This window comes from Trachurus japonicus, chromosome 6 (assembly GCF_045865225.1).
Source record: "Trachurus japonicus isolate A0001 chromosome 6, Traja_1.0".
Taxonomy (NCBI): domain Eukaryota; kingdom Metazoa; phylum Chordata; class Actinopteri; order Carangiformes; family Carangidae; genus Trachurus; species Trachurus japonicus.
In genome coordinates this window covers 10,716,193-10,788,281 of record NC_140912.1, presented here as the reverse complement: position 1 = coordinate 10,788,281, position 72,089 = coordinate 10,716,193, and the positions used below count along the sequence as shown (strand labels likewise).

Below are 72,089 nucleotides of genomic sequence, written 5' to 3'. Positions count from 1 at the left end.
AAAGCACCTCCCAAAGCAGCGAGGAGGTGCTGTGAGGACACCGTCTACGTGCACAAGAATGCACACGCATATTAACAAACACTCGGATCGGCTCGAACGAAGCTGTGCAACAGAGAACATTTTCATGGTGACTGATGATGTGGATTGAAACACAGAGAGTCATGTTTGCAGTGGATTCTCAAAGATGTCTCTTTCTGATACCACTCAGGAGAGGTATCAACTTCCAGCTTGGAATTAGTTTCTGGTCATCATCATGTATCATCTGCAGTCTGTACATTTTATGTCATTTCTCATCTCAAGAGCACACTTCAACCTTGCTCGAATTTAAACCGTTGAAATCACTAAAAGCTATCCAAGCACAGACCCAGAACAAACTTGCTTACATGTTTTGTGTCACCGAAACAATTATCTTAGAAGAAAATATAAGTACATCCCTCTCAGATTCATGAGAACTTTTACATTGACTTTGCCCTCCCCTCAATGAACAATAAATGAATGAGAGTATGTGTCATTTGTCTTTAAAGATACATGAACTTTTCACTTGCTCCACTGGTGTAGCGCCAGCATCAAATGACAGGTCAAATAAAACACATTTGTGGTCGGTTACAGACAAATCCTCAGTGTTGACATCCATGACCTACCACTGAATGTGTATAGGGCTCAGTAACATTTACAGCAAAGCGTTTCTTTTTTTTTTGGTTGTGTGTTTGTTTTAGTTTTTTTAGGCATGCATACATCTGCTCATACACATGCACATGCTTCACATGTCTCTGCACAGTAAGATCAGTTTGGTTTACATAGTACAATCTCAATTCATTTCCGTTAAAGCTGTTATTGTTACCATTCACATGTAGCTATATTAAAGTCAACAGCTAGGAGGATTCTTTAATATTAAATAATAGATTTTGAAAACACAGCGTGACCAATCCCAGTGCATGTTGGACTCAGCTGGCAGGGCTGCTATAGGCGCAGCGAGGGGCCGAGGTAAGTCCAGTTTGTGGACTACAGCACAGGATTTCATCTCTGCTTTCTGCAGATGATGTCGTCCTGTTGATGTAGTCGATGTACCGGTCTGTCATCGTAAAAAATGCTTTACCGGTCAGTCTACGTTCCCACTCTCACATATGATGATGAACTTTTTTGGTCATGTTCAAAAGAAGTGAGTTTCCTCTGCAGGGTGATAGGTGCTCCCTTATAGGTCCACCCATGAGGAATTTGGACTACAGCCGCTACTTCTCCACATCGAAAAGAGCCAACTGGGTTGGCCCGGGGGCATCCTGGACACCTCCTTGGGGTCAGAAGAAGATGAATGGAAAGTGCAGAGGGTACAGTAATGTTACAGACTGATGACATGGAGGCATGAACAAGTCACCTCTCCACGTTGTCCATTAATTCCTGATAACTGAGCACCGCGTCTTTGCTGTGCTGTAATTCTGATGTTGGTGTGGCGGTTGGATTGGAGTTTTTAAATAAGGGGGAGGGGAGACAGGTCAGAGGGTAGTAGGTCAACCTACAGACCCCAGATGTTGATAACAGGTAACCCCGGACTCAGAGGGGAATAGCACTAGCGTATCATAACAAAGTATTGGTGAAATGAATGAGTTTCGCGGCAGATAATGTGTTATTTAGAGGCTGTATTTCGCTGCCCCGTGTACTCACAGTGGTGTAGTGGTCCTTGGAGAAGTGGATATACTCTCACTTTTAAAAACTTTTTTTTTTTTGTAGCCCAGAAAAAAAGCCCTGTTTTAGAAACAGTGACATGTAAGACTACTCTATTTAGTTTACCCAAAAAATCCATCATTTCTACTTGCTCACTATTATAAAATTATCATGACTTGATTAGGAGCAGTTTGTAGTTACTACTGGTCACACAATCAGCCTGGATGAATGTAAAATGTATTTATCATGTGGCAAACATGGTGTTTAAGTTTTTTTTAAAAAAAAACATTTATTTAAATAAAATACTTCAAATCTGAAGTTGACAATGCATCCTCATATTTCATCTTAAAGGTACATTGTGTAAGAATTACTCCCATCTAGTGGTGCGGTTGTAGATCGCAAGCAACTCAGTCGTATTTTTCATGCTGCATTCACGTGAAATCGGTTAGATGGCAGACGGACAACAGCCGCTGCAGGTAACGGCTTAAACAAGCCTCTATGTAAACAAGTGGTCCGTCAGCACGAGGCAAAACAATACATGTGACCATATGTTGTCATGGCGATGCCGTATTGTTGACCTGACCCACGTTTTTACCAGCTTTCTCTGGACTTCTGTGACTAAAATGACATCTGGTTTTTTACCGACAGCCGTTTTTCCGACTGCACTAACCCAAATCTAATCAGTGAAGGAAGCGAGTACCAGCCAATTAGAGGCAGAGGAGGGTGGGTCATGGCTTCACCATCCTTGAGGAAAAAATGGGCAATCTGGCTCACAGATATTACTACTGAATGGTACGCATCAGGGGGGATTTAGAAGTGGGTATACGCAATGCTGACTGAAAAATAAGTACGTACCTATATGCCATAGCTGGACTACACCACTGCTTGCATATACGTAAATAATATGTCACTTCATTTCAGGTAGCTAAGGTGATTGAAATACTTCAACCTTCAGAGAAGTTCAGTCAAATCAACGGGGAAATAACAAAAAGACCTGGAAATGGAATGTCAGCAAAAAGAGCCTGAAAAGCATTTCATTACAAGGAAACTAGAAGACAAGGCTCAAAAAGACAATGAGCCAGAATGTATAGCCTACCTACAAACCTGGATGGGACAGTGTGAGTGACTATCGGAGCAAGAAATTTAAAACCATGGAAAAAATTGTTTCTTTATTTCCAATGTATGTAAAAGACCTCAACGTTAAAAACGAATCAGACATAATGAGATTGAGCAAGTTCTTTGATAAACTCAGGGCAGATGATTGCCATCGTTGTGCAACCAGTCCAACAACAGAACAGCGCCAGGAAGATGAAAATGAAAACAACCTGAAGATCAAGTTGAATCAGGCAAAGATAAGGATACAACAGCTTCAATGGGACAACAGAAGAGACTTAGTGACCAAAATAAGGCTTTACAGGGCAATCTTCAGATTTACATGTACACTTGCGACAACTGGGAGGAAAAGCACAAGGTGCTGTTAGATGAGGTGGAGAACCTCATTAGGGAGGAGTTAAAAGGCAATCCTGTGTCCCCTTCCTCCATGACGCACCCAGCACCCACTGAAGAGAAGCCTGAGCCTGGTCGCATAACAAGACATGCCACTGTCAATGAGAACGAGGAATTAATTGCACAGTTAAAAAAGTGGATCTCATCTCGAGAGGTTAGAGAAGACATCAAGATTAAAAATTAATCAGAGAGGATAAGGTTGAGCAAGTTCTTTGAAAAGCAAATTGAAGAGCAAGTTGAGTAAGGCAGAGATGAAGATACAGCTGCTTCAGCGGGACAACAGAAGACTTAGTGACCAAAGTATGGTTTTACAGGACGAGCTTATGGCATTCAGCCACACTTGGAACACCTGGAAAGAAAAGTATGAGGCATTGCAAGGTGAGATGTGGAAACTCAAATTGGGAATTTGGGAGAAATAAAAAGCCAAACCGCCTAAGCACCAAGCCCCCACTGAAGAGAAGCCTGAGACTGGTTGCAAACGCAGTCCGTCCTTGCCCCGGTCCAAGGAAAATCTATACAGCTGCCCACAACATTCAATCAAGCTCATCGTCCAGAGGCATCACAGACGGAGTGAAGGCAGCGGTGATGTCTCAGTCCCGGTCCCAGAGCTGAGCAGCCAGGTACTGGAGAGGGAAGAGATGAGAGGAGCGCACCGGACTCACTGTCCGGCCAGATGCGAGGAAATGCAGAGATGTAAGCTTTTGCCCTGGAACGTATTCAGTATCCGCAGCTATTTGTGCGTAAAGCTGTGCCAGTTGACTTGCCTTTCAAACGTGCTATAAAGACACGATCGTAGCGGATGCCAAGTAGCCTATTCATTGTAATGTAACAATTGCCGATGAGAACCGTTGTCAAAAAGGAAGAAAAAAAATTGATCACGGACTTCATGATCGATTACCATGGCAACGAACGAAGCTTCGATTTTTTTGGGTCAGCCCTAGTGCCGACAGCCCACCACTCCGACGGTTACACCCCGCCTTTCCGAAAATAGACTTCCATTCATCGTAACAGCGGGGTTTTTATTTATTTTACTGTGTGGGAGATCTCCAACAACGGAGTCGGGGAGAAAGCAAGTGGGACAGATCTGCCCAGTCTCTGAGCAGCGCACGTTTCGCAGACAAGCCAACACTGAGTGTAAACAACGTCACGTGGTTCAGCACCTTGGACAGCTACGGGGCGGGGGGGTATATTTCGGAACAGCGGGGTGTCGGAATGGAGGGCCGTCCCCCATTCCGACAAGGCTTTCAATATAAGGAAATGTGCATTACTAACCCTAACCCTTCTTTTAGACATGCTGATAGAGGAATACCACATGGTTGTGCGTAATTACGCAGCAGACTGCAGATAGGGACTAGTCTGCCTGTCTAGCCTCTAGCTGGTCTTTTTTTTTTTTTTTTTTACTAAACTTAAAGGTTGGGTCTGGAGTTTTATGTCTAAAAATTAACACTAGACTTATACAAATGAAATCTGTCTTAATCATCACCTATGGGCTTCTAGTCCTGTGTGGTGGGGGCTGTGTCTGCAGTGCCCCCTGCCTGTATTTTGGTCTTTTGCTCTGTTTTGTTATGCACGTGGACGTTTCTGGGTGGAGAGCGAGAGAGTCTGTGTTTTCTCTCCAGCCAATGATGGAGCTCAGGTGAAGCTACATGCAGCAGAGTAGGACGGCTCAGGGCTGCTAGCCGCACTAGCTGTCTCTGATGCAGCTTTCTCTCTCTCTCTCAGCAGCAGCAGTCAGGACCGCAAAAAAAAACAGAAATGCAGTGAAGCGCTGGAGCCGCGGACCGTTTCCCGACCGTCACCGACAACTAGAGCCTCAGGGGTAACAAGTACAGGGCCGTTGTAGTGAGCTAGCTCGATGCTAACTTCTGCTAGCAGTAGCGGTTAGCATCCGCCGCTAACACCGTCTGCCCAGCTCACCACAATGGCATTACTACATAAAGTACAGTTAAGACCCCCCTCCTTGCCCCAGTCCAAGGAAAATCTATGCAGCTGCCCACATCCACTCAACCACATCGTCCCTCCGAGCGCGAAACTGGTCACAGTTCAAGATACTCCTTGCAAACTGCCCCATCAACCTCAACATACTCAACTGGTTAGCTTGCCTGTCAGGGGAGGCAGGTGAGCCAGTGCCTCACCTACTGTCAGGAATAATTAAATTATTCTGGTTTAATTTTTTACTTTAGGGACCGTTCGTTATTTATGGAATGGGCCACCGGAGGAAAATGGGGGGGGGGTCATGTCATAATATTCTTTGTTGAGGGGTGGGTCCACTAAAAAAAAAAAGGTCAGTGAGGGGGGGTCATTCAACATTTTGTCTGGAGGACACTGCAATGCCCGCAGAAAACAAAAACGGGACATTTCAAAGCTGCAAGCACTGATGACAATGAGAGCAACGGCCCCCGAATCACAATCCTGAGTTGGTTTCGAACCCGGGTCTCCCGCACCGCAGGCGACGATGCTAACCGCTTCGCCAAGAACTCAATAAGGGTTTTGCCCATGGCTTAGCACATGTTTTATGGGTGAGTGAGTTCAACTTCAGTACCGTACAGAGGCTACGCTGCCTGCCTGCCTCATTGCGTAACTCTACATAGTCTGAGCAGCACGTACGTTCACGTTGCTTTTGTGAATTGTAAACAAACAGACGGCCCCCTCGGTTTTTGCGTCCAGCAGTTTAGCGGCTAATTCAACTGCAGTGATGGATAACTGTACTACCGGAGAGGCTCAACTTCATGAACTACATTTGAGGAATAAACGGCAGCTTTTACCTGACGGGAGACCGACACCTGAGCTACGGTAGCTAACAGCTAGCTGGTTTTACGTACTTTCTCTCTCTCTCTCTTTCCCTCTCTTTCTTACACACACACACACACACACACACACACACACACACACACACAGTTGTCTGTCATATCTGTCGTAAACCTTGTAATAATACGTTGTTGTTGAGTACGGTTCACATTATTGTTGCTTCGGTTTGAGTGTGGATTAATTGTTAATGGCTTGTTGTGTAATGTGAGCTGGTCCAAAATCGCGATTCTGTTATTGATGAGTTGGGTTTTAATAACAGCTGATAAATGGCATTGTGATGAGAAGGTGTTGCACATAGTTGTCAAAATGAAATAATGTAGTGTCACGCGCTACGTGATGCAATGTCACGTGTCGATGGCTGGGGGGGGGGGGGGGGTCATGTATCTTTTGATAAGGCTTAATGCAGGGTCATGTTAAAATTTACTGACTCCGACAGGGGGGTCATGTAAAAAAAAAAAAAAGTCCTGTGAATCCCTCCGGTGGCACTGATGATAAATAACGAACAGTCCCTTACCACGTGGTTTAAATGTGTCAGCATTTGGTGAGTCTAATAAACCCAACTCAACTGAGTTTACCTCCAGCCAGGCAGCAGCCGTAGAAGCCACTCGGCGTCTCATTATATTTCAGAGGAGAGGCACAGAGCACCTCTTCTGCCCATACAGGGTGTATGTGGCTGTTTGCTCATGCGCAGTTTGTTCCCCCCATAAACTTACATGTACGCCAAGGGAGGCAGAGGCTACGCTGCCTCATTGCGTAACTCTACTAAAACCTAGTCTATGCTTCCGCGACAGTCGTTGAGCATTCAAAGTTCTGCGTCGAGGGAACGCGTTACTTCCGGTCACAGTAAACTTTTTTTTTTTTTTTTATTGAAGTATCTTCAAAATACAAACATTAAAGGCACATTGGTAATAAATAAATTCACAGTGCTGAATCAGCTATCTTGATCAATCAAGAACAACAAGAAAAAGAAAAGAGAACGTGAGGGTCTCAGTCCACAAGAGTAAATAAGTCCAGCAAAGAAAATAACCTTAGGGCATTTTTGCTTTTCATGTAATGCAAAGATTTTTATACATTCTGAGTTCGTTTATCCATCCATTGAAGTGGGGTCACTTTGAGTTACATCTGTTGATGAAATGTTTTCCAAGGGAAATTAAAATGTTCACCAAAAAGTCCAAGTTCCTTTCCTTTAACTGTAGTCCAACCTTGATCGACATCCAATTTAATGGGGGCAAAATAATGTGTTTAGATAACAACCAGTTTTGAAATGAAGTCCAAAATTGTACGACATACTCGCATTCAAAGAAAATATGTTCTACTGTTTCGATATCATCATTCGATATCATCGTAAGGAAATCGCCATGATCATCTATTAGATGAGAAACAGCCCAAATTCCTTTGTCAAACCAGGTCCCCCAAAACAATGATTTACGATTGGTCAGTATACAGTATCTATTATTCCACAAGGGTGAGTTGTGAGGGGTACAATTGTGCTATATATTAAGTTCCAGTAAAGGAGAACTTCTTGGTGATATTCTTAAAGTTTAGATATATTATAGTCACAACGCAACAAAAAATCAATGCCTCCCATTTTTTGAAAAATTGCATTAGGAATGCTAAACCAAAATGAGTCTTTGTGCAAAATAAATGAATTGAGTCATTTTAATTTTAAAACACCATAAGTGAGAAGTCTATAGCATTTAAGCCATCCTCTTCAATACTTTCAACCACATCAGTTCTTCTAATATACTGGCATTTGTTTTTCCAAATGAATTTAAAGTTTAAATTATTGATAAGTTTAATCATTTTATCTGAAATTTCCAGTGAAAAGGCAGGATAAATAGCTCTTGACAAACTCTCCATTTTAGAGAGCAAAACCCTCCCAAATACAGTGGTCACAGTAAACAATGGCAACTGAAAACAAACATTTTTATTGCAATTGCTAAAGTGCAGGCTATGAAGAAGACGTTTGCGGAGGTGGTCTGTCCGACCACTAAACCAGTCAAGGCTGAGAACGGGTGAATTTACCACAATGATGTTCTGAGCAGACCAATCACAGTCCTTGCGGTTCGCGACGCGTAGTCAGGCTACGCCGTAGGGTCAGCAGAAGCATAAACCAGGCTTACTGAATGTGTGAGCGGCACATAGCCTACGTTCATGTTGTTTTTGTGAATTGTAAACAAACAGACGGGGTCATCCCTATGTTCCCACAGCCCTATGTTCCCTCAGCCCTTCTAACTTTTGTCGTCACTGAAAATTAGGCCCTATGTTCCCTCAGCCCTATGTTCCCTCATTTCTAACTTTTGTTGTCACTGAAAATTAGGCCCTATTCCCACAGCCCTTTGGTCCCACCATTGGTTGGGTTTAGGCAATGAAGAAAGGAGTTGGTTAAGTTTAGTAAAAAGACCAGGTAGAGGCTAGACAAGCCAGATAGACAGAGTCCAGATAGGTAGAGAGAGTCCAGAGGGAACATAGGGCTGAGGGAACATAGGGCTGAGGGAACATAGGCACGCTCCCCAGACAGACAGCCCCCTCGGTTTTTGCGTCCAGCAGTTGAACGGCTAATTCAACTACAGTGATGGATAACTGTAGTGGAGAGGCTCAACAACATGAGCTTCATTTCTTACACATGCATGCAGCCAGGCACGCACACACAGCCCAGGTTGTGTGTCATATCTGTTGTAAACCTTGTAATAACAGCTTGTTGAGTACAGTTGACAGAGTGTGGATTAATTGTTAACAGTTTGTTGTGTAATGTGAGCGGTGGCCCAATATTGCAATCCTGATGGGTTGGGTTTTAATAACAGCTGAGATGGCGTGGATTGTGATGAGAAGGTTTAAGAAATCTGTGCAAACCATTGTGTAAAACCTGTTTGTTGTGACTTTCTTGCCCCCCCCCCTGAAATGAGAGCTGGGACCCCGGGTCGGAGGTGCTGATCTTACAAGGTTGGTTTTCAGCCAAGAGGTGGAAGGTAGAGAGCCTCCATTCTCCCTGTAACAAGTTACTAAGTAATTTATTTAATAATCACAATTACTCTCAACCTGTTACTGTAACTAAGGTAAAAATGTAGTGCTAAAAATCTTGCATAGTTCCTCTTTAACTGTGAGTTGAGCTTGTACATGATGACTAGAAAAAAGCCATCCTCAATGGAGCTCCCATACTGTGAGTCACCATGGTAACGAAGGAGAAAACAGGAATCAGACATTTTCCAGAAAATAATGTCTGTCTGCGACCGTAATATGAATCACTGACAGAGATGTGTAGGTTTAGATGTGGTCATCTCCCGATATTGAATTTAACATCACTTTTATTTACTATCAGTTTTTGAGAAAGTGGTTAAAAGCTGGAGGAGGGCCAGCGTATTTTGTTTGACTTGGCATTTGTTTAGCTATATTATTTGGACAGTAAACTTCCGAGCTGAGTTGGTATGTGCACCACATGTTGGGCCTCTTTATTCTTTTTTTTTTTTTTTTTTTACGTCTCCCATGAGACAACTAAACTGTAAGAGGACCTCTTCCTATTCCCACTGAGAGGTGATGTAGAGGAGGTAAAGGTCTGCAAAGTGTAGGAGAATTTCATGCACATCATCCATCATTTCCAGCAAGCAAAGCATGAATATGCGTGCACGTGTGTATGCAAGAAATAGACCCCTTTTTTCTTGCGTTACTTTGTGTACAGGCGTGTGTGCATATTAAGGTATGCATTGACTCAAATTCTCTCTCTCTCTCTTTGGGATACCTGACTCTCATACCCTGACACACTTTCCCAGCATCCACTGGCTGGATCTGTTTCTGCCCCACGGCAGGGCCCACTTCCACACTCCCTCAGCAGAAAAGGTGGGAGCAAGAAGAATGTGTCTTTTCATCAACACTGGCACTGCATGAATATTTCAAAGAGGCAACATGATTCCTCAGTGCCAGGCGACACAAAGGAGAGGTCTCTGAGAACTTGGGTTGGAGCGAGCAGAGGTGAAATCTCAGATTGGAACTTGGCTTCCGGGCACCACCTGCTCAACGTGACAGACATACAGACGAGTAGTGATGGGATCGGCAGTTCTTTTGACTGTACTGAATCACTAGAATCAGTTCCTTAAAATGAGTCGTTCAAAAAATTCGTTCACCGGACCACTCCCCCCCCCAGGGACGGTGGGAAAAAAAAAATCTCCCAGCAATATCTGTACTGTACACTCTACGTCCCCTTTCCTTTTTTTTAAATATTTTTTAATATTTATTTTTATATTACTACACAGTGAACGCGAGTCCTCTGTGCACAGTACATTCACTTAACATGACGCTACACAGCTCTGTGCATGCAGTACACCAGGCAGTGAGTGACACAGCGCCACATTCAGCACAGTACGTGAACCTGAATCACGTCTGCAGCAGCAGTTCTCTGGTGCAGGTTCGCGAATCACCAGTGAGTGACTGAGTAACAGCTTCCCCAGCGGCAGTTCTCTGTGTGTGCAGTAGGTTCGCGAATCATGAGTGAGTGAGTGGCAGCGCAAACCTGAATCACGTCCTCAGCAGCAGTTCTCTGTGTGTGCAGTAGGTTCGCAGGTAATGAGTGAGTGAGTGGCAGCGTGAATGTGAATCACCGTGTCAGTACGTTCGTGAACGACACGGGAGCCCTCAGCCCCCAGTACATGCAGTGAACGACGCGCACAGAGAGTGAACTGGAGCTCAGTCCCCAGTACAGTGAACCACGCGCACAGTGAGTGAACTGGAGCTCTCAGCCCCGACTGTCAGTGAACGCATCACTGAACACGCACCGTTCCCTCGCAACGAGAGTCTCCGCCACCAGATTCGCAGGTCATTCAGTGATTCACAGACCACACAGCAGTTCCACTGTCGGCCTGCACGCTGCTGCTGAGCTCAACTACTGAACTGAGAAAGGAACAAATCAGGTCAGGAAGTGATTCTAGTCAGTACGTTCACCTAAATAATTCGTTCCTTCGAACGAATCACTCGCGAACTACACAACACTACAGACGAGGTCCCGGCGCTGGTGCCGTGACGGAGGATTGGTTGAACCCTATCTGACCATGTCTGCATGCACCGGTGCCAGGTCTGCCACTGAGAGCCCTGGAAAACCATAAGTACAAGCCCAGGCATGTGTCTGCATTGTTGATTGTGTGTGTGTGTGTGTGTGTGTGTGTGTGTGTGGATGGAGAGGATGGGTGTGCCTGTGGACATACCAGGCATTCCAGGGATCCAATAAAGCCAAATTGAAGGTGGGGGATAAAGCTGGGATGTGCTGAGTGATACCTGGGCAGCTGGGAACGTGAAGGTGGAACGGAGAGGTTTAAGGATGGGTGGGAGGTGCTGACACTGCTTTAGGTGGAAAGTGGAGAAAGATTAAGCTCGAATGAGGACTTTGCCCCATTTTGTGGTCAGACCGTCAGAACTAGGTTGTGCTCCAATTTTGTCTCAGAAATAGACACTAGAAAGACACATAGAAAGGTGCAGTTGTTCCCTCTCCCACAAGCAGCTGAATTGGTTTAAGTGGTCTTGCTCCATGATGCAAAGAGCAAGGTTTTCAAAAGTGGCAACTCACTCCTGAACTGGGTCATATTGTTATTGTTTTTGTTCATGGTGGTGGACCCTGGATGTCTCATTGGTATGATATCTATTTAGAAATCTTTCCGATGTGCACTTGCCAAACAGGCCCTACAGACCCAACACAGTCTGTTCTCATGAAACCCCATCACAGGTTAGATAATGTTCTGAGCTATGAGTATTTCCAAAATGTCTACTCACATAGCTCAGTTTGAACTAACTATCCAGTAGCTTATAAGAAAATCTAAGCTAGCAGCTTTCAGATCAGATGTTAGGTCTACAATAGCACCATGTGTTTAGCTAAATTTTAAAATGAGTAGCTATGCTTATGCTAATGTGTTAGGGTTCCGTGGGTGCCATATTTGTTTTATATGTCTGAATGCTAAGATTTAGCATTAAACACAACAAGTCTAATGCTGAGGCTAATGAGAATGTTATTAGTTTAGCATTACCATGACTACCCGAATGGAGTCTTCTGTCAAATACATAAATTAACTGTCTAGTAGCACACATTTAACTATGTAAGAAAATTAGTTTGCTTTTAATCCATTTTAGCCATTGGTCTACTGACCTTGTGAGGGGTTGTTAAGTAAGAACCACTGCTCAACAACTTTTTAAAAGAAATATCCTAACTGACTTCCTAATGAAAAAGATGCTCTTTTTTCTTTTATGAAACTTGGCTCGGCTATGAAACCATGAAAGATGTTTTTTATTATGTAAACGCTGTGTGATAACTCCACATGGTGTAATAAATTTCCGGTCACTTCCTCCATATGCTTGATATATCAGATTAACAGGAAATGTTGGAGCTTTGCCAGTCATTGTCGAACATAACTTCAGCAACAAATGTTTAACACCTCTCCCATACAGTCTGTACAGTACAGCTTGAACTCTGTTATGTCCAGTTTCCGCAAAGCACCTTATGCAAAGTAAATGAGTTTGAGACAGTTTCAAATCGCTCGGTTGGTGATCGCAGAGCATGGCATGGCTCGTTAGGCTGCAACACTGAAGCAATTAAGCCAGTTAAAGTCTGTTACTGAACCCAATGGGCTCCCTGCTGACACAGGTCCCTGTAATATGACACTGGAGAAGAATGCAGGAGATAGCAGGTCCAGGCTGCGGATACAATGTGGTTATCAGGCAAACAATATTACAAAGTGTTCAAATGGAGTGCCATTGACATAAATCAAAACTTCTGACAGATTCAAACTTTTTGTGCAAAGCTCTCACTTTATGTTCAAATAAAAATTGACTTTGTTTTTCCCCTGAAACATTTCACCTTTTTATTTTCCTGCATTTGTGAATTTTGAATTTACAAGGTTGGACAAAAAAAAAAAAAGCCTCCATTGTTGATCCGGTGCCCTCTGCAGTCCCTCACTCTCACGCGGGCGCATGACATCCGTCCGACTACACATTTCTCCGACCATACATTTCTTTATTTTTGCGTCCATTAGTCCGACCTCCCATTTCTCCGACTTAAGTAGCCCTAACCCTTAACCTTACCCTAAACCTAACCTTAACACTGTAGAATGGGTAGTCGGAGAAATGAGCCGTCGGACTTATGGGCAGTCGGACTGATGTATGCTCCCCCTCTCACGCACTGTCTACTCTGTTGTGGTGGATACGGGGTTCTGCTGAAGCCCAAAATAAGCCCACAGCTTTAATAGCGGAGCAATTTCCAAAATAATTACTCAATGCCCACAGTCAATGGCAGGCCACTTGGACTTGAGTCTTCTGACATCTGGATGCTCTTCAGTTAGTCCCACTAACATGGTACTGTCATTTCAAAATGGGTCTGCATGTCAAAAGACAACAGTGGAGGCTTTTGTCTTGTAGTTTGACAGATTTCCAGGCAACATGCAGACGGGGCAGCCATTTTACTCCAGAGGTATCTCCTTGTGAATTAAGGGCTCTTTCTGTCCCTGGACAGCCTAATGCGAGCCAGATTGCTGGTGCTTTGGGGAAAATATAGATCTCATGATTACCAACAATTGACCAATTCATTTGAGACCTCATTTGACATGGCACATGTGCAGCTGCATTCAAGATTGTGGTTATAGTGTGTGTGTGCGTTTTTGAGTGTGTGTGTGTGGTGTGTGTGTGTGTGTGTGTGTGTGTGTGTGTGTGTGCTTAGGCTCCATCACCCCCACAATAATAAATCAAAAGAAGCTGGTAGCCTTTAGATGATGTTGGGCCCCATGTTTTGAAGACTGGATTGGCACTCAATATGAGCACTGATTGAGCCACCGAGAGGGTGTTTGGATTAGAATGAGCCCAAACATTACACAGACGGTGTGTGTGTGTGTGTGTGTGTGTGTGTGTGTGTGTGTGTGTGTGTGTGTCCTTACTAATGCAGTTTGGAGATACTTACTGTACAGCATCATAAGACTCAACCAAATAGTGCCAAGCAGTGAAAAATAACGGTAACAATGGATGTGTGTTGTGTAAAGGCCCGGTTGAGATCACAGGCCTCTGTAGCTGGAAGTTTTCAGCCCAGGTTGAAATGTGCTGCCATAAAAGCTGTTTGGAAAGGACAAAAAGAGGCAATAGAGTAACTTTACTGGCTTGAGATGAAGTGCTTGTGCACAAAGGGATTCCAGAAATGCCAGGAGAGATTCAGACTGCCCATGGCCAGGTAACTCTTGAAAACATCCTCCCTCCCTCCTTATCAGACAGCTGTGCACAGCTGGCATACAGCTGCTTATTTGCACTGCTCTGTCTTAAACCACTGGCACCGGTACTTATAAACAGTCTAATATAAAATGCAGGAGTGGAGTAGGGCTGCAGATAACACTGAAGATAAATCTAAAACTTGTTTTTTCCTTTTATCTTAAGTTAAGGGGACCTATTATGCTCCTTTTTGCACAAACTAAAATAGTTCCTGGGTGTCTTAAAGACATGTCTGTGACGTGCTTCGGTCAAAATACCCCAAAGATCAAACATCACAGCATTCTCAAAAACAGGGCTCTGCAAAACGGTCTGTTTCAGTGGCCCCTCCCTTTAAATGCAAATGAACCACTCCCTCAGCATTGCGTTACCATGACGATGTCTACTACTAGTACCTATACTGATTTAATTTGGCCAAAATGCAGTATGCAAACAAAAGCTAAATCTGCAGTAGGCAAATTGCCAGATCTCCAGTATGCATCTGACCAGTCTACATTGTGTAATGAAATGTGCCCATGACCTAGTCTCACCCTAACCAAAGATGGTATGGAGTAGTCTTTGCCATGTAGGCTACTGTAACCATGTAACATGTAATATAAAAATGCAAAAATAAATATATAAAATAAATTAAAAATATATGCAGACTGGTCAGTTCATTGTAAACAGTTATTTATTGATGTAAATGTGGTGATTTGTGCACATAGACTACGAGCTCCGCAGCACTGCACCTCCTCTCCTCCTCCTTCTCACAGCTTCACTTTTCATTCAAACTAATTCAACTGCCACAAGATTTCATCAATGAGACCAACATTCTGCTAAATAGACTAACCACACGGCGGTAAACGTCTAAAAAACCTGCGGGTATGTTTATTAGCGATGGTTTTCTCTACCGCGATGAGCACGGACGCCTGCCCGGCCAAGGAGGCCTGCAGACGGGCTCTGCCTGTGTGAGGAGCCGCTGCAGCTCCGGAGCTCCGTCGGTCCAGCGTTACGTCGGTCCGACGAACAACGTCGCCCCGGCGGTACGTCACTTCTCACACAGGTACAGCTTCACTACATGAAACGTCGGCGTAAACTTCTAAATAAAACTTAGTAAAGTGACGCTACAGCGCTAAAACATGCAGGGAAGAAGCAGGAAGTAGTCCGCTCCGCTCTCCGCTGTGACACCAGGCACAACAGAGCAGCAGGGGAGGAGGCGGGGCCGGCTGGAGCAGAGACCTCGGCATGACCATGTAGGGGAGTCCGGCACGCATCGACGTAGACGCGAGCTCATGTAAAAAAAAACTCAGCGCAACCGAGTGTAACAGGTGTGCAGAGAAATCCCAATCATCTAGCAGGGTTTACCTCCAAATGCATTAACCTCAGGATATGACACTTCCACGGCCTCTAGAACCATTATCCAACATTTTAAACATAAAAGTCTGAAAAGCTGGAAAAGCATAATAGGTCCCCTTTAAGTTATATTTTATCACCCACTGCTGGCATGTGCCATATCCTCAGATAGTCTCAAGTAGAAAACTGCTGAGTGCATTAAACAGACTAAAAGATACATCTCTTTACTGTACAACACAGTCACTTGTAACCACTTTAGCGTAAATAAATGAAGGCATGTATGGTCATTTGTAAAAGTCTTTGGCACTAAAAGTAAAATGGAGATTTTTTTCCTTCAAAAATAAAGCTATTAAGTTCATGCACTCTTTACTCCACAAGTGATTTTGTCCCAAGCATCTTGAAGAACTTGCCCCACTTTCTCTGTGTATTTAGACTTGCTGAGTATCTTCAGTCTCTTCATACAATCCCAGCCTGACTCCATGATAATGAGACCAGGGATCTGTGGGGGACATACCATCTATTGTAGGACTATAGCTCAACATAGATCTCTATGAGTCACCGTGAACCATCTTCTCACTATCAGACAATGTTCCATATACATCCTAAAGATAGATCTATGTGACTATGTTTGGACTGTTGTTGTGCTGCAGAACAAATTTAGTACCAGTCAGACACCTCCCTGGTGATACTGTGAAGTGGATAAGAATACAAACAACTCTTGCACAGTGGACATGAGTACTGCATATGGCCAAAACCTAAACAGGCTTTTCACCCATGACTCATAACTTGTTGCATTGAGCATATTGTTTAAATTATCATCATGGTTAGTACAATAAAAGCATCCATTGTGAGAGATGAAGAGGAAGTACAGTTTGGAAATCCATTGATAGTAAAATATGAAGCTGCTGCCAGTTAGCAAAGGATGGAAACAACTAGCATAGCTCTGTCCAAAGGCAACAAAAACAACTTTCCAACACCTCTGAAGACAATTAACACATTGTCACTTGTTTGTTTAACTGCCATCAGTCTTGTCAGTTATTTTTCACATCTGTGTCTGTGATGTGCTGTGTTAATTAGCTTTAGATGTGCTGATTTTTAAATGTGGACATATTCAGACTCATTATTTATACCACGCTAAAGTAATCTGTAACTGCCACTAGGCACTATCCACACCAGTATCAGATCAATCTGCACAAAGACAGAAAATGATCAGACTTTCCACAATTTACAAATAACCTCTTTTTTTTTAGAATCTTAGTTCAGCAGCAGAAAGCAGCGACAAGATCAAAACCCTCATTTTCTTTTTAAAGCTAGGGGGGTTATTCTCATTGAGAAAATAGCAACAGTTGATTTAATAATCTTGTGGGAACTGAACAAATCCTGGTTGAGAATTGTATATTATGACCCTGCTGCTTTCTATGTCATTTCCCCCCTCATTATTAGAGAAAAATCATTTTCATACTCAGGTATTTGCCTACTCAGTGAGTTGAGGTTCTTTGAATGTTTGACTTTGAAAATAAAAATTAAAAGGGGGGGGGGGGTGTTATCACTTAGCCAAATATCCAGTCAGAAGAAAACAACACTCTTAGAGAATCAAAAATGTTTTCTACCATTTTAACTCTTAAGAGATCAGAACCAAACGCCTGCTGCTCCACGGCCTGTTAGCGTGCGATTCCTTGATCCCTGTGTAACATGAAGCCTGTGTAGCGAGCCGGACCACATGGGGAGTGCGATGTTGTGAGGTGAGGTATTTTTCGACTGGGAGACGGATATGTAATGCATTCCAGACACTTGGGCCGCACACGGCTTTCTCCCCAGCTACCTATAGGCATCAATCCTCTCCCCTTTCGCAAGAACAATAAACTCACTGCCACTAAGGAAGAACTCATTTCAGAGCTGAAAACACAACTACCTCTTCTGTCACTTCCTGGGGCCTGTGGAGAGGGAGCCCGGTTTTTATCCTACTGGCTTAGAGATGGTCTCTAAACACTGAACATCATCTCTGACCCATACACATCAACCCTTGACCCAACATTTAACACCCACATCCAGAGAGTTAAGACCTTTAGCTCACCCACAAAGCCAACCAGGACACTAAATCGTTCACCCATCCCAGAAAAAAAAAAAAACAGTTGACACATGACCTCCTGGATGATCACCTCATATGAGGGTGTTTTTGGTGATTCTCTTACATGGAGGTCCAAGCTGGTTTAACTCAGTTGCATAACTGGGATGATACTCAGGTTTCTCTGTTTGAATGAAGCCCAGATGGAAAGATGATGTGCATTTTTAAAAACAAAGCCCATAGGGATCTGTCTGCCTCCTCCCCCCTCTCACTTCCTCCCCTCTTCCTTCCATCTTTTCTTCATCCTCTCTACACAGCATTAAGGAGCTCCAATCAGGTTTGAGCCTAAAACAACAAAGACGGCTTCTGACTGCAACAGCAACTACTTGTCACCTTGTCGACTCTCCAGGGATGTAAAGATCTATGTGAAACCCAGAGTGTGATCATATTCAAAATCTTCAGTGATGTTCATTTGCAAACCTCTTTGTGTTATGTGGGCCTTTTTCTTTCTCTCCTTAGCCTTTTATTAAATCAGTTTCATTGAGTGTGACTCACCAGTCAGAGCCAGAAGTGAGTTAATTTTTTATAATTTTTATTTCAGTAAAACCAGACCCGTCTACTTGTGCTCCTTCAAATGTCTGCCAAAGAACAACAGATTGACAGCCTTCCCAGTGTGAGACTAACACTCCTGCTTGGCCTTCATTTAATAGGAATGCATGGGTGGAAGCGTGTCTACATGTGTGATGTCTAGTGTGTATCAGCTTCCCTGTGCCGTTCCAATGTTCTCTTCTCTTTCATCCCTCCATTTTTTGTTTTAATTCCTCTCTTTTAAGGCATCTGATCCTGTGGACCTTCAGACATGTGAGAGCTGATGCTGCATTCCTCCCACCCAGGCTGGAGAGCTTTGAACTGAGCTGCATGAAACAAGGCCAAACTTAGCTCTACTGGGCTGGATTATACCTGTATTATGTGTGTTAAAAATCATGCTGTAGGTGTCTGCAGCATGGGGCTCCAATAACAGATTTTTTTTGTTCACAAAACAACTGTGTGAGCCCAGTGAGAGTGAACCAAAACAGTAAAACCAAAACAAGGTGCTGAAACTTACAGTGAATATTCTCTGTAGTTTTATCACCACCATGTTGACCACTGGTTGTTTTTGTGTCACCTGACTCCTCATTTGGTTAAAAGAGCTATTGTAAGTTTTGCTGTGCTCCATAGAAAATGTTAGCATTGACAACCTTTTACTGACCCGGCCATCGTTGGATTTACAAGACAAGATGCTCCACACAGACAGTCCAACGGAGCTAAGGCTAGCTGGTTAGCATGGGAGCGTACCTACAGTATGTTCTCCAGGTCCTATGTTCCCTGGGTCATATGTTCCCTGTTTTTCCCAAAAAGGGTCCTACTGTATGTTCCCCACTGTTTCCGGTCGATGGACTATCTCTACTTATCTGGACTCGCTCTATCTATCTAGCCTGGTCTTTTTACTAAACTTAACCAACTCCTTTCTCCATTGCCTAAACCCAACAAATGGGACAATTCCAGTTCTCATTCAAAGTCACAGCTCAACTTCTCACTCAAAAATAGGCAAAAATCATACTTCAAGGTATGGGTACACAAATGACATGCTCCCTGGGTCCTTTTTGGGAAAAGCGGGGAACATACGAGCCTTTTTCTAAAAAAAAAATGGTCCTATGTTCCCCACTGTGTATGTGACCGGGGAACATAGGGATTACCCTGTTAGCATGCTAAATTCAATATAAGTAAATAGGTGGTTTCACACAGAAGAAGCAATGATTACAGAACAGGTAATTAGGAATATTGCATGCAGCATATCCATGGTTTTTTTTTTTGGTACTTCAACCATTACTTTTGCAAGTCCAGTCAAGTCACAAGACTCCATAGTCAAGTGTCTTCAGTGTTGGAACATTAAAAAAATTAACATTTTCCTCTACACAGTCCCTGTATTTAAATATTCAAACAATAAAGTAATGTAAGGTTTTTATCTCAGGCTGGATAGGGAAAAACTTGTCAGGGAAGTCAGGAGTCATACGTCTCTGGCTGTGGCATTGTTGTGTATTTGGCAGTGCTCTGCATTTAGTTTACACTTCAAATCTACCTCATTATAAAGAGCAACAATGATGCACTGAAATTGTTTTGATGAATGAGGACAAGAAGATTACCAGCTTGCCTATCACTCCTTATTCACTCAGCCTGAGAAGGTGCAACATTTACATTTGTAAACTAGGCCTGGATTCTATTGTGTAGCACTTCACATACCTCGCAATCCCGTACTGTCCAGAGTCTGTAAACACACACACAGCGTAGTCCCCTGGAAAACCCTGCAGCTGTTGTAGCACTTCATTTTCCTTTCAGGAGAACTTACCTGGTGTATTTCTGTACACATTCAGCCTTCTATAAAGTGAATGTGGCCTTCACTTGATTGTGTGACTTTGTGTGTAGAGTAGAGCCAGCAAATGTGAAAAGGTCTGTTCTCCCTGCAAGCATGTGAAAAAAAAGATAAGTTACAGCGTAATAAACTTTGTAAAAGCAGTCCTCCAAGTGAAGTATGTTTCCTTCTTTTCCCTCACTGCGGCTGGCCGATAAACATTAATGCCACACTAGGCCAGGTCAAGCTCACTGGCCCACTTCACATTCTGCTACCTCAGAGACTTTGCCCTCTTTTAGTTTCTGCAGTTACTGCAGCCCAAACTCTCTTTTATTGACCTACTTTCGAGTTGGTGCACAGATGATATATGGTGCTGGCCTTTTTGGAGAACAGGGCTAACCAAGTGGTGGGGGCGGTGGGGGGGCTGCAGCATTGCATACCTCTGTGTATGTACAAGGAGTAGCCTTTCACCTCTCGGGCTCTGTACAGCCTTTGTCTTTGCAGCGGAGGACATAAATCAACAGAAGTCCGGAACAGAAATCAACAGTCACGGAAAACCTCTAAATGAAGAAGGAAACCTGAGAGGTGAGCTGAGTAGAGAGGTAAAAGTTCTGCTCGGGGATTTTGTTCAGTTGCTAAATCTCAAGATTCATTCTGAATGTGAGAGCCAATTCACAATCCCCAGTTCCACCCCCATGTGATTTATGTTGAACCTACAACATGTTCGGCTCACGAATCTGGCTGGCGGCTAGGAGACGGAGCGAGGACGAGACAAAGATAAAGTAAGAGAGAGAAGGAGAAAATGATCCAGCCCCCTCCCCAGGCTTAACACTGATCAGCTCTGAAGAAGGAAAACACAGAGAGAGAAAAAAGAATGTGTGAAACTTCTCAAAGAAAGGCCAGCACCACGGACTGTTTTGTCACACAGAGGTGCAGTGTTAAAGGGTTTCCTCTCATTGTCTTGACCTTTAACCATTTTCACCATTTTGTCAAAAACAACTGACATGCCCTTCTTTCAGTTGTCAGAAGAAGACAGGAGAGTGCTGTCTCTTTGAGCTGCACACTAAAGTAAGATGATACTGCCTTCAGGCTTTAAGAGTTCTGTTTAGTCCTAGGATTTTTTGCATACATTTCTAAAGGATCCATCTAATTTTAGTTTGTTAGTAAGTAGCTCATGTTTTATTGTCTCATTTTAACAATCATCAAACAATTTCAACTGAAGTCAACTAAACTAAATATTCATACAGTTTAATGCACAAATGCTTAACAGGTGATTAGAAACTAAAAAAGACCAATAGTAGTGTAAATTAAGATAAATTGGTAAAAACAATAGCACATTCAAAATATCATTTGGATATACCCATATGAAATGATGGACTTGAGATAAAAAATAACAAAAACATAAAAGAAGTGATTATGTCATGAACAATGCAACACAATAGAAACAGTCAGAAGGAAAGCATAACGGAATGAAATCAAGGATAAAGAAGTTTCAGTCAAAGGAGCAGCTGTTAGATCCTGTGGAGGCAACATTTAGTGAATATGATGCCTCAGTCCTCATTTGATATGAAAAGACTATAATTAAACTTAAACTTAAACTTACTCAAACTTACATCAGTGTGATGTGGTTATATTTGTGAAATAATGCTGTATTACAATTATTTTTCTGATAATGTTAATGTTATATGCATATTTTCCTTTAATTTGTCATTAATCTGCATATTTCATAAAAACCTATATTCACTTGTTTTAGCTCGGCCAACTGCTGAGCTCTTAAATTGTAAAATGTTCACTACACACATCAGTGAATCCCTACAGTATGTGTGCTGCTCAGTGCTGCCTGCTGCAGCTGAGTATGAGAGCAGTGAGGGTGGATCATAACAGTCAAGTTGTGGACAGCTGAACAATGAGCTAAAATTCACTGCGAAACTGCAGGGAGCTGTAAATTCTGGTGATAATTCTTTAGTATAAGTATCTATTATGTTTTTCAGATTGTTTTTATTCTGTCATCTGATACATTTTATTATTCAAATATTAATTATAGCTGTTATAAACAAAATAAGACATTACTTGGATTACTTGGACAAGGATTCTGTCACTTTGTCATTTACTGTTTTGTAATCATCCTTTACATCCACACTGTGGCCTATACGAGGTTATGTATGTACTGTATCATGGAAAGGTGGTCGTGTAACGTCGCACCCTGTCAGCATTAGAGCATGTAATCGCTCTTCTTCAACCACAGCTGTCACTCTCAGAGCTGTGAAGTGATGATGGTTATCAGCCATTACACACACACACATACACAGACACACACTGTAACCTACAGCAGCATGTCTCGACAAGTGTAGACCCTGTACACCGGGAGTCATTAGATGTTGTCACTGTGCCATTACATAAGAGTTTTCAGACTAAGGTGAGGCATTCTTACAAGCTGATTCACAAGTGTTAAAACATTATAAAACATGGAAATAAGTAGTCTGCCGAGCGCCTCTTGGACAAGGCAGTGAATCAGGAGCCCTTAAATCAAAGTAAGACCTGAGCAGGGCTGAGACAGGTGTGAGCAGCTTCCCAGGTGCAGCTCCACAGGCCATGCAGCACCAGTAATCAGTAGTCAAGGAAGGTAATAACAGGGTGCTGGTGTCAGAGAGCTGTACATACACTCACACAGAAGCACAAACAATTTTACCTCTGACAGACCCTTGCACGCACAGACTCAAACTTAGGCTGGTTTTATCATAACAGACATTTTGATTTCTCAGCCTCCTCGCACATTCTCCTTCTGTCTGGGTCTCACTGTCGACCACTCAGACGTTTTCACACCTCCGCCTGGATCTTTCAGCCGCTGTGTCACAGGTCAGCACGTATGCTATAAACTCGAACAGCAGCTGTGTGGTTATGTAAGCAGCTCCCAACCTGTCTACAAACCTGCTGACCTCTCGCCATTAGACTCAGATCAGAGGTCAACCAAGGCTTCAAAGAAGAATGCAAACCATATTGTTTTTTGATGACGGTGAAAATCAGCACCACCTCTTTCCTCCTGTTTTGTGTAAGTAAAACAGCATCAAGCCACGGTTAACTGACATGTGAGGGCCGGTGTCACGTCAGGCAGTAGTGTGCTAACGAATGGAGCATGTCATTGCAGAGAAGCCCACAAAGCAATGGTTAGAGAGCGCCAAAGGGAAACCAGAACTTCCTGGTTCTGTTCCAAAAGTAAGAAAACCTCATTCAGAATTACACTGACATTTGTAAAAATGGTAATAACTGAAAATACAGCTTCAGTGCTGTTGGGTTCATTTCATCGGCACAGATGGGGATAGCAATTTTAGGTAATTCTTTCAGTATTCTTTTTTTCTGGTTATTTTTAAGGCATTTTTTGCCTTTATATGGTAGGACAGTGAAGAGAGACAGGAAAGGAGGGAGATAAACTGGGGGGAAGACATGCAGTAATTGTCTCTGATATGATTTTGATTTTAAAGTTTCAAACTGTGAGAAAAATAAATATCAAGCTAAAAACAAAAAACCAACAGTTTTCACAGAGTTGTTCAGTATCTCGTAGTATATGGGACACCTGGCACGTCCTCTGCAGCCGAACCTCAACTGACTGAGCTGGGCTAAGGCAGCCACCTTTTATGACCCCTCCAACCTATAGCCTGACTGTATTTACCCAGAAATAATAATCAACCGCCTATATATTCAAAATCTGGACTTAATTCGCCTTCATTCATTCACAACTTAAGTTATACAGTATTTTCATCAATTGCTGACAACATATTGCATACAGAGGTGTGATTTACAGAGACCCCTTGCAGAAAAACACTTGAGATGACCATGTCAGAGGAAGTGCCTTGCATCAAGGTCGAGAGGAAAAAGAGGTTTGTTTGCGAGATTGATTAATGATGGAGAATGAATGGAGGAAAGTAAAAGTGGGTGTGGCATGGATGGCGTTTATAGTGTGTGTCTCTGCAATGCACACTGTGCACAGCCAGTGACGTATAACCAGTCCGTCACAATCCCAAACGTAATTTCCTGTGGGCCTAATCCCCAAACCAGTGCATGTTTGATATCAAATAAACTGAAAGTAGAGGCAATCTGACGCATGAGTGGCTATAGTTCAGGTTGGCTATTTGTGTAGAGGGTAGTGATGGGATCGGCAGTTCTTTTGACTGTACTGAATCACTAGAATCAGTTCCTTAAAATGAGTCGTTCAAAAAATTCGTTCACCGGACCACTCCCCCCCCCAGGGACGGTGGGAAAAAAAAATCTCCCAGCAATATCTGTACTGTACACTCTACGTCCCCTTTCCTTTTTTTTAAATATTTTTTAATATTTATTTTTATATTACTACACAGTGAACGCGAGTCCTCTGTGCACAGTACATTCACTTAACATGACGCTACACAGCTCTGTGCATGCAGTACACCAGGCAGTGAGTGACACAGCGCCACATTCAGCACAGTACGTGAACCTGAATCACGTCTGCAGCAGCAGTTCTCTGGTGCAGGTTCGCGAATCACCAGTGAGTGACTGAGTAACAGCTTCCCCAGCGGCAGTTCTCTGTGTGTGCAGTAGGTTCGCGAATCATGAGTGAGTGAGTGGCAGCGCAAACCTGAATCACGTCCTCAGCAGCAGTTCTCTGTGTGTGCAGTAGGTTCGCAGGTAATGAGTGAGTGAGTGGCAGCGTGAATGTGAATCACCGTGTCAGTACGTTCGTGAACGACACGGGAGCCCTCAGCCCCCAGTACATGCAGTGAACGACGCGCACAGAGAGTGAACTGGAGCTCAGTCCCCAGTACAGTGAACCACGCGCACAGTGAGTGAACTGGAGCTCTCAGCCCCGACTGTCAGTGAACGCATCACTGAACACGCACCGTTCCCTCGCAACGAGAGTCTCCGCCACCAGATTCGCAGGTCATTCAGTGATTCACAGACCACACAGCAGTTCCACTGTCGGCCTGCACGCTGCTGCTGAGCTCAACTACTGAACTGAGAAAGGAACAAATCAGGTCAGGAAGTGATTCTAGTCAGTACGTTCACCTAAATAATTCGTTCCTTCGAACGAATCACTCGCGAACTACACAACACTAGTAGAGGGCCAATGGCCAGCAGCTTCTTATCTGAATATCTGGTCCTCCATCAGCAAACTAGTGACTATAGGCAAAATGACTTATAGTTACTGATCTGTAGTACTGCACTGGTAATTTTAATCTGGAGCCGTTTCCTCACACAATGATCATTGAATAATTTATAATCGCGTTCAGTTTGTATTTGTTTGTTTGTTTGTTTGCCATGGAATATGGAATGTAATACAATGTCATGAACTTTATTAGATCTAAAGATAGAAAGAAGAAATGCAGAGAGAGGTTGCACCGAGTTAGGAAAAAGTTAAGCATAGAGGTTAGCTAATGACACTGTGATGGTTCTCCCTTGGCATAATGTTTGGGAGGTCACACGATGCCATCAAGTTTGTATTTGACATGGAAATCTGAAGCTCACGAGCAAAGCTAAATAGCTTCGACTTGGAAAGTGGAAACAGCCTGGCTCGCTAACGTAGCACTGAAGTCAATGACGGCTCACTGTTTAGTGCGTCATCATCCCGTATCATGGGTAACGGGAGGTCTAGTTAGGATTAATTGTACTTTCATGAGTCCAGTTGTGGTTATAGCTACTGACCTGCCAAAAGTCACAGGAATGTTTAGTCCAGTGACCTCAGCAGCCCCCAGTGTGAATCACAGAGACTAAACAATGTTCTTCATTTTCCTCTCGATATATATTTAAATATATGTCGAGAGGAAAATAAATATTAATATATGATGCACTGTGTGTGTACAGACTTTTAGAGCTGTACACTACACGTTTCCTCGCTGTCAAAGAGAAGATTGATGTAAGAGATTTGTGAAAGGCTACATAAATCAAAAGCGGCCTCTGTCTATTGACAGATGAAATGAACATTTGCCACCTGTGTGTTCTTATCTTGAGCTGCTGTTAATCTGGGGGAGGGGGGGAGGTGCCCTCTGTCATGAGCTACAGGTATGTGAGGACATGCAGCTGTTGTCTTCTGCTCTGCTTTTCCTCAGTGGGGTGTGGCAGCAGTGCTGGCACATTGTGTCCTCACAACAGGAAAAAAAAATACAAAAGTTTGACTCTAAAACCACTCCATACTTAGTGCCTGTACTGAATATCTCCCGATGAGTGGTGTACTTTTCTCCCCCCGTGAAATTTCCCTCATGGTGATGTCAGAAATGTAGCGAAGCGAACAGCGAGCAGATCCGGTCTCTGGTCTAGCCAGGATGTCATTATAAGATACCAGCGTCACCACAGGCTATTTTTAACTCTGTCCTTTCCCAATTACACCACAGTCACAGCAAGCAAGCCACGCTGTATGTGTCTGTTTGTGTACAACTGTGACCCTGGAGTCTGGTTGGTTATGTATTTGGGGGGGGGGGGGGCTGTCTAGCAGCTCATCTCAGAAACATCTGAGACGTGTGCTACTGATTACAGGCCCTGTCAGAGCTTATTCAAACAGCACTGCAGTGGAAAGCTCTCATCCCTGAGATGCTGTGAGCTTAAGGAGCTCTGAATGTGGAGGTATGACCAGGGTGACCGTCCTGTGTGACCCTGCTGACTGTAAACACACTCCAGGCCTAATCCTCTGGGCCTCCTGAAGCTCCACAGCAAACAGGACCTCTGACATAGGAGCTGTGTGGAGGAAATAATTAGTTGACCATACCAAGTGCATCTGAATCAGAAATATCTGATAAAGGAACATAACAGTTTTTCATGTTTTCTCTTATTTACCACAAATCACATTTAGTACTTCACATCACATCCAACCATTTGACAAATCAGGCTGCAGAATGTTAGGAAGTGTATAAAAGTGGCTTCCTAGAACATCATGTTGGTGAGGCTTAGTAATTTGGTTGAAATCATGATTATGAATTTTATTTTCTACTGTCAAAATAAATCACGATATGGAATATGCAGGTGTCATCACAGGTAAAACTTCCGTTCATATCACATATCAAGATCCACTAGAAGCTTTCAGGTGCATGATTAAATGGAGATGCTTCAGTTGTTACATTGTGACTATTGTGACTTGAAGGGATAGTTCAACATTTTGGCATATTGGCCCATTGCCATAATCCCTATAGCAGTAGGTTCGTTACCTTTAATTGATGGTGCAAGCTATGTTTTTAGAACGGTGGAGCAGAGCCGCAAGCTGCTCAGAGCTACGCTACGGAGGCTAATGGGATTTCTTGGTTTCCCTCATCAAACTCATCAAATACACAATCCAACAATTCCAAAACGCTCTGGTGGACAAGTTGTGACCTGCACATTCACCATGCTATGAGATAATAACAGACCGCTACGAGATAAAGTCGTTTTAGAGGTAAATTCATGCAATACCAAGAAATCCCATTAGCCTCCGTAGCAGCTCGCGGCTGCGCGCCTCCATTCTAAAATTAGCTTACACCGACAAATAAAGGTAACACACCTACTGCTATGACTATAGTGATTATGGCAATGGGCCAATTTGCCAAAATGTTGAACTATCCCTTTAATTATCTAACAATTAAACACACAACTCACACTGTACAGTAAGTGAGGCAGGACTCGTGGAGCAGGCATATCAGAGGCTGGGGGCTGCCCACCACTCTCACCTCCATGCTGACAGGTCCTCAGCAGCACTCAGTGCCACAACTAACACTCATGTCAGATTGGAATCTTTGATCTTACATAACCTCCTTAAATTCTGCAGCCACCACCTCCACTGCAGAGCTCAGTACAGATAAAAGCTTTTGTCTCCGAACAAAGCCAAAGCACCACATCTGTCAGCAACACTCATTTGTTTAGAATTCCTCCTTTTTTTATCCTTTTACATCAATACCAAGAAAAGCCCGGACAGGCTTAATGACCTACGGCGTGGAGAAGGAAAAAGTCAGTTGCCAGGGAATTGTGTTTGTATAGACTGTGGGTTCCGCTCAAGGGAAGCTATGGGTGGCAGGAGGAGGAGGAGAGAGGTGAGAGGATGTGGGGAGGACAGTAGTGGCTTGGCACGAGTCACTGTGGGTGAGCGTTGGCCCTTGTTGCCTGGCTGATTGAGGACATCATGCTATAGTGTCTTGCATTGGAGGGTTTTTATAGAGCGAGAGTGAAAGAGGGAGAGAGTGATCATTATGGCTCCTGGAATAGCATAATTAGAGAGAAAGACCTTGCTGTCTCTGCACGGGGATCAGTGTGTGTAGGAGTGTTGTTTTTCTCTTTCTCAGGGGAATATAACAGTACAGCAACCAGGTGCATTTATGTAACACTGAATTACTGGTACCTTTTTTTGACACTTGGCTTATTTAAGAGATGGGTGGCCATTTGAAAAGTGTGTGCCAATCACCTACAATGGGTCTGTTATGGTAACTGCATGTTCAATAGACTACAAGAGCCACAAGCAGGCCACTGTTTGCAAATCAGCAGCCAAACATTGCTTTATAGCAAATATCAGATTCCAACACTCAGCAGGAAGCCTGAGATGACTCAGGGGAGGGTAAAGCCGGGGTCAGGTTAAGTATCATAGGATTTGTGCGGTCACAATTAGGGATAAGCATAGGTTGTGGTTACACAGAAACAGGCTGGATGTCACTATTCCCAATGTCTACTCCTGCATGTTAGAAATCTGATACAAACCATTGTTGAAACCCCTCATTTCATTTCAAACTCGTAGATAATGCACCTTAAAGGGATAGTTCAACATTTTGGCAAATTGGCCCATTGCCATAATCCCTACAGTAGGTAACCGTTACCTTTAACTGTCGATGCAAGCTATTTTTAGAATGGCAGAGCAGAGACGCGAGCTGCTCAGAGCTATGCTACAGATGGAATTTCTTGGTTTCCCTTATCAAACCTATCAAATACACAATCCATCAACTCCAAAACGCTCTCATGGACAAGTTGTGACCTGCACATTCACCACACTATGAGATAATAACGGAACGTTACGAGACAGAGTTGTTTTTCGAGGTAAAAAAAAAACAAAACACTGATGCTTGTTCCCGTCGAGGGCAGTTTTTCGCAAGCCGTCTCTGCATTTGCCTTGAAAACAACTCCGTCTCATAACATTCAGTGTCTAATCCATGCTTCTGATGATGTGGCTTGTAATGTAATGGTTCACACCTTGCCCTGCTACAAACCCTGTTCTTCCATTCTTCCTCATCAAAGAGAAGAAAGGGCCCCTTTAAAACGTTTCAAGGGTGGAGTCAAAAAGAGACAGATATCTCAATAGGCAACCTAAGCACTACAACCTTTAGAAATTTGGGTGAATTGACCCTTTGAGTTTATTTTACTGCAAAAAACCCAAATATCTTACAGTGATGTTAATGGTTCATGGTATATTAAAAGTTTTTTTAGTCCCCCTGTTAAATGCAGGAAACATTTTATCAACAATGATCTAACAAAAATTAACATGTCCTGATTGAAATTAGTCCACTAAGTAAACACCAGACTGATGGAGTAGCCTAATCATCACATCTCGACAAGAGAATGTGGATGTGATAGCGATAAATATACTTCAAGGCTGTGTCAGGAAGTAGGAAGTGAACACTTAGTACGGCTGCGAAAGGCAAATTGATTTTCTCCTCGGAACAAAAGCATAATCAGACTGTTTCCAGATTTAGTGCTCCAGCGTTTCCGTTAACAAAGAGCAGATTAAATGCTTACAACCGCACATATGCGCACTCACACGTGTGCGCATACGCGTTAACACACACACTGTGAGCTAATTGCATGCATGCCCTGGTGTGTGTTCGCACTCACTCTCGTACATACACACACATACACACACACTCTGCTGTTCTTTACCATCAGCTTGACTTGATTAGCTGTTGCGGTGTGTGCAACCGCTCTGCTGATGAAAGACAAGGAGCTGGATCTGTCACTGCCGCATGGGCATTAAAAGCACGACAGTTTACACAACAATGGAGCACTAAAGTTGGCCTTCATTAGAGGGATTAGAGGCCTAATCTAAAACACTGTTCAAGCCTCTCATCCCAAACCCTAAACAGCCTCTCTAGGGGGGCCCTTCCCTCCTACACCAACCATAACATCTCAGACTTCAAACACTCCATCTGTAACCCCAACCTCTGGGTGCTATCCCCTCTCTCATCGACCCCTATCTCAGAGCGAAGGGTTGCAGAGGGTGATGGACCCCATGTGATGGCGCAGCTGTGGAATGATTTATTGCTGGGTTAATTATTGGGTGAGAGGGAATTGTACCCACAGGTCGCGTGCTCCAGTCTGATTGCTGGTTCACCTGCTATCAGATTGTAGCGTACAGTTCATTAGCTTCTTAATGGGGCTCATGCCTCCCCACCCCTCCCTCTCTCCTCAACCCCTCTCTAGACAACTTAGGGCCATAGAAAAAAAAGGTCAGAGTCCCGGCAAGAGAGGGCGTGTTGCTCTATTGCAGTAATTAAAGGTCATTTGTTCTGAGGACTTCCTGTGCTGACCAGCTGCACAGTGTCTGTCCACTATAAAGCTGTATGGAGGGGAGCAACCCTCTGATGACTGTGACCCTGAGTCGTTTGTCACCGAGTGTGTACACACACAAATAAATGCTGGTGGCTGTTGAAGAAAAACAGTTGAAATTCTCAGACATTTGCAAAATTTCAAAACTTCAGGAGCTCATGAGTGGTTATGTGTGGTGCTAATAAAAAAAAAGGGCTGTGGAGCAGGTTAAACCATCCATTAAAGGCTGTTTGCATCCAGAGAAGTACAGTAGAGCAATGGATTTATTTGAACTGTTTCATGATGCGTTTATTTTCTCACAGAATATATTTGTGTATATGTTTGGGTTTATAGCTGTTTCTGTCTTTTGGAGTATTTCTGGTACTTTTTGATTTGTGGGTTTTGGGTTGTGTCCCAAATTACTCACTTATTTGTTATTCCCCCCTCACTACCCAGGAAATCTATGTACAGGGACCATATGGCTAAGGAGTTAAATCAATTAACAAATGCTTTCAGAGACTCTGGATATTTTCTCCACACCAATTTGTTTGTACTTCATTGTCAGAGCAATGCATGATGGTAACTCTTGATTTGTGACTGACCATTGCATTTGTGACTGATCATTGCAGTACTTTTCACAAAGCATTGTGGAATACTACAGTATGAGTCCACTATGTAAGGGATTAAGTTTACACATGAAAGCGAACAAGTTGCACAAAAACAAGATTAACTGGAACTGGAAAGTGCAATGGACATCTTTTATTCACTAATGCACAGAACAGCCATCTTGGATTGCGAGCTATTTGTGAAAACTGTGTTCTGTTGATCACCCAGTGAAGGAATGATACTGTTGGCTGGATTTTAAAACAACAAAATACCTCCTAACTCCATTGTATTGTTGTAGCCACAGAAACTTCAGGGGCAAATATCTCAATATCTGCGACCAGAAAACCAAAACGAATTACGTGGTTTGTGATTTGAATAATTTATCCCTTTAACACAAAGGAGGACAGTTTGAGGAAGAAATAGAGGAAGACAGCTGTGACAGGCTGAAATACACACACATTTTAATGGACGGCAATCGTCTGTCTCTTAATATTAACTATAATCAGCAATCAACCTACACTGCAATTCAGGACCTTATGAAAACACATCTCAGAATGGAATCTAATACTTTTTGATTTTTTTCTTTAGCCCATCTTGAAATGTAATTAAACTAAATGGCTGGGTTTTAGGGTAGAGAAAAAAAACAAACAGATAAAGAATCTGCATTCCCTTCTGCTCATTAGTCTAAAAATGAGCCAAAGAAGAAATTAATGTCAACTTTAATTCCAGGTTTTTAACACATTAAAAATCTGGACCAGACTGTGGAACCTAAGAGCGGGAGGTGGAGATGGAGGTGACCATGCGCATGATGGAAACTCAGCTGCCACATATTTAACAGTGTGATTGGATTGGGTTTGGCATACTTCTCATAACAACACCCTTGAATGTATACCTTTTTATTATTTCCCATAATGTGGGTGTTGGCGGAAGCACACAGAAAAAGGTATTCCTCTGAAACCGTGTGAGCTGAGAAGTAATCACCCAAATACGTCCTTGTTAGCCCTGAGTCCAGTTGACACTCACTGGGCTTTTACCCAAGCTAAAAATATGTCTACTTTTCTTTCATCTCTCCTCCCTTTCATTCTGCATGTGAGAGCTTTACTGGGTGCTGCTGGTCCGTGGCCTAACTGAGGCCTAAAGCACCCCTCCTGTAAAGTGGTGGGACGCCAAACATCCTCTGATTTACAGCTTGGAGCACACGCTATTCCTTTGCTCCTATGGGCTATAAAAGGCAAATGAGAGCGAGATGTCCAGATCCCACTTGCTATATTAACCTACATTCTTTCCAATAGAGTAGAGAGGCTGCATGAACTGACTATAACCACATGCTGCAAACAGCCAAACCTTCCAGGCCCCAACAGAGAGCTCACGTGAAGGGCAGATGGAGGGCTGGGATAGCGGTCAGATAAAATCAGCTGCTGACCTGCTCTTGCATACTGTATATAGACCAGTCAATAACATTCCTTCTCTTCTACACAACACTGGCTCCACAGCCTTGTCTGGCCCCAAATCATATTAAAAATTTCCTCAGGTATCTAAGGTGGAACCACCTGGGGGAACTGAATGACAAAAATCTAAAGGAAGAATGTATTAAATATGAACATGACTGGACGTCTAATCTGTGAGGCTGTACTTCAGCACAGTAGTGCTTTGAAGCAGCTCCTCCATTCACTCATGGATTCTTTTCTTGAGCCATTATGTTTAGCCAGGAAAGATTTAGGACATACAGTAGGGTACTTCATTAAAGGCTGCTAAGTGACAGAAATGATATAAAATTACTTTTTTTTGAAAACTACATATATTTGGAACAGAGCGGCTCTCTATCATAGTTGGATATAGTTGGCCAGAGTGTAAAATATAGGTGAGTTTATGTTTCCACACAAACATAACATGCATTTTTACAATGTTTTGAAAATGTGTCCCATGCCTCTATCCTCTATTGTTATGTGAATATTAGGAGTTGTTATATCAAGAGATATGAAGCACTAATGTTCCCATTGGGAGGCATTCAACCCTTGCAGAAGAAGAGGTCATAACAAAGTGGTATCTGTTGCCGAACGTAGTTTCTCACTGGGAGCAGGTGGTGGCTGTTTCTGCCTGACAAAAACTTTGGTCATTGTTGAGTTTACAAGACAAGAGTTTGTAATACACCCACCTTCTGAGAAGAGGGTGTATTATTGTGAGTCACAGTGACAGGCCAGGGCTAGCTGCAAACTTAAAGATGGGGTAGAGACAAGATTGTAAGTTTTTATGCTGAACTTGCAATTCCTCTAGTAAACAGTTTTTATTGTTGGTTATGTAGCAATAGCACCTTTAAAATAGTTCAAATTAAACCTTAAATATATAGGTATATGTTTATTCTTTTCTCTTTTTAAAAAACTTTTCACTGATGCCCAGTTTTGAATTTCCATTTTTTTCTTCCCACTTCCAGCTTTACTTCAGCTCTTTATTCAATAGCTGCTAAAGGTTTTACTCAAAATCAATCAATAAACCTTAGGGTGGTTCTAGAGGAGGACCAAGGTCATCAGGACACATCATTTGGGAACCATGAGTCTGTTCAGAATTCAGACAACAGATGTTAAGATCATTCATAGGACTGAGGGAACAAGTCAAGGGATCACCAAAGTCAGTAGGCGTCATCGTCAGGAGGACACTTCAGTCTGGTCTGAAATATTTCAGTTAGGTCCAGTGGTGGAATGACCGACTGGTTGGCACTGGTACTGTATCCATACAAAAATCTACAGTAACGCCCAAATGGGGAAATAGAAAAGAGGATGTTTCTATCAGGTTCCTGTACTGTAATGCTTTGAAGTATACTGTACAGCGATCACTGTGAGCAGGCCCCTGTTGAAGATGCTGCCAGGACCCTCGACTGCCTTCACCCCACCCGTTCCTCTCAGGATTAGCTTTGCTATGATTTAGTGCTGTTTCTCACTGGCCTCTGGAATGCGACGGATGACGGATCTATTTTCCTACATTGTTTCACCTGCTCTAAATGGAACCACATGCTGCACAGGACCGCCTCTCCTTTGTCTGTAATTGGAAGCACATGCACAGTGAAGCCAAGACTAAAGCTGAGCCGCCACAACCAACAAGCAGAGCCCCCCCTACTCCACTCCCCACCTCCCTTCATTCTCCTGGGTCTGGGGTGCCACATTTTGGTTGGGGCCAAGTGGGAGTCCACATTGTAGAGTCTGAGTGAATTTATTGAACCAAATGACCTGGCGATACATGTCAAATTCAGTTCAATGGGACGACTGTATCATGTGTCCTGTGAGTCTTTCAAGCCCTTGGACTGGAATTTGAGTGACAGTTGGGAGTCTGTGGAGGATGGTGGCCTTGACATTGAGTCTGACATGCTTTGAGAACTCAAGCAGCACTGTACTGTTCATTCGCCACGGTCTGTCATGTCTGGATGGGACAGGCCATGGACGCAGGGCAGAGAGCTCACCAAATCTTACATCACTGCTTTGTACCAGAGTAAGATTGCATAAGAGAAGGATGTTTGATATTTATTAACCTCATCAGTCACGTTAATTTAACACGTCTGTCAGTGATGTATGGGAAGAATCAGTTAGTGATATCCAGAGGGAAAGAACCGGAACTCTCTATCGTCAACATAGTGCAAGGCATGCTGGTAGGCCTGAAGCCAGGTTTTTCTTTTCTTTTCTTTTTTTTGAAATATACAGTAGATTATAGGTCCAAGTTCTTCCTCTTCCAAAATGATATGGCCCGACACGAGATAAAGTCTCAACATTCCTGTAAGCGTTTGGATTTTTCTAATGTTATCAATTACATGAACTCCTCGATCATATTTTGAGTTTGATTTTCCAACATGTGGCTCTGAATGCTTACTGCACTTTTTTTGACCCCTGAAGTGTCACATTTAAAGACTTCCTCCACTCATGCTATGATTGTTGTTACTTTGCTTGCTTTTGTGTGGTGTGTGTCTGACACAACTGAAGGTTGTTTTCACATTCATCTGCTGAGGGAGGAAAGTTTCTCTTTGCTCACCTGAATATCAGGTGAAGTATGATCTTGTGACTTGATGTCCAATTTGGAAACCAATCATGATATGTGTGAGGACTAAAAATACCTGGCACAAAATTCTATTCCAAAGTGTATTTTTTTTAAGTCTATATCCATTAACCCCCCTGGGTTACTAAAGCTCCCTGAATTCAAGTAATTCAAAAACAATCCATAGGACATGACCTTGGTATAGCAGCAGGCCTGCATGTTGGATTGTCAACAAAACGGTGAAATTGATCATCAGCGAGGGGCTTCCAGGTCCTCCAGGCCAATTTGGAACATGAGATGAGAATGAGAGGCATGCACAATAGAAATACCGTTTAATGAAGTCAGTCAGGGGTAGGTATGTCTGTAAATATTTTTGTAAATTCACTTGGCAGATAAGCCCTTCTTTTCTCCCTTTTCTCAGTAGACGGCTAAAAAGCCAGATAAGTCATTACTGAGAATATTGGGCATGGAAAACACCCATTTTCAGGTTTCAGCCTCATTATTGTGAAAACCATAAAGCGGTATCCTTGATTGAGCCTGACACTGGCTGTAAACTCATCAGGGTGGGCGCACGGGGGCCTCTAAGTGCCCTGATTACCATGGAAAAACTGGCAACCTTTTTTCCACCAAAACAGTGATTAGCACCCTGTTACAGTTATTGGGTTTGATTAGCATCTCTGGCGCCAAATATTAGTGCAACACTCTGGGTTCATGAGTGAACTGGAGATGACTGTGAGAGCTGTTGGCTGACTCTAAGTATTTTTATCACTATGTTGACCTTACAGCAGTTGCTGTGGCCTTGGGGGCAGAAGAAGGACATGCTTCGCTTTGGTCATAGTGATGAGAGAGTTTGGATATCAACCAAACATGGTGTCCTGGAGCTCCAAAGTTGAAGCTTTGGCTGTACTACAGTGACATCTACTGGAAAGAAGTGAAACTGCAGGTACAATACAAAAGGTTGGGCACATTTGACATTGGACAGTCTATCAACCTGCAAGAATAATCTAACTAATCTCAGTCTAATCTAATCTTAAAAAGTCTGTTCAACTAGCTAAAGCCTGGATGAGGGTTAATATTCTTTTATCAGGACAAACATTTAGATAAGCCGTTACTTTCCCCAGTTTTTTTGGTGCATGTTTTATTTGAGATTTTGTGCACGAAATATGAAATTATGTACATTTGTGAATATTAAACATGTCTCCAATTGATATTGTACAGGCTACATGCCCATTATTGGAGGATGTCTTGGTGTGTCTGTAATCTGTTGACATACAGTGTCTTGTAATCTCATGTGTGATATTGCTATGACACTGAGATAAACCTGATTCACTACATGCAATTAAGTAAATTCTTCTTTTTTCCTGTCTTTCTGTAATTGTACATTTGAATGAGTGAATGAGCTTTGAGGAGAAGTAACAACAGAGAGAGGTGCAGTTCGAACATCAGTTGACTAGATTTCAGCAGGAGAAAGAGCAGCTGTGGTGTCGTGTTGGGCCAGATGCTCAGATGATCTGATTAGGAACGTGTTCTCAATCACGTAGCTCTCACACATCACACATACAGTACACACACACACACACAAAGAGAGAAAGCAAGATTTTTATCAGAGTCAAAGAGCACCACTTGTGTTCACCTCACCATGGAGTAGTTTGGTGGATGTGATGGAAACATTGTTTTTTTAAGGATCAATGCTAAGACAGCGGCCTAGTTTGCATTTACTGAGCATGCTGTTGAGTGGGATATCACAATCTGCAATACTTGATGATTACACAACATGTCATGTGATTCTACAATAATGTTAAAATGGAAATGTTTATTGGACCGTTTATAGCTGAAACATCTGCAGAGAAAAAGGAGAGACAATGTCACCATAAGAAATGCTTTACTGACAAATAAACTAATAGAATTTAAAGATTGATATTTTTTGTTCTGAGATTTTTCAAATGTCTCCAGATCAGCTCCACAATGACATGAGTGAAGTTTATGTGCAAAGGTGGCAATATGTGATTATAAAGACAAATACATGTCTCAAAACTCTCATCATACAGCAGGTTTTTCCTGATAGTGTAGGAGCATACAGTATAGGGTGGACATGGTGAGTCAAACCCGTCCTATATACAGTCCTCTGTCCCTTGGTGACTTGTTAGAGGATCTGTCTTATGTTGCCCAGTACCACAGCCTATATTGTTCACTATTCTTAGTTACTGTACAGTACCTGCTGCATAATATGATGTGGGATCAGTAGAGCAGCTCAAACGGCTGCTGTGGGATGGAGGAGGCGAGTTCGACCTGCTCCTCCCTCGCTCTCCTGCATGCACTCCCAGCGTAGTCAATTACTGAGATGGAGCTGCGTGATTGATCATGTTGCAAGAGGGCTGCACAAAGGCCCTCAGTTCAATAATGACAAATGTTCTCCCCGGCAATCCTCACTTGATTTTGTCAGGGAGTCTGTCTATAACACTCGCTAAGAACACATGTAATCCCTCAAGTTTCAGGCTTATCGATCACAAAGGGTAGATACATTTCAACAAAGACCACAATCAATAACCACAGCTGTGCACAGACAATATAAAAGTCTTTAATCATAAATAATTGAATCAGAGGAGCATGGATGAGTTGCACAGAGGCAGTTTTCTTTTCCTCCTTGTGTCAGCATCAATGATAAATTAGGTGATTGAACTGTGTGTTTAGGAAGGAGTGTGTGGACATTTGTGATGGACAGGAATGTGTAAGTGACAATTCAAGAAACAGACAGACACAGAACATGTGTTGGAAAAGACAGAACCTGTTAAATTGTGATTTTCAATGTGAAATATCACTGAACAACCCAAATCACCTCCGTCATTGCTTATTTAATCACAACTTCATACACCAATCAACAGAATAAAGAGACACCGGCAGATTTTAATGACCACTCCTGGATCATTAAAACCATGTGGATCATTAGAACAATTCAGAGCTGCTTGTCCATGAGTAGTTTCGGCAATTTTCAGCATGTGCCACAAAACCTGAAGGATTTCAAATTTCCAAACACCGAAGCAGTACCTAAAGAGAAATAGCCTAATGTTGATTTGAATATGAAGCACAGTAGTCAGTCAGCATAGCTTAGAGTAAAGACAGGAGGCAGGGAGAAAGAGCTTGTCTGGGTCAGTCCAAAGGTAAAAGATGTAGCTCACTAATCAACAGGCTATATCTGTTTTGTTTCACATGTACAAAAAAAAAAGGAACCGTAAGTGAGGTGTTACCAGGCAACCAGAATATCGTATGATGAGTCAATTCGAGTTGCAGATCTTTTAACTTTGGACACAGCCGGGGTAGCTGTTTGCCTCTGACTTAAGTCCTAGGGCTATGCTAGCCTAACCAGCTGCTAACTGTAGCCTCTTAATATACAGACATGAGAGACATACATAGTCGACCTCTAATCACATTTAACCAAACTGTCAAAATATTCTTTAGCTTACGTCTTGATCTAATCCTCATCCTTACTACATTCAAACACCCTGCTGTGCTGCACAGCTTTAGCTCCCAATGCACCACAGCAGCGTTTTCGATGTAGAGAGGAGTTCACTTCAAACTGTATCCATCCACATTCTGCTGCCTTGTCCCTGTAAGACTAATTGAATAGGGCAAAGGCAGTGACATTCATTATATACAGCAGGGCTGACCATAAAGGGCAAAAGAGGGGCTGATAAAAGAGGGAGAGACAGGTGGCATGACATGCTGTAAAAGCCAAAGGCCTCTGCTAAGAAGTGATGCAGGAAAAGTGAAGCAGCAGCAGAGAGAAAATGCAGACATCAAGGAGAGAGGGGAGTGAAAGTATAATGTCTCAAGTGGGGTTCTGATCAGATTTGGTGCTGTTGTGGCACACTGCGCACAAACTACACGGTACATAAAGCAGCTCTTTGTATCTGCAGTATATTCTAACTCTACCACAGGTGAACAGTGCAAACGCTGCAACGATGTGAGCTGACGAATGGCTTGCAATTAAAAGACACTACATGGAATCCCCTGGTATCAGTGTGACTGATGGCCTGACTTTAAGCAGGGCTGACCCCCACCCACCCCCCAAGAAAACAGACATAAACAGTAGGCTAAGCAGTGAGCTTGTATTCAGGCGTGGTGAAATACATCCCTTGTTTTATGCGACTGGTCAGCCGAGGGAGTTGAGGCTACACACACACACAGATGTATAAAGCGCTTTGTGTGGTGCGGAAAGAGCATCTCTTGAATCTCAAGTGTTTAAAGTTGGCCTGTTTCCACCCTCCTCTAGGGTCCTGCTGAATGGAGGATGTTATACATTCATTAGAGGAGGGAACTGTCAAGAGCCTGGCTGACAAATGACCTTGGCCCCTAATGGCTGCCCAGCTGTAGTGTTTTCTTCTTTTCTTTTTTGTCTGGGGAGTGGACACTGTACTGTTTGTGATTTTTCTTTTTAGTAATGATGCTGGTGATATCCTATTTTCTTTATAGTGCCATCAAACCCCATTAACTCTCAAAAACCACCTTGTAAGCGGGCGTATTATTAAGGCTCTGCTGCATGTCACAATGATGTTAATAAATTACAAAGCAATAAAAACACTTTACTAAGCCCCATTAGGGTGACATGTTTCTCCTTTATGATGAACCTGGGTACCGTAGTTTATTATCAGTCCAACACACACCGCCCTGCTGCTGTAAAATACTCAATAAAGCAGTGGTGGTGGTCGAGGATAGCAAAGTTGTAACTAGAGATTAGCGCCATACTGAAGCTTCATTTTTGACCTTGAAGACCAACTCCTTAAAAACATTCTCATGGGATTTGTTGACAACAAGACAAATATTGATTGAAACCAGCTTCATCGTTTACAGATAACATACAGTAAAACAACATTCACAGTTAAGTTTGACACATATTAAATAGTCTGAAATCAAATCAGAGCTAGTTTACAAAGCAATGCAATAATCTGTAAGTGAGAGGGGAGGGAAAACTAAAAATCATCATCTCTGCTTCTTTTCTTACCATGCCTCCTTTGTGCACTATTCTTTTTTTTTTTTGCAGGTGAGGATTATTGATACTCTAGACATTTTTTGCTGTTACACACGAGATCATATTTATGTTGCCACATATGAAGAAAACTGTGTGAAAATTATGCTTCTGTTAAGATGCTCTTAAGATTATTAGAGCTATGTGAATTACCCAGAAGCACTTGGTCCCCAGGGAAAAAGAAATAACATGCTGCAGAGAGAGCACGAAAGAGGCAGACGGAGAGGGAGAGAGAGAGAGAGATCATCTAAGTATCATGAGTCATATGCCGACGTTACATAATCAGTCTGGGGCACAAGTTAAGTGACAACAACAGACAACAGGTACATGTACGACCTGGCTGATGCACCCGGCACATTTAGGTTTAGAAGTGTCTATTTAAACATCATGAACTTTACAATCTGTTCTTAACAGCATTTAGATTTATTTGTTCATTTTTAGATTTTTCCGGTGCACGATTGAAATCAAAGCTGCGTTGGACAACACTGAGATGTTCTATATGACGCATTAACAGAGATGTGCTCGCTGCCACTCCGATTTCTCCCTGTCCCTCCAACTGTCTGTCTCCACCACACAATGAATCATTGATGGCATTTTAGAGAAATAACTGAGCAGTGATTATTATTGCAGAGGGCCACTGGGAATGTGTGTGAGTCCCAGACAGTTAGTTAGTGAGTTAGTTGGCTGGGTTCCCTGTCTCCTCCTGAGAAAGAAAGAGAGCGTTCCAGTGCCATGACCAAGAAGCCAAGATGGCTGTCACAATGCCCACTGCCGCCGCCGCCGCTGCCGCCCACAGCTGCGAGTCCTAGGGTGGCTGCCTGTCTGCTCTGATGCCCGTCTTTTTTTTGCAAAGTGAAGGGTGATGATGATGGATGCCGTATGCAGACCTCCGCGGTGCATCCCTGCGTCACTGTGCCTCCCATGACTCCATGAGGCGGCGTCCTCAGATCCCCAGCAAGCTGTCCACATCCTGGCTCAGTAAGAGTGTTAAAGCCTGAGACTTTAGCCTGTGTGTGTGGTGAGCCAGAATCAGAGCAATTACATGCTCTCTGCTTATAATGTGAGTGTCTCTAGGTGAATGAATATGCAGGATAACCCTGTCAAGACAAAGAATATAAGACACCTGCTTTCAAACTGTATGTGTCCCTGCAGCCACTTCTGTCCATTTAAAGACAAGGAATCCTGAGCAGGTGATGTTAAGAGCCAAACAAGATGTGTGTTTGTGTTTTTATATATATTTTTTATATACAGTACCTTTATTGTGTTTTCTTCAGCAGCTGCTAGTCTGCAATAGGACAGAAAAACAGAATCAGTGCCCGTATATCTACAGTATAAACAATAGCCTTTATGCACAGCTCCACTACCTCCTGAACTTAAACAAGCTCCTTTATTTCCTTTCTTACATTATTGGACAAACTGATTGTCAGACATACCTGGATTAATCAGTTTGTCCAATAAGCTGTGCATAAAGCCCATTATTTGGCTTCTACTACTTATGTCTAACTGTCTCCGTATCAACAGCCACACAGTGTGAACTGTGAGACCCAAGAGGACACAGAAATAAAAATCAATTTATCATTACATCTCACCTCATTGAAAACAAGGACAAACATACTAAGAAAAAAACCTTTGTCTTCCTCACAAAGGGCACAATATGTGTATATTTGTTCCCGATTGACGTTTCTGTTAGAAAGGAAGTTACATAAACTGTGTTTATGGAGAAAATGAATGAGACTGTTGAAAATCAGTGGATATGCAGCACTTCATACAAAATCAATACGGTGTTAACACTCTGTAAAGCACATTACAGTATGGAGTTAAACAAAGCATACAACAGGAAAATATAGCTTATTTTGTTGTACTTTCACATTAGCAATGGAACCATAAATCTTTACAGATTCAAGCAGTCGAACAGTAACAGTAAATGCTTCTCATTAAGATTCAGTATAAAGTAAAGGTCGCAGAAGAAGATGCTGCAGGCGACATGCGGTTTCATGGGGAGTGGTGGTTCGTCAACCAGGGATTATTTCTCTACCCTGAGCTGCTTCACCACAAGACGCTCATCAATGTCAGTGGTACCGTCTTAATATAGCCTACAGCATATACATACCACAGCAGCGGTGTCCTTGTTTTCACACACAGCAATGCTTAATTGATAGAATATGGGATTTACAGTGTTAGAGATGTGTCACCTTTACGTGTTGACTTGGATTGACTAGCAGCTACAGTGGTCAGGTCTGCTGGTAGACCTACGTATACACCACCATAGTTCCTGAGAGGAGAAGATAGAGGGGGATAGGGCAGAGGAGGGGAGGAGATCAGATGAGAACATTCGTTACTACAGTGTATCAGCCACTGAACTTAAAGGGATAGTTCAACATTTTGGCAAATTGGTCCATTGCCATATTGCTATAGTCATAGCAGTATGTTTAGTTGTTACCTTTAATTGTCAGTACAAGCTATTTTTTAGAACAGTGGAGCAGAGCTGCTCAGAGCTACGCTACGGAGGCTAATGGGATTTCTTGGTTTCCCTCATCAAACTAATCAAATACACAAGCCAACAACTCCAAAACACTCTGGTGGACAAGTTGTGACCGCACATTCACCACGCTATGAGATAATAACAGAACGTTACGAGACAAAGTTGAAGGTAAATTCATGCAAAACCGCTGATACGCGTTAGCCTGGCTCTCGCCAGACCCTTGTAGTTCCGCAAAGCTACGCTGAGCTCCACACAAGGGTCTGGGACTGCTCCATAGGCGATTCATTTCAGAAGGCGGGGCCTTGTAAAAAAAATCTTGTATGTGATTGGATAAACCACTTGTCCGTTATCTTGAATGACGTGCTACTTCAGCCACTCACTGCGAGCCGCCATTGTTGTTTGACTCAAACAGTCGCTTCAGCGCTACGTCACACCTCAGAAAGTCCCGCCCGGCGATCCTGATTGGTTCATTATTTTTTGCTCCGGGGAAGAAGTTTGCATTGGCCTCGAGTCCAGACCCTTGTGTGAAGCTGAGCGTAGCGCCTCTGGTGGAGCTTTGCGGAACTACAAGGGTCTGGCGAGAGCCAGGCTAGATACGCGTTGCCTTCAGGGACAGTTTTTCAGCAAGCAGTCTCTGTATTTACTTCGAAAACAACTCGTCTCATAACGTTCCGTTATTATCTCATAGTGTGGTGAATGTTCTGGTCACAACTTGTCCACCAGAGTGTTTTGGAGTTGTTGGATTGTGTATTTGATGAGTTTGATCAAATACACATGAGGGAAACCAAGAAATCCCATGAGCCTCTGTAGCGTAGCTCTGAGCAGCTTGCGGCTCTGCTCCACCATTCTAATAATAGCTTGCACCGACAATTAAAGGTAACGAACCTACTGCTAAGACTATAGCGATTATGGCAATGGGCCAGTTTGCCAAAATGTTGAACTCTTTCTTTCAGTAGCAGGAAACGTACAGGTGTTGCTAATAACATTAACAATGTCACAGTAAGTTAACAGCCAATGGAATTCAGCAAAAATAACATGTCATCATGGCTTCATAGAGAAAAAATGATTAACAATCCACAACCTGTGCACTAACAAGCGCAACTCCATAATTGAACTGAAAACTGAAAAACCTAAAGAGAAAATAAAGACAAGAATTTGATGTAATTGAAAAAATATGATCAAAATACCTTCTTTTCTCATCGTCTACCATAGGATCTTCTGTCCTGATTGAGAGAAGAAGCACAGGTCAGGTCAGGCCTTAGGAGCATGGAGAACCAAAAAACTCAGAAGCAATGTAACTCATGAGAAGCAGTAAACACAGAAGTGCAGTCACATGGCCAGTTCACTGGCCCAATGGGGAATATTGCTAATTCAGTTTTGGGAGTTTTCAAACGGAATTGAAAACGAGACGACTGAACAACCAACTTATACAGATCCTTGGTTTTTGCCATGTTGTTGATGGGTTTTTTTTTTAAGGAATGACATTAAGCTGCACCACCTAATCTACTGCTTGTTACATTTCCAGCAGTGTGTGTGTGTGTGTGTGTGTGTGTGTGTGTGTGTGTGTGTGTGTGTGTGTGTGTGTGTGTGTGTGTGTGTGTGTGAGAGAGAGTGAGAGAGACATTTTCATATTTTGCTGTGTAGCACAGTCCTAGGAAGCTGTGATTAGCCTCAGTAAGTCAGTAGTGTACTGCTGTCAGCTCTCATGGGTCCTGTACCGACTGCTCAGATGGTTATCAAGGAGCACACACACACACACACACACACACACACACACACACACACACTCACACACACATACGGACACACACTGATTCCAGGAAATGCTTTGGAAATGCTCCTTCCTAAGCTTTGATAAAAGCTAAGCAAAGTACAATCTGTCCTCTGACTTCTGACTGATACTTTAGAGAAAAATGTGAACAGTCACACACACACACACACACACACACACACACACACACACCCACACACACACACAAATGTAATTACTTTCCCAATTAGATTTGTGTCGCAGGTCAGGAATAAAAGAACTCCGTAATTGAATATCACGTGAAGCAAAGCAAACCATATAAAGCAATGCTTTTGTGCACGTGCCCTGAGTTTGTATTCAAAATGCAACACTATTTAGTCACTGTTGAAATCACAAAAGGTTAAACCTTTTATATATCAGTTGTAAATGTCACAAAAATTCAAGCTGCAACTCAAAATCAAATGGTCGAACATTCAACTATATTTCTCAGTCCGCACATGTTTGCAGAGGATCAATTTTACCGTTATTTAATGGTAAAAGCATGGTGCCTAATTTCAATATAAAAGAAAAAAGATGAACAGGGGAAACAAAACAGAACAATTTGAGCATGAGCTTTATCTATTTTCTAATAAGAATTTGTCTTGATGATTGCTGTGTACATTTTATGGCATTGCAACAACACTGACTTTTTTTTTTAAATTTTTATGGGCTCCACTTATGACGACAGCAGAAGTTATGATATATAAATAAACACTTAACATCTGCTTACAACCACATGACTGACTTATAAACCTACTTATACACGGCTTGTAAATCTTAACAGAGTGGATGGGCAGGGTCCCAAATAAACTCTCGAGAAACGAAATGTGTACATTTCATTCATTTCATCGGTTGTCTACCATATTTTCTTATGTGAATATGGTGCAAGGTTATTATATAAGAAATTACTTCTCTACATCAAGCTATGGATTATAAGTGTTGGGATTTTGAAAGTCAGGAATTTGATTCTGATTAACTTCACTTGATCTTCACAAAGTGACATACAAATCACCTCAGACATCATTAAATGTTATATCCTGTGATGGAGATAGAACAAACTGTAAGAAAATGTGAAAATGTCTGTAAAGTCATTGCATCTATGTTTGTGTCACTATGCATTCCTGGCTTATTCTTATTAAGTTCTTATTATTACATTTCAAATTAAATTTGAATAATGTAAAACAGAGATAGGCTACTTTATTATGGTTATAATTAGATCTAAATGGATCTAAATAAGAAAATAGCAGTTGCATACTGCATAAAGGAAAGGATAATACTGTATATCAATGGTCAATTTGAGTGATGTAAATAAAACTTTAACATGATGTGTTTACTGAAATGCGTGAACATCATAGCAGGTTTGATTTCTACAGTATGTTGATTTTTTGTTTTGGTAACAGTTTGTTTCTTTGAATAAAAAGTAATTTAATCACGCTTCTTTTTTTACATGCTTCACTGTAAAAAACTTTGAGATTTAAGAAGGTACTGTATATTTACAGTGATATAGGCCTAACTAAAGTGCAATTAGTGTGGAGAAATATTGTTGTTACACAACATTGATAGGCTATATAAAGCTCTTTTTTTGGTGTGCTGTAAATGTTGTAAAGGCTGGAAGCCATAAACATTTGAAATCATTTGAAAATGACTGATGTACTTACACATCTTTGGATGCTTCTGCTGGTCCTGAAAAAAAGATGAAAAGACAAGATTCAGTTCATCCTCCTCCTGTGTGTGTGTGTGTGTGTGTGTGTGTGTGTGTGTGTGTGTGTGTGTGTGTGTGCGTGTGTGCGTGTGTGTGTGTGTGTGTGTGTGTGTGTGTTACTTACCACACTAATAATTAATCCCTGTGCGTTTATTACAACTGTTCATTTTCCAAGGCCATCATTGAGCAGCCATGGGATAAGACCTACAGATAAAGACCTACCAACTACTACTGTAATGATAATCACACTTCAGACTCACTTCTTACATAATAACTCTTCCAACTATCTAAATAAATCAAATAGCTCCTTTAATTTAACAGCTAACTCGAAGGGTGACGCCGGTAACACTCCTTTAATTAGTCAGAGCAACAAAAGTGAGGATGCGGCGCCTCCAGTTGGCTGGCAGTGATTTAGAGATGGTGTGGCAACACTGAGAGCACTCCGTGAGACCACATGGGAGATTTGCAGGGACAACCACTGGTGCTAATCAGGACATTTGGGGTAAGAATATGTGAGGCAGTCACTATCAAATGTTCATGATTTGATAAACCAAATCAAAAATTACAAACCCTGAGTGGTTTATACAGTATTCTCTGAACTGCCATCCATCTTTTGTTGCTATTCAGGCTTAGCTATGAACAAACTGTACAACCCTAGATTATGCAAATTAGACTGCGACTCGTCTGGGACGACAAAATCGTGACAAAATCGTACAGTGTAAGCCCGCCTTTAGAAAGGTTTATATTCTATATTTGCCCGCAGCAAATAGCCTACATATTGGAAAAAAAGTAAGTTATATTTTATATTCTTGAACTTGCATTGTCCCACTTTAAATAAATTGAATTGAATTATAGCCTAAAAAACGCATCTGTCCAAAAATGTTGATATTGACCCTACCTGTCATGTTACATGACAATGTATTCAAACTGTTTTACCTACAATATCCACTCTTAGCAAAGCACTGATCTTCTCATCGTTCAGAAAATCTATAGTTTAATATTTAAAAAGTCAATAATAACGTAAAACATGATATATATATATATATATATATATATATATATATATATATATATAGACATATACTTTTAACAACAACACACACCACACACAATTATACCACCACATAATCCACACTGACCACTTCACTACAGCTCCCTACAGTAACAGCAGCAGAACCTCCAGTAGAAGAGGCTACTGGAAAAATGTTGGCGCCAAACTGAACACAATACCAATAGAATGGACCCATTGTACACCCCGGTGACTTGGACATGAGTAATTTGCCTACTATAGGGGATAAGATACTGTATTTGTCAGAGTTAGATATGGAGATTAATATGAAGCTCATGTCTGTCTGTTGAATATGAATCTCAAGCCAGGAGACAGTTAGATTAGCTTAGTCTGAAAGCTAAAAATGCACAAGAAAACAACTCTGTCCAAATGTAAATTAGGTCAATAATTAACATGTCCCATGTAGGCTACTTTGAGGTTTCAATGGTATATAATGGTAGGTACCTCTTTCTAGTTCCCCTTTTGAGTCTTTATGCTGAGCTAACCAGCTGTTGCCTTGAAGGCCAACAATTAGGGTACAGGCAAATAGATTTACTGAAGTAGTAAACTTTAAGACACTTGCACTTTTATACTCTTTTCTTGCATATTTTTGAGATGTTTAACTTTTCTTCCGCTATGGATTGTGTACATTGTAAATATTTGTCACTTATAATATGCAGATTAAGCTAACAATCAAGCGAAATAGATTGCATAGATACAATTTAAGTCAGCCATCTGTCTGACTGAAGATCAAGCCCAACAATGATGTCTTTTGTGAAAGATTTGCTCATTTTACCAGAGCAGGACCACTTGTGGTCCAAAGATGTCACGTTCATACACCACAGTTTTAAAGAAGAATTGGGAAAGGGGAAGCAGTTTATAAATATTCTTCATCTTTTGCGTGGATGAACATGGCTCCATATTGCAAAGGTCATAACTAGTGCAATTCTAGAGAATAAACCTGATGGTATTTAGTTTGTTATGATGTAACTTGATTGTTGTAGTTTGTTTAAGTAGGCTTATATGTGGGTGTTTTTTCTTTCTGATTCATATTTGACTATAAAGCACTTTGTGCAACATTCATTTTCTGTATGTAGTTATTATTACAAATATTATTATATTATTTTATCCTTAAAGGTAGAGACATATGTATTTTATATTTAAAAATACAACACAAAACACAAATAATGATATTCTAAAACTGACATTGAATGATTGATGGCAGGATTTATACTTTATTGCAATATATATTTTTTACAAGTTGCAGTATATCTACTTAGTAGTTTTCAGTATAAAGGCTATAGACTCTCTCTCTCGCTTCTACATTGTGACAAAGAACATGTTGTGGACATTCAGTGTAAAGTGCCTCGCTCTTTGCTGAACCACATGTAATCCACCACTTGATTTGAATTGAAATAAGATCACAATAGATTCAGCTAGGGGAATATCTGGCTTCCTACTGTATTCAAATGTTCAGTATTGCATTGACAAGTGGGCAAACAAAAGCCTCAATTCCGCACCATAATCGGTTTTCCATGCTATCATTGTATCAATATGAAAAATTTACCTTGAAAACTGGCCACTACAAGATTAACGTGAACTAGAAAATGTGAAACTCTACATCATACAGACATGCACAAATTTCATCCTTGCAAAAAGAAGTGGAGGGCTTTTTTCACGGTACATGTTTGAGTCTGCTGACATGACACAGGGGCCATTCAGTAGTCTGACAAAAGCTCATTCATATCCAAGGGTGCACATCTGGCTGCATAAGACTAGGGATGAGCAATGTGATATAGAGTGCACTGAGGCGGTCATTAGACTTTGGAAAGACCACAGCTTGAAACTGGAACATTCTTGTATCACTCGATTCGAAAGCTTCCTGGATGATTTTGCTCCTGGTTAGAACTTAGACACTGCCTAAAAGCAGAAATCTGAAATAAATTGTTACACTTTCCATTAACCATCCCAATTCAGGGTTTGAAAAATATTTAACAAATGGCAATGTTAACCATGTATTATTTTTATCAATGGACAGTATTTGACCAAAAATTATATTTTCTCCTGTGAATATGTTTAATATTATTAACAGGCATTTTCAGTATCATTCATAATTGTATACCAGACTGTGGGAATATAATACACATTTGTGTCACTACAAATCAACAAGTGATGAATGACAATATAGAATAACAAAGTTGCAATAATATAAAATCTGTCTCCATTGGAGAAGCTACATTACTGAGAAACTCTGTACATTAATTAACAGCTCAAATGTGCTTATATCCACAGACATCTATATTAGAGCATCATAAACTTTTAATTACACATACTGCTTGTAAATGTTATAAAGGGTGGTTAAGGCATCCCATGTCTTTATACACCCACAGGAGGATAAGTAATTGGTAATACATTATTAAATACATCTACATACAAATCAGCTATACTATTGTATGTTATGAACGGTAAATGTGTACTGTATTTACTGCTCATGAAGGTTTTGCAGGCTCTGTGGGGGACTGGTGTAAATTATTATTATTATTTGCAAATGGAATTTTTAGTGTTAATTAGGGTACATAATTTGTCGGTAATTATAATTTATCTAATTAAGTAATATTCTATTTTATACCAACTGTGTTTTACACTAGCCTCCAGGAGGAGTTGAGGAAAAATAATAAACTCTCACCACTTCCTTTAAGTGTGTTATAGAGCCTTTCGTGTTCAATGTAATAGAGGGCTTTAAGTTTATATTTGTATTTAAAAATAAAAAATATAGTGAGCTAATCATACAGTTCAGGTCAAAATGATATAACCTATAACTTCTATTGCCCCTATTTTCATTCTTCAGAAAATAATGGTGTGACAAACAATGTCCATTGACTGTGGCCTGGTGTCAGCTGGTGTGGACGAATGAGAGCAGGCGTCACTAGTCCACATTTGTCAAAGTGACAGGATGTCACATGTCCTTGACATTGTGTACGATGTTGACCTCTAAGAAGGAGCAGGGGGGAAAAAATGGAAGAGGGCAGCGACTCTAAAATGAACACACATGCTTGTTTTCATAGACAAACAATCCACAGTCACAACACACTCAGTCACCTACTGAGATGTTGTTTGCAGAGAGTGTAACCTCACAGTAGTGTAGATCAAATTCAAAGCAAAAGGCCACACTGAGTCTTGTTTCCCAGTGATTTCTCTGTGGCTCTGTTAACATGCCTGGTAAGCACTGATTAGGTACCTTCAAGCACACACGCGCACACACACACACACACACACACACACACACACACACACACACATTTACACAAGCGCAAACACACATTATACTGCTTTAATGGGCAGTGGTGGTGAGGTAATCCTGCAGATACTTCAATCTAATTATTACCTCAATTTGACTGTGGTGCTCAGAGGTTTCCTTAGTATAATTTAAAACAGGTACTGTATCAGCCTAAATCGACTCAGCTGATTACTGAGTTATTCTAGTACAAGCCACAATTAAGCACCTTGAATATAACCATGAGAAGTATTTTCTCCTCCAGGCTTTATGAATGAAACCTGCCCATTGATGGAGTATTTCAAAGCCTCCTGCTTACAGGCACAACTAACAACAGTGAAGGAGAATGTCTCTGAAACTGCTTCTCTTTCAACCTCAAGATCCATGGAAACCTGCGCAAACACACCAAGAGGCGCTCGAATGTAAAAAGCCTTGCACGACATATGGAGTTGCTTTTGTATCAGCGGTGACATTTACATTGTAATTACAGCATCAGTGTCATTATCGTTATCAAAGCTGTACATTCCTGAGAGAACTCTGGTGTCTTGTTCTAGAATATGGATTGAGGAGACCACCACACGTATACACATGCACATACACACACACAGTGGCCACCAATAGGCTGCCACATATTTCAAAAAAATTTTAACTTTAGATTTCGAGACATAATCATACATGCTGATATGGTGCTGTCTAGTTATTTATGAATAAAATAAAGACGCTGTCATCACCCCCAAACATGCATACATGCGCTACACACACACACAAACACATAAACATGGACATACAGTACACTGAATGCAAGGGTAACCCTGACACACTTCATTTACATTCAAAACACCTTCTCCCCTTGGTGCAGATACATTGACAACTCTCTCCCTCACACTCTGACCCATTATCATGTTCACACACACACACACACACACACACACATATATATATATATATATATATATACACACACACACACACACACACACACACACACATGCATATAGACATATAGACAGATGCCTGAGACACTCACCCCCTCCTGAGGTGTTGGTGGCTGAGGAATTGCCACAACCCATTTTGCATCGATGCAGCCACCGTCCAAGCAGAGCAGAGACGCTTAAGAAGACGAAGAAGAAGAAGAAGCAGAAGAACGAGGAGGAGGAAAGGAGAGAGACCCAAAACACATTTGGAGAGGATGAGGAGGAGGAAACGAAGAACAGAGACGAAAGAAAGAAAGGAAGAAGGAAGAGAGGGAAGGTCAAAGAAATGTCTCACAGGGATCTCCTTTGGTCGTGTCCCCCTCCCCTCTCCTCAGTCTTGCGTCTACCCTCTCTGCAAAGCAATGGAGAGCTGAGAGTGGAGTGAACGCATGGAGAGAGAGGCTTTTATACACACACTCACACAAACACACACACTGAGAGAGAGAGGGAGAGAGAGAGAGGGAGAGAGAGAGAGAGAGATTGGGGAGAGGGGGGGGGGTAGAGAGATGCTATACCCTCACATGATTTGCTCTTTTCCTCCACCCTGACATGGTTGCCTGGGAAACCAAGGGAAAGGAGGAGGAGGGTGGTGTGAAATTCAACCAATAGGGAGCCTCCTTTTTTATATAAATGTGGAAAAACATTAAATGTATTTGTGGGGCATTGATATATCAGCCTGTATGTGTGACATCCTGTGAAATCCCCAACTTGTCATTTTGTGCCATAACATAGAAGACCTCTATTCATGCTTTATCTATGGATGACACACACACACACACACACACACACACACACACACACACACACACACACAGACAGCTGACTTGTTGAAGCTCTTGACAATCATTGAGAGTGAGAAGCTGGAAAAGCATTGAACAGTCTTTTCATGAAACCACGAGGGTCACGCTTTTGCCAGTTTATGGCCGCCAGTAAATCTCAATACTTCTTGTTGTGCGCTTTGACAAGACTAGTGCAGTCATATGAGCAGAGTTTAGATAGCAGGATGTATTGCATTAGCACACTCCGCCAGTGAAACTAATTCTCACATCCAGTCAGCGGTGTTATCTCATGACGTTAAGATGTGTGGCAGACAGTCAAGATTTTTTAAATTATAATGAGAAGTTCTGTGAAAACATCTCTCTCTCTCTCTCTCTCCCTCTCGACACAGTAATTGTGGTTACAGGTCCATACTGTATACAGGCTCTCATGAGTGCTGTTTGTTTTTTATATGTAGCCTCAATCAAAACAAGAGGTCCAGGTTGAGTAAATTTGTACAGAAATGCATTTTCCGTAATTCTGTGTGTAATTTTCTATTCACTTTCCAGGGAAAAGCTAGCCGAGAAGTAATAAAAAAAGGTAATACAATCTGCCTATAGCACCATATGAATGAAAAACATGGAAAGTGAAAATGTCAATTTCCACTTTATGAAGGTTTATGATGAATTAGTCTATGTTCTTCTGCTAAGCTAACTGGCAGCTGGCTGTACACTCATATTTACTGTGCAATCATGTAAGTGGTATAAACTTTCTAATCTGACAATTCTCAGTAAATTTACTGAAAGTCTATAATGCGCTGCATTATAATGTGCTGCAGCAGTTTCTGACAATTTAGTGATAAATTTGGTTTGGGTGGGAAGTAAGTGTGACTCTGTCAAATTGGTTTGTCTTATTATGTCCAAAGCCTGAAGTTGACATCACAAGCAAAAAGGACAGCAGTATAGGAGGAACTGTCCCAAGTTGAGAAGAAAATGAAACAACAGGCAACAACAGCCTGTTGATTGGTCCACTCTTGACCCAGACTTTCATATCCACTGGATGAATTGGCACAAAATCCATTTATCTAGGATGAATCCTACTGACTTGGGCAACAACTTTTCCTGTTGTACTGCCATGGGCAGAGTTATAAAAATGACAATCGCAGCAGTCATCTTTTTCTCCAGGGCAAACGGGAACCAAGTAGTGCAGGCACGTGTTCCAGTGAACTGAAGTGTTAGGGATTACAGTACAGTATCTCGCTTGTTTAACTAAAGTTGTCAAATAAATTTAGTGGAACAGAAAATACAATTTTCCCCCGTGAAGTGGAAATATGACTTGCATAAAATACCAAGTTTAAGTAAGTAGAAGTAACTTCTTCGAGTAAATGTAGTCAATTACTTTCTGCCACACACCTAGCCACGTAGAAGAAAAGAATTCCAAGTAGTAGTTTATAAAGTAAATCACCACAGAAGACTATCAAAATAAAATAAACTCTTCTCTGGTGACAAAATCCTTATAGTCATGAGTGTTTTGCCAAAATATGAATGTGTGACATTTTATATTGGTATTAAGATTCCAAGCTGTATTATTAATAATAATCATAATAATAATATTGTTGTTGTTGTTTTTGTTGTTTGCTTTATAATACATCCATGGAGTGAGGCAGGCAGATCAGACCTTCAGTCAATAAGGACAAAGAAAGGGAATAATCCGAGTGTCACAAACAGTCTAACCTGATCATGAGGTTCATATTTATGTTGCTTGTGAAATTGAAATTCCTTGTCCAACTGATGACACCGCTATTATCATCAAATGGGATCATAAAATGCTACACTAACTTTTAACCTTATTAGCATGTATAAGCATCATGGAACAAGTTATCATGCAACATCTTCATCGAGCTCCTGAAGCTGTCGTGCGACTGACTCGAGGACTTTGAATATAATTTGACACAATTTGTCAATAAAAACATTTAGGCCACCTGCAGTATTTCTTCTCTTTAAGTATAAATCTTATGTGAATTAAATTGACTTGTCAGAAACAGTAATTTAATATACTGACCCAGTCACACGCAGTTGCTCTCCAGAAGTTACAGCTGTTCTCCTGAGAGTGTTTCCCTGGTCAGCTGAATCACTGCTTTGTTTCATCCAGGTTAGTTCCACTGACATTAAGCATCTCTTTTTATAGGCCAGACCTAGCCGAGCCAGCAAACACAATTAATTAACAGAGTCGGCAGACTGAAATGCCTTCTCTGATTTAGAGCCACAACTTAACCAATTAAAAAACACAAGTCCACTGGGGAGGAAAGAATGTGTTCCAGCTCAGTCTGATGAGGAAGCACTGCTTGTCATGACTTGCCTATTATCAAGACACTACACAACAAGACGTGACCATCGGAACAAGTCAGTTAGATTATTGAGACCTAAAATGTCTTGGATCAAATTAAAAAAAGACAATTTTTCTTTACAGTTTACATATCACCCACTTCTGCTGATTTCCTTAAGTGATATCATTCTGCATCATTATACAATTAGCTTGGCAACAACAAGATATAGTTACAGTTATATATATTTTTCATTTACTTTACACTTCTTTTAGGTAAAAGATTTTTGATAATATGTGGAATTAAAGGTGCAGAGTTTTTATCACCTTTTTTATTGCTTACCTCTCTGTCAGTATGCTACAAACCACATGCACTTAAACCCTCGATGGAAGAAAACAGAAACAGATGATATAAACTTTACTTTTGAGATTATCGACCCAATAAATAACTAAAAAGAGCTGTAAGCACTAGGGAAATATACGTACTGTATGTGGCGATATCAAAAGCTCTAATACTGACCAAAGATACAATACAAGTGAAGCAATATTGTATTTTAATTCCCAAGACAGAAAATTTACACTGGAGCATACTTTTTTTTTAATTCTATGAAAATGAAGAAAGCAGTAATCTCATGTTAACAGACTATTTTACCATTGTTTTTACACCAAAAGTCACCAATCACAGAATGACCTTACTATTATACATGGTAAATTAGATCTGCTTAAGTAAAACAGAGTTAAATTTGTATGTTCGAGATGGAGAGTACACACAAATCAAGATTAAACTGCCAAATCATTGAGACACTTTAGGCAACTATTTTAATATGAAGAAGCAGTTGACTGTATGCATTCTTCACAACACATAATTCAATGGTAACACAGGAGGACAGGCTTTCTCGTACACTGGAGCTAGGCGAGTTATTAATGTCTGTGCTAGATATTTTGTTTTGTTTCATTGTGGTCGGTTGGATGTAACCACATATACAGTTTAGTGGTGGGTGTAAATTAGATCAGATTACATGGAAATAAAAGAGAAAGCATGCCATTATAGAGTGTTGTTGTGACAGTATCTGACATTTGGAGAGCACAACAGCATGGTGACTATACTCACTTTATCATCCGGGCTGAGATCAGTCAGGGGAAGGGATTTTTTTTCACATGCAGTATCTGTAAAAAGGGTGAAGTGGTTAGAGAGCCATAGCTCCAACAATACTCAGAACATCTCATACTCTTTCGATAACTTTGCTATTTTTAACTAAGAAACGAGTTGGGAGCTGGAAGATGATTAAATCCAGGAGTCTTTATGAGGTAGATGTGATTCTTAACAAGACAAACACATGTGTAGGTAGGCCTACTTTCGCCAAAATAATTTTCATATTCCAATAGGAGAGAAATGCATTAAATCAAAACAGACACATGCTGAAACCATCGAGTGGATTAATCAATTGATGCTGCAAATTTGAAATTAATTGAATACCCAATTAATTTAGTGAAAATGCTTAAAATTTTCTGGTTGCATTTGACCATTTTGGCCATAAACTGAACAAAAAATGTAGTTGCTTGCAAAATTAATCGACACAAGTGACAGACAAGAGTCTGGATAGGCTGCAAAATACAGCGGCATGGTCATCACATTGTTGAGATTAAATCTTTTATTAAAAAAAAGGTGTATTAGTCCTGGAAATAGGAAGATGGCTTCAAACCTTCCGGTTTCTATGGAGGGAGCCGCCTCAAATCTCCTGGAAATGTGTAATGAGGAACAGCATGACAGAAATAATTAACATCCTGAAAGATCCTCAAGCCTCTGGTTGGACTTGAGTTCTTCTTTGTTTTTCTTTTTCATCCCCTCTCACTTTGACTTGAACTGAAAAATGCAAAACTACTATTTGACTGTGTCTTATCATCATCTTTGACTCTCTGGCTGCCAATAAAAGTTTAAATGACAAAAAAGAAAAAGGTGCATTGGGATTAATCACAATCTATATGGTCACCGATTACAGTCTCTGTAATTGACTTGTGTTAAGTGTTATATTATTTATTTTAGGGGAGAAAAAGTCCTTAATTAATTAAAAGTCATCTTACGGTGGATTTTATGAGCTCCATTTCCGGACCTATATCCACATTCAAAAAATAATTTCACTTTGCTTGAGTAGCTATAGCTATTCTTTTATGATGCTATTTTATATCCTACTTGTACAGTGTTTTAGGTGTAGGCTACATATTGTGCTCTTAATCCACTTCGTTGTGCAAGATGCTCACTGCACTCAATGCACAGTATCTGTATAATTAATCACCTCTGTGTACATAATTAATCACTTCTAATTGTCACCACTCATTACTGAGTACTTATTTATTTATTTATTTTTACAAACATTGCTTTTTTATTGCCTTGTATTCATTATTTGTGCTTTTTATTCATTTCATTGATGTCTGCTGCAATACTGGACATTTCCCCATCATGAGATGAGTAAAGGAATATATATATATTTTTTTAAATATGCAAGAGGAACCAACTGAATGTGTCCTACAATAATTTCTTATTTGAAATTTTGATTTTTTTGAGGCCATTTGACCAAATCATATTTCTGTTTTTAAAGTAAAAATGTGGATGTGGAACTTTTACTTGCAAGACAGTAGCTTCACAGTGTGACACTGACACTGTCTTCCTCTCCCTCTGTTGACATCGATCAGAAAACTCACCTTTCACCCTTCAAACTACAACTCAAAGTGAATGTTAGATTTTTTTTATTCTGACATTACACGGTGTAATTCTTTCTATCACCACATGGCGTCACTGTTGACACTAAAATGGTACAACGTTAGACGCAGTCTAACTTTTAAATTGTCCATCAACCTGCTTTATTAAAAATCAAATATCCAGAACTTAAATCAACAAAACAAAAATATCGCAAAAGAAATCTAGTTCAGAGTTAAGTCGTCGCTGTTTTTACCACCGGCCACAACACAAGTTGCCCCATAACATTTCTAGATGAGGTCACACTGGGCCCGCCTCCAACCTCTACGTGTTCCTCTCTCCGGCGCGGGGATCCCTGGGAAACAGAGTCCACGCTCTTAATAATTCAAGCCCCCATTCCCTTCTCCTCCAACGCTAACAAGATGCCGGCCGTACATCACAAACTGCTCCTGGAGGACGCTTTGCAGGACAGTCCTCAGGTAGGCCTGAGACGGTTATATGTCGTTTAAAGAGCCTGGCTGCCACATTAAAGGCGGCGACGAGGGCTGAAGTTAGCTTACTAACCCAGGCAGTATCCTGTTCCCGCTGTAGTCTGTTTCCACTGGTCGATGACAGCTCTCAATTGACACATTGTTGTGGGGATATAATCCTCTTTCAGGGGCGGCAGCGCTCCCCTGCTGTAAACACTGCTCTGGTTTGTACAGCATGTCATAATTATCGATGTGTGTGTGTATGTGTGTTGTATTTACACAGCTACGGCTCGTCATTGAGCCGTCCTCTCTCTGTCACTGCTCATATTGTGCTATACATCCTAACTCACATCAGTATTGAAGCTGTCACGGCCGTACAGCTCAGTCAGGACACACTTGATACATTTTGACATTTTCCTGTGTTATTTTCCACAATATAAGACCAGAGTCAAAACTGGGCCCGATTCACATGATGTGGGAGGGGTTTCCATTATCAGACTCCCCTGGAATTAGTCAATAGTCTGCAACAGGGCAGTGGTAGCAGTCAGCAGAGAGGGCCATCTGCTGTGAGATGCTCACAGCCTCTCCTGTTTATATCTTAAATGAGATACACAGGAAGCTTTGTTATTATGCACATCTGTCGTCTGTTGCATCAGTCAGACATGGCTGACCTCCTCGGTGACTCTGCTTCAGTTCAGCCCCATGACCTTTGTTTTTGACATGTCATCAGGTTCTGTGGATTTTTTCATAATAGGCCCAGATGCTGCTCTGGTGTAAAAGGAAGAAACATTTCTATGTGTTCTTTGTGATATGATATGACTTGTCAGTCACTCTGTGGGGAAAGTCAACAGGAGTGAACTGTGGACAGAGCAGAGCCTGTGGGTGTGTCTCTCTGTGCTCGGTCTGTTCTGTCTTGCTGCACCTGTTTATTGAACAAGAATCCTGCTCCCAGACAGGATTTCCCAAGTTTGCATAGTTTGGTCTGTAATAAAATCATTAGGCCCTGCTCAGTATCGCTTCCACCCTCATTTATATCCCTGACTGAACACCCAGCTATGCTCTCATTAATATTTCTCTTTCACCAGTTCCAGGTTACTGCCATTGGTTTTGTTTGTTGGTAAATTAGCTAGGGTGTGGTGTGTACTGTGCTGTACTCCAACAGATGAGTGATAGGAATGTTTACCACAACAGCAACTCCACCTTAACCACCATGGCATGTAACTTCAAACCATTTTCACTTTTCATTAGTCGGCAGATTATATTCCTGATTATTAGGTCAATGAATTGATCTTTTGTATCAGTTAAATGTCAGAGCACTGTAAAGAATGTCTGATGTAATCTCCCACAGCCGAAGATTATGTCTCAGGATTGATTTCTTTGTCCAAACAACAGATCGCAAAGATTTTCAGTTGCAAGAAAAAACAGCAGAACTTAACATTTTAGAAACAGGATGCGATGAGAATATGTTGTGTGTTTAACATCCCTGCAATATTTGCATTTATCTATCGCCTGCTACATGTGACTATATCTTAATCTTATTTATCAAGTGTTTTGTTTTGTTTTGTCTTACAGACTCGCTCCTTGCTCAGCGTGTTTGAGGAGGATTCTGGGATGCTCACAGACTACACCAACCAGCTCCTACAGTCCATGCAGCGGGTGTTTGGAGCTCAGGTACGAAACAAAAACACAAACATGCATTATTTTGTTCTCTGACTTTGAATAGGAGCCATTTTATTTGCCTGACCGAGGTTGATTTTAGGTCGAACGTTTGCATGATTGAATTATCCAGCTACAGTAGAGTATTGTTTTGATTTGCGCTGAAACTAAATTTGTGGTGCGGACTCCAAGTTTCAACCCAGAAGAATGCCAAACTAGGAAGTTAAACACTTTCTATGCAACCTCACATGCAAACTGTTGAATGGAAATGAATGTAGTGAGGGCACTTGGAGAAACATCTGAAGAAACTTTGAACACAAAAGGTCACTTTTAATTTTTTGGGAAAGAGAGTGTGTGTAACGACATAATCATAGATCAAAGGTCCGGCCAGTAAGATAAGAAATGCTTTTAACTGATTTTTTCACTTAATTGATTCCCTTTTTTTTTGCCTTAAAGCAATTTTCTGTACAATGCATTTAGTGAATGTGGTGTGCACACACTAAGTGGTGTGGTGTAAATAGATTTGACTTTTTTTGTACATAATGTATCACTGAGCAACACACTCAAATGTTGCTGTCATAATAAATGCTCTTTACTCGGTGAAAACATGCACAATTTCAGCTAACACAACTTAAGACCTTTTCTAAACCGATAACAGTTCACTGATAGAGCTGGCATTTACACGACCCATCACCTGATGTTTTCCATTTGAACCCTGTTTCACCTGTCGTCCCTTCACTTCCTATTACTCCTCCATGATTTATAAGGTCTGAGAAAAGAATGACAAATGTAGAAGAAGGGGAAGTACTGTATCCTCTATGATCCAGCCTGATGATTCTCCCTCATTTTCCTCTCAATCTTTTTCCCCTACAGAGTGAGATGGGATTGGCCACAGAGCAGCTCTCACACCAACTCCTGGAATATGAGAAGAAAGTGAGTATAGGTGCCATTATGACCGAGGGCGTTGTTTCAAATCAAAATCCTATTTTTTGCTTCTCTCACAGTTTCATTTTAACTTTGCAGTCCAACTGAGCATGGATCTCCAAGCTGCCCTGTCCCCCTTGTTCAGATAAGGGAAGATAGTAGTCAACAACAATGATTGTTAAACATATCAGATTAATTTACTTAAACCAATGAGTTTAAGTGGCAGCAACAAGTGGCATGTCATGTGTTTCGTCTCCCTCCTTTGCCCTCAAGTGGCCTCATACAGGCTACCCTACTTAAGTGGTTAGGTTGTTGTCATGTCCAAACTGAATGAAACACCTGCAGACACCACTCTGGGAAGAACAAGGCTTTTGACGATGTTGTATTCATGTGATAGTTTGCATTATTCACCTAAAATGCCCCAGCATTAACCAGCAGTCATGAACAAGACAGGAGAGCAGAGTGCTTTACTTTGTAGTGCAAATGAAACCCTTCATTTATACACAGAGCGTTAGAGCGTCTCTATTTCTTCCTATATAACCATTAATATGAAATCTTACGCATAATTTGAATTCAAATGAAAATAAATTGCTGCTGAAACCACCATGAACTTAATATGTGCTGATAGTAGTCATTTGGTTGAAATAATTCAAGTAAGTATGCTAATGTATAATTAATTACTTTTCCCTTGTGTTGATGGTGTGTGTCTGCCACAACTCATCCCTGCATGTGTGACTTTGTGAAATCTCCGTGCGTGACAGGTTTCCTGACATAGAGGTGCTTCTCCGTTGGTAATCCATCACGGGGCCTTGTGTTATGTAGCAAACAATAAATTAGAATAGAATAGTTGCTGAAGTCGACACAGCAGGGGTCTTAAATCATGCTGAAAAAATAAAACATATGTGGCCCAGTCGACTGCTGGAATGCATTCTGGGTGCTGGACAGGAGGAGAAAAAAAAATCTGCAATGACCTGTAATGAACGCACTTTTTTTAAAAGTACTTTTTAAACAAAGCCTAAAACTCAGCATCTTAGCATGGGGTTTATTAGCATCTCTGGATTTGTTCCATGAAAGTGATGTGCCAAATGTCCTGGCAGAACAGGGTAATTCTTTAACTTCTCAGCCCCCACTACAGACCAGCTTAATGCCACATTATGCAGTTTTTATGCTTTTAACTTGTCTCCCCTCCTTTGTTTTTTGTCTGTCCAGAATTTTGCCCTTGGAAAAGGTGATGAAGAGGTAATCACCACGCTGCAGAGCTTCGCCAAAACTGTTGGGGAGGTGAGGCCTGTGTTTGCAGATTTGTTGTTTTATGTGTGTATATACCAGTGTGTGTGTGTGTGTGTGTGTGTATGTGTGCATCCACAGCAGAGGACAGGGATGATAGACTACTGCACCAGTAGTAGCTGCTTCTAAATCATGTTAGAAATGATATTGCACCTGCACTGCTGTAGCGCGCTGGTGAGAACGACCCCGATGAAAAGACTTATCCTCCCTGTACGAGCAGAACGATCGTATAGAGACACTGAGAGGTGGACATGATGCCTATCGTAACAGATAGATGGATGGATGGAGGGAGGCGGTGGGAAATAGATGAATGGATGGATGGATAGATGGATAGATGAAGGAACGATGCGTAGGCTCAGGTATATGGATGTAACAGATGGGCTTGTCACTTTCAGCCATGGGGGCTCCACTAGTCTGCCCAGTCAGCACTCAACAAGATCCAGGACACACACATACACACATATGCTCAGAGGACACAGGTTGATTGTTTGTTTGACCTTTACCTTGTCATGTACAGAGGAGAACCCAAGCATGCTGGCCCACCCCTGCACCTAATCCTGTGAATTTTAGCACTTGCGAAATAATTCAGATTAAAGTGGATGTCGGCTTGTTGAACCGTTGGGAGTGGAGCTTGTTGATAAGCAAAAAGAATTACAGCAGGATTTGCCCTGCTTCCAATGTCAGAGTAAACAAGAGGTAATTGTTATCCTTCTCTTTATGAAATGACCCGTTCCACAGTGTGTGGGTTTTTCATGATGGAGGGCGGACACCGTCTGCAGTTATGATCCCATTTCACTGAAAATGTTACTTTCAATCTACCAGCAGGACGAACTGGCAGGAAATGTCACTGTACATATTAAAATACACAGTAATCCCTCAAGATGTTTGGCCGGGATGCATCTTCTTCTCTTTGTCCTTGTGCAGCAACTTGATATTTTTTTTGCACAATCTGTTTTGTCTTGTCCAGCTGAACGCGCTCCACTCTGATCTGGCCAACCAGATGGCTGACAGCATGGTCTTCCCCTTGATCCAGTTCCGAGAGAAGGACCTCACAGGTAGGGTCGCACGTGCACACACACACATCCACAAAATGATTATCATAATATGTTTCTATTATGTTATTAATATTATTTTTTATTACACACTTAAAGGGATAGTTCGACATTTTTTGGCAAATTGGCCCATTGCCATAATCCCTATAGTTTTAGGAGTAGGTTTGTTACCTTTATTTGTTGGTGCAAGCTATTTTTAGAGTATTTGATGAGTTTAATGAGGGAAACCAAGAAATCCCATTAGCCTCAGTAGCGTAGCTCTGAGCAGCTCACGGCTCTGCTCCGCTGTTCTAAAAATAGCTTGCACCGACAATTAAAGGTAACGACGACTACTGCTAAAACTATAGGTATTATGGCAATGGGCCAATTTGCCAAAATATTGAACTATCCCTCTAATCTGCATATGGGTGCAAGAGTTTATTTATTTATCTGAGTAGAACATTTCAAAATAAAGCGTCATGTGTTTTGTACAACCAGACAACTTTAGAAAGCAATGGTACATTTCTGAGATGTGGATCTGGTGAAGATGATGTAATGATATTTGCTCAATTTTGCAGAGATAAGCACGCTGAAGGAAATATTTGGCATCGCCACTGATGGTGAGTAGTACATACAGTACTTTTTACCACTTTCAGAAAACAGTTAGAGCCTGTAGTGACTGCATCTGATCCTCATCTTCACTGTCTCCTCTCCTGCAGAGCACGAGGCAGCTATGGTCAAGTACAGCCGATTGCCCAAGAAGAAGGAGAATGAGAAGGTAGTGATGACAGGGAAGTGCTCTCTCAGCTTCACTAATGGAGCTTCTCTGGCATTGATCTAAGGCTGTTAAAGGCCCCAAACTGCAGTAATGCTCTGGTAATGCAGTGGGAGTGTTTTATCAGCATGTGAAATACAAGTAGATGGAATTCAATATTGCCAGGCCTCACCGTTGTAGTGAGACTGTAGCAACATTATGCACTATAATAGCTGTAAAGATAAGATTTCTTTTTTTTTTTTCCCTTCCTTTAACGTACATGATAATGCGACTTTTGAGAGTTGGAAACGTTTTTGCATATGGGCGAGTGTGTTTTTACAGGGCTGGAGAGCCAGTTTTTGCTGGACACGTGTATATATTTGCATGTTTTAACCCTCTCCTGTCTGGACAGGTGAAGGCAGACATGGTGAAGGAGGTGGCTTACACCAGGAGGAAGCAGCACCAGGCCTCTCTGCAGTATTACTGCGCCCTCAACGCCCTGCAGTATCGCAAGAGAGTAGCTATGCTTGAGCCCATGTTGGGCTACACACAGGCACAGGTACTGAGCAGCTGTTTGCCCCGCTAACTCACAACACTAAAAGTTCACTATCTAAGGAAGAGAAGTGTTTTCCTTAGTGGAACATGTATAGTTTACAAAGTATTAGTGTGTTCATGAAACATAAGAATTAGAATTTATTACAATGAATATCTATTGATTACTGATAACCATTTGACCAATTGACAGGATATGAATATATAATTATTATTATATAATATAATTATTATTCATATACTGACACTAAGCTGAATATCATGGCTTTTTTCTGACTATGGGCAAAACAAGTCATTTGAAAGTTGGGGTTTGAATTCTAAAGATATTTCTGATACTTTGCAGACAAAATAAATAATTATGAAAATAAAAGGGTTACATTTTTTTTTACATCAAAGTTCAATAAAATGCAATAAAATATTAAATGAACTGTTGTCTCTTAACTCTCAGATCGGTTTCTTCAAGAAAGGCATTGAGCTGGTGTCAAAGAAGATGGACAACTTTCTTTCCTCTGTGTCCAACATGACACAAAGGTAAAAACCATAATTCTCATCATGATCCATGGCTTGTTATGCGGCATGTTGCGTATGATCCTAAACAAAAGTTCTTCTTCAGTGATGGTCTCTATGTGTCTACTTTCTGAAAGTCAGTCCAGAGAGGTTTTGCCTTTATTAAAACTTTGTTCCTGTTTAGTATCCAAGCCCAGCTGGATGCGGAGGCGGAGGCCATGCGTCTGTCTCAGAGGGAGCTGCTGTCTGTGGAGGACACTGTCTACATGCCAGATAAGGACACTGAGCCTGTCAATCGCACACTTATCCAGAAGGCTGGCTACCTCAACATTAGGAAGTAAGATTAATTACACTCATTACGGCCCTATCTAAAATCCAAGGACATTTCCTATTCATGTAGCTTTCGTAGCTCGTCACCATGTTAAGTGGTGTCTTGGCGGGAAAAAAAAGCCCAACATTGAATCTGTCCTCATTTCATATATGTGACATTTCACGCTTTGTTAGAGAATTTCAGTGTCGTGCAGGAAGTGTCTCAAAATATGCATGCACACAGTAAACAATAAGTCTGTCACAGCAGACAAGGTGGGAAAGGTAACATGGCGACAGTGTGCGCTGTCAGCTTAATGCAGAGTGGATATATGAGGGGGGAAACTTCCTTAATGGCTGCAGGGGGTAGAACTGCAGCGTAGCCCGCAATGTGATTTAGTGAAATGTCAGAGCTGTCAAACTCTGTCTCTCCCTCATATACATCCAAAGTCTTTGACAAATGTCTGTGACACCAGAGAAAAGGTTTCCACAGAATGCCACTCTGTTTAATGACACACACTGCCAGCAGCCTCAAACGCTTGTCAGATGGAGCCGAGTCCAGAGAACATTTGCTATTTCCGATGGTTTCTCAATATTAAGTGTGTGAGTCACTCGTGGCAGCATGAGCCGTACCCTTCAGTAATCAAAAGGAAATTTATTTGGAAGTTTTTTTGGGTTTTTTTCTAGGCAGAATGTACGAAAAAGAGATGAGCCTCTTCATATGAGTCATCCACAAGTATCTTTGTTTTGAAACGACGTGACTCAGTGTTAATTTGAATTGTAGTTTATTTTTGATTATTTATTTACATAAACCATAATACCCAAGACAAATTTAAGACCAAAACAAAACAGCTTTGCTGTTAAAAAGAGGATTGAAGACAATTCAAACATCCAAAGGGAATCGTTGCTCATGCTCGTGGAAAAAATAAAACGTTGGTGTGTATAGTATGAGTTACAGTAACAGACACAGCATATTGAACATAGTTGCATGAACAGAGTAAGGTATTTGCATCTTTTCCCAAAAAATATACAACAATGATTTTTATGATTAACTATAAAAACGCTCTTAGGGGGCGGTGCGTGGCGCAGTGGGTAGAGCGGCCGCCCCATGTAGAGGCTACAGTCCTCAACGCAGGCGTCCCCGGTTCGAATCCCGCGTCGGGCAGACCTTTCCTGCATGTCATTCCCCCTCTCTCTGCCTCCCCCTTTCCTGTCTATCTATACTGTGGACTATCGAATAAAGGCAAAAAGCCAAAAAAATATACTTAAAAAAGAAGAACTATAAAAACGCTCTTAGATAGACAAATTCACATTTGTGGTGACACCATGTAGATTTGCGGGACAACATGAGGAGCATTTTGTGTTTAACTGTAGACAGATAATACAGAGACAAGGTGGTGAAGATCAAAATTAATTTTCTGTGTTTGTGCTGTTGTGTATACTTGTCATTTTTCATAAGAGTCTGAAAACACAACATACGTATATCTGAAAACATAAATAGTTTTTAGACGTATTTTTGTTTCTCAGACACATTTGTGGAAGCGGCGTCTAAGCAGTTACCATGACAACACAACGTAGGAGAGCCAGTGTTGCCAGGAAACATCAACTTTTTGTGCAAAGCCAACTGGAACACATCATAATTGATTATTGATGCAGGACGGCATCGTACATCATCTTCATTTATGGCCAACAGAGGAAAAAAATACAACAGAGTTTTTCTATTTTTCCATCAAACTGTCAAATGTGAATTCCACTTGACAAGTGAGAGCTACCACTGATTTCCACTAGTTAGAGTTCGCCTCTTTCATTCTTTTCTTTTAATTCTTTCAACAGTTGGTGTTTGTCCAACAACACACGCAACTTTAATTTTTCTTCCAATTTTGACCACATAAAAGCTGGGTCTCCAACTGTTTCACTCGGAGAGCTCCTTTTGACAAAATAAAAGGACTGTGAGCTCTTCGTGTCTAATATCAATAATTACATCTATTCACATATCACATCGACACTCAAACTGGTCACCAAGAGATAATTTAGCCATCCATTAAACACTAACATCCAAAAACATCTGAAACTCACATCAGCAGTGTTGATTTGTTATGATTCAGTCAAACCTGAACAGACATGATAACACCACTGAAAATAAATGGGCTCATAGATCAGAGGGAAAGGATGCATTGCAGTGAATAATCCACTAATAGTTATATGACAAACAGGGACTGAAAATAACTTATTCAGTGCCCTAAATTTTCCAAAATGTAAACAAATATGGACCAAAAAAGCTAGGCTCTAGTTGAAGCCCAGAGTTCAGTTTACATCATCTATGACAACATACTTCCTGTTTGTTGGACAAGTTTAGTTTCTATCTGTTCTTTTATCCAGAAGACTAAACAATGACTGAGTGAAGTCGTGTTGCTTCAAGTCTGTACTTGTGCATCCATATTCTATTCTCCTGGAAACAGGGTCTGAGCTACAGATGTGAGCTGGGAGTTTCCATCACATCCAGTCTTCAATCTTTAAACCATGAATGTGTCCATCATGCCAAAAGGTGTCTAATCTTTATTGTTTGGTAAACTTGTAAACTTTGCTGACTCTTACCCACCCTCCTCCTTTTCTCTGTGCCCCAGTAAAACAGGTCTGGTGACCACGGCCTGGGATCGACTGTACTTCTTCACCCAGGGAGGAAACCTCATGTGCCAGCCGCGCGGGGCGGTGGCAGGGGGCATGGTGCTGGACCTGGACAACAGCTCCGTCATGGCCGTGGAGTGCGAGGACAGACGCTACTGCTTTCAGATAACCTCCCCTTCCGGCAAAACGTATGCGCTTCATCCAGCAGTGAGAGTAATGTTGGAATTCTCTGAGGTATTATTTAATTGTTATCTTTGTCTCCCGTGGCTCCAGATCAATGATTCTGCAAGCTGAGAGCAAAAAGGAGTATGAGGAGGTGAGTGTGAAAGAGGCCATTCAAACAGCTGTGTTTAATCTCTATTGTTTTACATCTTCATCTCTGAGATGTCTGCTGCCACAAGTGTCTTGTCACAGAACAATGGAGGAGCTGTCGAGACTCATTTGTGTGGTTTTCATGTCTGGTTTTGTGCTCGGACACATCTGACTGACCTGTCACAGCTGGTATCAGTCAAGTGATTTCAGGGGGGGGCTCCTGTCTGGGGTCCAAGGAGAGGCCTAACGTCAATCTCTTTCTTTCTTTATCAGTGGATTTGCACGGTGAACAACATCTCCAGACAGATCTACCTGACCGACAACCCGGAGGTGGGTGTTTGATTTTTTTCAGGAGACGTCTTAAGAAACTTTTCACTGATCCTTTGTGAACCCATCAGACATCTGTTTGTTGTTCCATCGCTTTAATTAGCAGCACACAATGTTGGAAACTCATTCTTAAGAGGAACATAAAAGAGTGATGGCATTGTTCCACTGCTGTCTCCCTCTGTGCTGCGTCTCACAGCTGCTGGTGCCTTCGTTGTCTTTCAGTCCCAGAGTTCAGCATGTTTGCAGGAGGCTCGGCTCCCTGTGTCAGTTTGAAAATGTTTGTTCTACAGATTCTGACAGATAAACAGACTTATAGCTGTGTTCAAATCTGCTCTCTGTCTTACTCTCTCTCTCTCACACATATTTATTTTTCCCTGCACGATTATCACTTAGTTTATCATATAGTAAGTAATAATTAGACATTTCTACACTAATCATCACTTATCACCAGTTTGTCTAACTGCTGACAGGTGTAGCGCCACGTAAATGCAAATTACATGTCCTCACATCTCAGGAATAAAGGTGCAGCACTGACTGTTTGCAATGTTGTCAACAGCTGTCATTGGAAAAAATAATTTCACACACACACACACACACACACACACACACACACACACACACACACACACAGGCTGCACCAAGCAGCAAATGGAGAGTGTTGTAGTCTAGTTGTTGTATTTGTGAAACTTCGCCCTCACTCTCTCCCCGGGCGGCCGTTTGTGTGAAACTGCAGGGGACTCCTGCTCATTTGTGTACAAACAAATGTGCGGTTGGTGATCTGTATTCTGCAGCCGCTCCTTTGTCTTGTTTCTCCTCCTCATGACCTGTGTTAATTGTTTAATTTGAATGAAATCGAACACTGGAGATGTTGTTTCTAGTAAATGGATAAAAACAACTCGGCGTAGAAGGCCAACCTTAATGAATGTAACATCCATTTAAACAAAGGCTTTGTTTTTAGTTCTACAGCATGGACTATTTTAAGTTTTAAGATTACTTGCAATCCATCTTAAATGATTGTTTCTTGGAACCACTTGGTCAGTTGTGGGTTTTTTGTTGTTTTTAAAAAAAAAATAAATATTAAAAAAAAAAAGTCAATGTAAACTACATTTTGGTAGCTTTTGCTCTAATATAGAAAAAGGACTATTCCTCCACCCAGATGATAGACATCTGGGCCTATAAATGGGAGGAAAGCCTCCTTTTCTTTACCTGAACAAAACCAGAAGAAGCCATGCGGTTTTTGAGGGATTAATGCTGGTAAATAGACCGTGCCTGCGGTTCACGGACCAAAGCAAAGATGGTCCAGATCGTGTAGAGAGCCCGGCTGGAGGTGAGGTGAAAACGTGTCACTCATGTGGTTTTAGAAATAACTAACCCGCTGATAACAGAGATGCTCCAATGCTCCTGTTTCTTGTTGTCAGGCTGTGGCCATTCGACTGAACCAGACCGCCATCCAGGCGGTCACCCCCATCACCAGCTTTGAGAAGAGACCAGAGGGCTCCCCCAACCCCGACAGGTTAGGCTTTAAATACTCTTTCGATATTCACAACTGAATTTGTTATTGTCTGATGTTTGTTTGGTGTTATATTGTGTTATATCTTGTAATGTTTTTTTGTTTTTTTTATGAGAAACAAGTGTCTTGGACACAAGAAAAAACTCAAATACTCAACTCAAATTTGCACATATTTGCACAGGCTCTATAAGGTGATCTGATGACATCATGTTAGTGTGCTCAAATGTCCGCCTGCCATCACTAAGGGTGATGATCATTTAAGTGAAAAGACAGTGGCGATGGAGCTCTCAGATGTTTTAGGAGCCAATATCCAAGACGTAAAACACACACACCCCAGAAAGAAAGAGCTGAGGTCAGCAAACTAGTGTAATGCTCATTGTTGATGTGTTTTTGATCTCAAGCAGCAGTGATGAAGCACACGTAGTAAATGGCCGATAATAGTGTCACGGCGGTGTGTGTGTGTGTGTGGTAGTGTTATGGGATTTATTTGTGTGAAGAAAGTGTAAGCCAACATGTTAAATCACTTTTATAGCACTTCAATCAGGAGAGGCTCATTCTGAGTCAACAAATAAACTTTTACTGCCACGTGTGAGAAGAGAGGAGAAGTGAGAGTCTTGTGACGATGATATCACTGACTTAAAAAAGTACGCACGTCAAGTGTGAAAGAGGAAGAGAGCAAGCAATAATTGTGAATGAACGATTAAACTAAAGCTTAGCTTCATATCCAGTGCTGGATGGGATGCCTCTGTCTGTTCTGAACATCTAGTTATGAGCTCTTTGTGTGTATAGCTCAGGCCTGTAGTATTTATGGTCGTCATTTCAGATCATTGCATTAGGCATTAGGTATTGGAAGAGTTTAGATTGGGACCAGATGGTGCTGTATGTAATGGTGGGATTGGAGGGACACTTGTTTAAATATTTTAGCCTAGAAACATAAGATGAGCAGCAGTTTAATCTTTAAATGTCCCTATAAATGTTCAACCCAGCCTGTCTCCTGCCTGCAGAGCGAAGCCCGGAGGTGTGTATCCTGGCAACAGCGGCTCCCAGACAGGAGCTGCTCCTGAGCCAGAGGACCTCATCGCCCCGGGGACGCCCATTCAGTTCGACATCATGCTGCCAGCGTCTGAGTTTCAAGACCAGAACAGAGCTGGAGGGAGGTGAGCAGGAAGTTAGTGTGGGCGCATGTTTGTAAGAGACAGGAACAAGGTAGTGATGGGTGGTGATGATGACGCAAATTTCCTGATAGTTGGCCTCTTAGTAGTTAGTAAATTATTTCCAGGAAGCTGAATTGTTTGGCTCGGTGCTGGAGTGTAATTGTTTTTGTTTTTTCTTTCTTTGCCTGTGTGTGTGTGTGCTCACTTCCTGACAGACGCACTAATCCGTTTGGCGAAACAGATGATGACTGTTCAACAGAAAGTGACGGTAAACATTTTCCTTACTCAAGTGCAGCCTAATGGACCACTCTCTCTCTCTCTCTCCTGAGCACTCTTAAGAGTTCAGCTCTTTAGTTCAGGTCTTTGTGTTTGTGTACCCTCAAGGTTACTCTCCTTCCCATGCCGCTCTGTTTACAGTCCTCGCATGTTTACGATGCTGAGTGAGTTCTGAGTGGGGCCCATGTTTGGATTTTTTTCCACAGACTCCCTCCTGCAGCAGGTGTTCGCCGTGCGCTTCCTGGGCTCCATGGCGGTGCGCTGCGGCGACAATCAGGAGGTGATCTATGAGGCCATGAGGCAGGTGCTCGCTGCCCGAGCCATCCACAACATCTTCAGGACCACGGAGTCCCACCTCATGGTCACAAGCAGTAGCCTCAGGTATTTCAGCACATATTCATGAGTTGTCGGATGAATTCCCTCCTCTGATCTCTGGTGATGGAGCTGGTATTTTGATGCGGCCAGTTTGTATTCTTCCATATTCTTTTAATCTGAGCATCACTCAGTCATATTAACATTAATTAGAATTTAATCTAACTTGTGTTAAAGGAGACATATTATGCTCCTTTTCCACAAATTAAAATAGTTCCCAGGTGTCTTAAAGACATGTCTGTGACATGCTGTGGTCAAAATACCCCAAGGATCAAACATCACAGCTCTTTTCATCCCCTCAAAACAGCCCTGTTCAGAACGGCTGGTTTCAGTGCCTGTCCCTTTAAATGCAAATCAGCTACTGCTTGCCCCACCCGATCCCTTTTAGGTAAGGGTGGGGTTATGCAAAAAAAATATGCAAAAAAAACCACATGGATTTCAACCTAGGAAGCCTGAAAATTACAGATTTTTTGTCAATTCTTGCATTTTGTGGGCTGGAAGGCAAGACAAAAAACACCCACATACTGTATATGTTAAAGAGCCTTCAAAAAGTGATATTTCCACAATAAGTCCCCTTTAAAAGTGTCGTTACAAATAAGTTTGTCACATTGAAACTTTGTTATTGACTAGTTTGGACCTTAAAATACTATAAACAGTTAGACAGGAGTGAAATCCTATAGTTGGCACTGTGGGTGAAATATACTGTAGATTCACAGTTCAAGTACAGTACAAGAACACATCCCATTTCAACCATAAAAACGTGTACTGTGCAGCTTAACGCTGTTATCCACAGTGCTGCAGTTTTTTTTTCATTCTTTTGCACAAGAGATGGTAATTTGAAAGCCCGACCTATAAAATCCAACAT

The 72,089-nt window shown here is 41.6% G+C and overlaps 2 protein-coding genes across 2 annotated transcripts in view; one reads left to right on the top strand and one right to left on the bottom strand.

The window, feature by feature from the left end:
- Positions 1–41,215: 41,215 nt before the first annotated feature.
- Positions 41,216–51,766, bottom strand: c25h12orf75 (chromosome 25 C12orf75 homolog). Its single transcript, XM_085778702.1, has 5 exons — positions 51,442–51,766; positions 46,049–46,073; positions 43,789–43,824; positions 42,312–42,391; positions 41,216–41,404 (listed from the first exon to the last, which is right to left on the bottom strand). Exons 1-5 carry the CDS (start codon positions 51,482–51,484, stop codon positions 41,400–41,402), a joined length of 189 nt encoding a protein of 62 aa, XP_085634828.1. The 5' UTR covers positions 51,485–51,766; the 3' UTR covers positions 41,216–41,399.
- A 5,737-nt stretch (positions 51,767–57,503) lies between these two features.
- appl2 (adaptor protein, phosphotyrosine interaction, PH domain and leucine zipper containing 2) overlaps positions 57,504–72,089 on the top strand; it is a 17,105-nt gene continuing 2,519 nt past the window's right edge. The window contains exons 1-17 of the mRNA XM_085778701.1: positions 57,504–57,640; positions 59,204–59,302; positions 60,161–60,220; positions 61,421–61,492; positions 62,466–62,553; positions 63,108–63,149; positions 63,249–63,307; positions 63,696–63,842; positions 64,284–64,366; positions 64,527–64,679; positions 67,273–67,461; positions 67,547–67,589; positions 67,859–67,915; positions 69,331–69,425; positions 70,427–70,579; positions 70,792–70,844; positions 71,059–71,233. Coding sequence (XP_085634827.1) covers positions 57,584–57,640; positions 59,204–59,302; positions 60,161–60,220; positions 61,421–61,492; positions 62,466–62,553; positions 63,108–63,149; positions 63,249–63,307; positions 63,696–63,842; positions 64,284–64,366; positions 64,527–64,679; positions 67,273–67,461; positions 67,547–67,589; positions 67,859–67,915; positions 69,331–69,425; positions 70,427–70,579; positions 70,792–70,844; positions 71,059–71,233 — 1,625 coding nt within the window. The 5' untranslated portion in view covers positions 57,504–57,583. The remainder of the gene's footprint in view (positions 57,641–59,203; positions 59,303–60,160; positions 60,221–61,420; positions 61,493–62,465; positions 62,554–63,107; positions 63,150–63,248; positions 63,308–63,695; positions 63,843–64,283; positions 64,367–64,526; positions 64,680–67,272; positions 67,462–67,546; positions 67,590–67,858; positions 67,916–69,330; positions 69,426–70,426; positions 70,580–70,791; positions 70,845–71,058; positions 71,234–72,089) is intronic.

Coding starts and splice junctions, on each gene's coding strand:
- c25h12orf75 (XM_085778702.1), bottom strand. CDS start 51,484: ATGGGTTGTGGCAATTCCTCAGCCACCAACACCTCAGGAGGGG. Junction 46,074..51,441: donor CACCAACACCTCAGGAGGGG/GTGAGTGTCTCA, acceptor TCTTTTTTTCAG/GACCAGCAGAAGCATCCAAA. Junction 43,825..46,048: donor GCAGAAGCATCCAAAGATGT/GTAAGTACATCA, acceptor TCTCTCAATCAG/GACAGAAGATCCTATGGTAG.